This window comes from Lotus japonicus, chromosome 4 (genome assembly GCF_012489685.1).
Source record: "Lotus japonicus ecotype B-129 chromosome 4, LjGifu_v1.2".
Lineage (NCBI taxonomy): Eukaryota > Viridiplantae > Streptophyta > Magnoliopsida > Fabales > Fabaceae > Lotus > Lotus japonicus.
The window spans coordinates 14450758-14522846 of record NC_080044.1 but is presented as its reverse complement, the minus strand read 5'-3'; the positions used below and the strand labels follow the sequence as shown (position 1 = coordinate 14522846).

General features: G+C 36.8%; 3 protein-coding genes and 2 long non-coding RNA genes across 5 annotated transcripts; 2 read left to right on the top strand and 3 right to left on the bottom strand.

Annotated features, from left to right (window-relative positions):
* The first annotated feature begins 22567 nt into the window (after window positions 1-22567).
* Window positions 22568-23985, top strand: LOC130716088 (mitogen-activated protein kinase kinase kinase 20-like). Its single transcript, XM_057566276.1, has one exon. The coding sequence runs from the start codon at window positions 22732-22734 to the stop codon at window positions 23752-23754; it is 1023 nt and encodes a 340-aa protein (XP_057422259.1). The 5' UTR covers window positions 22568-22731; the 3' UTR covers window positions 23755-23985.
* Window positions 23986-27459: 3474 nt separating this feature from the next.
* LOC130710390 (uncharacterized) lies at window positions 27460-29280 on the bottom strand. Its single transcript, XM_057559637.1, has 3 exons — window positions 28531-29280; window positions 28255-28440; window positions 27460-28067 (listed from the first exon to the last, which is right to left on the bottom strand). Exons 1-3 carry the CDS (start codon window positions 29023-29025, stop codon window positions 27780-27782), a joined length of 969 nt encoding a protein of 322 aa, XP_057415620.1. The 5' UTR covers window positions 29026-29280; the 3' UTR covers window positions 27460-27779.
* Window positions 29281-30230: 950 nt separating this feature from the next.
* Window positions 30231-42014, bottom strand: LOC130710389 (nicotinate phosphoribosyltransferase 2-like). Its single transcript, XM_057559636.1, has 15 exons — window positions 41599-42014; window positions 41238-41385; window positions 40623-40742; window positions 40392-40526; window positions 40235-40296; window positions 38867-38942; window positions 38088-38189; window positions 36623-36730; window positions 34857-34915; window positions 33066-33240; window positions 31825-31959; window positions 31642-31740; window positions 31386-31494; window positions 30609-30721; window positions 30231-30523 (listed from the first exon to the last, which is right to left on the bottom strand). Exons 1-15 carry the CDS (start codon window positions 41754-41756, stop codon window positions 30446-30448), a joined length of 1677 nt encoding a protein of 558 aa, XP_057415619.1. The 5' UTR covers window positions 41757-42014; the 3' UTR covers window positions 30231-30445.
* A 15435-nt stretch (window positions 42015-57449) lies between these two features.
* LOC130709920 (uncharacterized) lies at window positions 57450-58930 on the bottom strand. The gene is made up of 2 exons (XR_009010227.1): window positions 58593-58930; window positions 57450-58367 (listed from the first exon to the last, which is right to left on the bottom strand). It is a non-coding gene; the product is annotated as an uncharacterized LOC130709920 (long non-coding RNA).
* A 920-nt stretch (window positions 58931-59850) lies between these two features.
* Window positions 59851-61506, top strand: LOC130713559 (uncharacterized). The gene is made up of 2 exons (XR_009010928.1): window positions 59851-60149; window positions 61058-61506. It is a non-coding gene; the product is annotated as an uncharacterized LOC130713559 (long non-coding RNA).
* The last annotated feature ends 10583 nt before the right edge of the window (window positions 61507-72089 follow it).

Here is a 72089-nt window from a genome sequence, read left to right as displayed (position 1 = left end):
TGAATAATCTGGCGACTGTTCCTGTAGCCATAGGGCGGCATATATATCTAAATGCTTTTTATCTTTATCTTTTGAATACTTCATCACTATTAGAGGATTATATGAACTTGGTCTAGCTCACTTATGTTTGTTGTGTGACTTGTACACTTTCCATGAACTCAACTTCCATTAATATTTTGACCCAAAAAAAAACTTCCATCAATATCTTTTAGCCGTCGATATCTTAAAATCCCAATTTGCAACTCACAAGTCACAACTTCTCCCTGCAACTGAAAACCTGACTATGACCCAAAATTCCAACTTGTCCAAATGGCATGATAATATAATTAAATAGTAAAATATTGGAAAAAGATAGCTAGATAATAAAAAGAAAAGAGTTTAAAGAGATGGAGTGAGTGAGGGAGAAATGATATGATTGAGGATCACAGAGGCAGATGCAAATGCACAGGAACGGGGTTCACGAATTCAGGTGCTGAAACCAATGAAGTGGGGGCCTTGACAACAAGCATATCAAATTAGTCCCAGCAACTTGTAACCCAAATAAAAATCTCACTTTTCATAAAAAAATAAAAAGGAGAAAAATAAAAATCTCACCCTGAACCATCATCATGCACTGCGGCCGAAAGCAAACAAATCTAATGTCGCTATTGCCGCAAAGTAACGGGAGAGCTTACTAGAAAGTCGTCATATTCACATTTCACAAATATCAGAATCAAATTTTCATCTCTGGTTACTGGACCCTTACTCCAAAATAAAAAAATATCATTCCACAGAGATCCGGACGGTCCAAAGGGTCAAAAAGCTCAACTTAAGTATATTAGCCGTCCCCGAATAATAGCTCAAATGGTAAGAGTTAGGGATATAAGGGTTGGATGAGATGATGGGTGAAGGGTTCCGAGTTCGAATTCATGAGAGATTAATTCACTAACATTTCTAACAACTAATATTTACCTATTAAAAAAGTATATTAGTCAATTCAAACATCTTGGAACTAAGTGAATATAGTACATACCAACGAAATGATTTGATTAAAAAACATTCTATATAAATTAAGGTTGACAGGTCGCACGACGACCCATTTACTAACAATCATAGTCTTAGAAGACCTTCTACAAGACTCTACAAACTTGTAGAAAAAGTTACGACAACTTTGGAGCCTATAAATATATGTTAGTCGTTTATTTACACACATTATATTACTTATTGTGCAATATTTTAAATTTTTCTTAGACTGAAATTCTCTTTTATTTTCTCATTGATTCACATGAGTGTTAAAATGTTTTCTATGTACACACAACCAAAGAAACTAAGCTAATTAAAGTCGTACACCACGACCGAAAACAAAGAGATCAAAACAGCCTCATTTAAAAAACAACACATGTAAATTTTGTGCAATCAAATAGTACCCTTAATTTTTTATTATATTAACAAAATATATATATATAAATAAATAAATGAGGGAAGCCCAAAATGCAGCCTATCACTCACTGTCCATGATCCATCGGGCCCACTAAATAATAATAGAGGAATGAAAACTATATATGCAAAGAGAGAGAGGGGCTGAAAATATGGAAAATGACTAGTAACCCTTCCGTAACCGTGCTTGTTGCATTGCACCAACGCAAAAATGACAAAAACCATTCATCATTCATTGATTGATTTGCATTTTGCAATATTGCTCATGTGAGTGAGAAATGAGAATGATATGAACCTTAACCTTTGGCATCAATCTTGGGCCGTCTCTATACACTTCGTTACCGAAACAAATTGACCAATATCGTGCGGGTCCGGCTCCCACTACCACCGTCTGTTCTATGTATCTAAACCTCACGTGCACTTCTCTATTGTCTTCCCTTCTTCTTCTCAGACCCACCAAACTAAGCCTTCACTGCCAACCAACCATCATGCATAATCATTTCAAATTTTCAATATATTGGAATGTTATATTATTTGAATTCTAGCTCTTACTCAAAATAGCAGTAGGGAATTTCACCTATTGAGAACAAAATTCATGTGTTATTATTATTTTTATATACATCATGAATTTATCAAAGTTTATTTTGTTACTATTCAATATTATATGATTGAGATACTTCTAATTTTTTTCTTCTTATTTATGAAAAATCCAAATTAGCTATGGCAAATCAAATGATGTTTTTCACAAAAGATCATAAGACAATTGTGAATAATTAAGAGAAGAGAAAAATGATGATATACCGACAGTGTAAAGTTTTTTTACACCGTCAACCAATTAGATTTCAAGGATGTATTGCTTTGCCTCAAAATTGAACATGTCCGACGAATTTTGAAGATTATATTTAAGGGAGATGGGTAATTTGGACATTATATTTGACGTCTAAAAAAATTGTAAATATCCTCTAACGAGTGATTGACTTGGTTCACCACGTGCTCATCCGAATAGAATTTTGGGTAGGTCAGGTCTTAGTGGGTAATTGCATATAGCCCGATGGAGTGAAGAATCCTCTAATAGTCCAAAACCCCTCAAGTCTTAGAGCTAAAAACCCTAACGACAAAAATCTTTCAATTGGCCTTTGCAGGGTGTTTGGTCTGCCAAGGTAGGAGTCTTGCAACTAGGTTGTTAGTGATCATTTAGGTTAGTGGAGTTTGGAGTTGTTAGTCTAAACATGTCATCAATGGCTCGAACATATTGCGATGTAGCTAAGTCGGTGCATCGTATATTAAGGATCCTACAAGCTTTATACGATGCACCGACTTAGCTACATCGCAATAGTTGGGCCTTCATTCGCTCGTTTGAGTTGTTGTACGAGTATCACAACAATATTGTTTCGAGTGTGTGACTATTCTTCTATTTTTTCCAATCCAAAGGAGTAAAGAAACCTGAAATAGGATGGATATCGTTAGATAATGTGCTAGAAGAGGGATTATTACCTTGTGCAATCAATCATTTAAGTAATTGATGATTGTTAATTCTAAATGTAGATACCTAAAAATACCTTAAGTTAGTTTTCGTGATATATAACAATGAGAAAGCTATAAGTACATCATATAAGCGAATGCTTAACTATGACATTTTGGAATTTCATGAACATTGTCTCTCAAAACATGAAGCATATTTGAGGTTGTTCAATGACGTTTAATGAAGATATCATCTTACTTTGGAATCTCACAACGTCTCAAATCTCAAAGCAAAGACACTATATGACTATAAGAGCATGAGTCGTCTTACTCAGGTTGAACGAGATCATATATGGTATCATCATTTGACCAAGTACACTACAGAGCTAAAGACCAAATACAAGTTAGAGTGATGGTGACATATCATAGGTTCAAGAAAGTAACAATTACTTTTCAGTAGACGATTTAAACATAAAGTAGAGTCAACTCTAAGCTTGCACTAAAATGAGAGACTAGAAAAAATAGTGGGTCGTCTTACTGATATTCTCTCTCTTTCCTCATCTTAAGGTCATAACAAGATTGGTCGCTCTACTCTTTCTCTCATATATCTCGCTTTCTTATAACTCTCTCATAATAAACAAAGCCATAGGGATAACCATTCATGTGAGAGGTCATTACATGTCAAAATGTGTTTTGTAAAATGTTTTGAAACCATTTTTTGTATATAGTTTTACTCTTAATATTTAAAAAAAAACTATATTTATATATTCTATTTCATTTCATTTGGCTACTTTATCATTCACCAATCCAGATAAAACCTAAAATATAGGCAAGTTAGAGGGAATAAAATGTACATTGGATTTGCACATAAATGCGTACACCCCAATATAAGCTATATACTCTGGAGCACGTGATTGAGGCTTAGTACACAGAACCGGATCTGCTTGCAACATAACATATGCTTCTTCTTAAGGATATTCCTAGCTGACCAATCCCAGCCTCTTTTAGTCTTTTCTTTCATCTGTCAATACAGATGAAATCTTCATCAGAATGCCCAAAAAGCAAAACCAAAAAGAACGCTTAGGATAGGGTGTGGGAGATTCCAAGCTTCCAAGTTGAAAGTGCGGTGCCAACATAATTTGTTTATCGTTCATAACATATCATTATTGTGTCTTAAAATAAACGAAAAATCATTTCAATGAATATAATATATACTCCTCTGAGTGAGAGGAAAAAAAGATCAATATATATTTAATTCAATAAAGGATGTGGTGTAGGCATGGTCATACCTCACTGGTGCTTGACTAGTTGCTTGATTTTCAAGCGACTTTAGTTTATTTATTTGGCAGCTGAATTACTGTAACTTGTCTGCAGCCAATGACTTTAATGGATCGGATCACCACTTGCCTGTTTCATGCAACTGGCCGGCGCCGCAAATCTCATCTACTTTTCGATAGAGGCACAGCCACTGTTAGTTGGCCATATGGTGCATTTAATTTTGTGCATGCAGTCAATTTTTCCTGGTTTAATTTACCCGATGCACCAAAACAGGCATTGCATGCAATTTGACTTTTTTTTTTACACAAATACATAAATATGAGAAATTTATTTGTTTAACTTCTCATTTTCATTTTTGGATTCTCATGACATGGTTTACCTTTAAATAACTTGTAATTACCGTTCCTTTTTAGTACTTCCGACAAAGAGAAGAAAAATCTTGATTTTTATTATAAGTCATACTTTTAAGATTTTTTTTTCCATAATATAAGTCACTTTACAATTTCTATGAAGCATTGATTATTTCTTTACATATTTACCCTTATGCTTAATGCTTAATATTAAAAGAATTTTTTCACTTTTCAAAATTTTCTTTGTTTCCAAGACCACTATCATCCAGAGATATTGGAATATTAATAAGGAGAGATGATTTTCAATGAGGGTAATTCAGGAAAATTATTTAAAACAACTACAAATTTATTGCTACTAACTACGTTTAACTATTTTTCTTAATCTAAGCAAATAAGGTAAAAGTGACTTATAATAGGGGACAAAGAGAGTAAGAAGTAAATGAAAGTTTGTGTTATATTGATTTTTTCTTTCCAATGATGTCGTTAGTAATTCTAACTAGTAAAATGTGTCTCATTAAGTTTTTTCTCTCATTTCCAGTCTCATTAATTTAGGATAAGTTTAATGCATTTTAATTAATTTAACTACATTTCTTAAACTATGTGATTTTTTTTTGTTCTTATAAATATGACCGGATCAATACCATTTTGCGTCTCTTAAAAAATCTAGTTAAAGTAGTTTAGTGCATTAAATTTGTCCACAATGTATATTGATTTTTCAAAATTACCCTTAACCTACTTTTCTTAATTCCTATGCATCATTAATGCTTATGTGGGTGAAAAGTTAGAGAAAGCTCAATTAATTAATAAGGGTACTATTGTCAAAAAGTAATTAATTCACCACAAACTCCAAATTGATTTTTACATAAAAAAATCAGCAGTGCTATATGGCACGAGACTGGTATGCACGAGAGTGCACGATTGTAGTTTCTATCGGTTTAAAACCGCCACAAACATGCAGTGCCACAAAAAAAATTAATTTTACATTTTCTGGCGGCTCCAAACCGCGAGAATCTGCACCTTGTGCATTTTTCACGACAAATCTGTCGTGCCATACATCATTTTCCATAAAAAATTAAGGTGTACCTCTAATTAACGTTAGAATTTAGCATATTCCTTCCCAACTCATTTTTCTATGAAAAGAAATAAAAAAGGTCCCGTGATGCATTTTGAGCTCGAGTGATGCCTTATTGTAATTGAGAATTGAAGTGTCCCAAACGAATAGAGTAGCAGTGATACAAAAAAAGTGCTATTAGGGTGGCTAACAAGCAAGAATTTGATGGTACAACCAATTTAGATCGGTACTAGGTTAGACATTAAAAGAGTTGAATTAAGCTAATATCTTACTTAGAAAAATGTTGAGGCTACATTTTTGCGTCATTTTAGCCGACTTTAAGTCAACCCTACATGTCGGTGACAACAGGGCTGATGCTAAATCGTAATTATTAGGGTCAAGCTTATAGGTTGACGATATTTTTGACCAAGTACTTAGCATCGACAATGGCAAACGCTAACCTTTTTATCATTTTTTAATACAACAACGCTAAATTCATGTTGATTCATAACTAATCATTTTATCTCTTATTTTCTTTTTAATGGTATAAATAGAGCTGCATAGTTTGATCATTGAAAATGTAACGCTACCTCTCCTAGATGGAGTGCCATTCAGCTCTTTGTCTAATAATGGGGCTCGGTCGTTGGAGGATCCTTTTTCTGAGGAGGAGTTGAGGGAGGCAGTTTGGGGTTGTGCAGGGGATAAGAGCCCTGGTCCTGATGGGGTGAACTTCACTTTTATTAAAAATTTCTGGGATATCCTGAAAGATGATTTTAAAAGGTTGGCGGAAGAGTTTCATAAGAATGGAGTCTGTCCACGGGGTACAAACGCTTCATTCATCGCATTGATACCAAAAGTTGACAATCCACAAGGTTTGAACGATTTTCGACCGATATCACTTGTGAGCTATATGTATAAGGTAATATCAAAACTTCTTGCAAACCGTTTAAAAGGGGGTCATTTCCTCTATCATTGATGAGTGTCAATTCGCTTTTGTTGGGGGGAGAAATATGTTGGATAGCGTTCTTATTGCAAATGAGGTTGTTCACGAAGCGAAGAGGAACAAGTTGCCTACTTTTCTGATGAAAATTGATTATGAAAAGGCATATGACTCTGTTAATTGGGAGTTTCTTTTTTATATGCTTGGAAGGATGAATTTCGGTGAAAGATGGATAAGGTGGATAAAGGGTTGTTTGTCTTCATCCTCTGTTTCCGTTTTGGTAAATGGCAGCCCAACCGAGGAGTTTATAATGGAAAAGGGTTTGAGGCAAGGTGATCCCTTGGCCCCCTTTCTATTTATAATTATTGCAGAGGGTTTAAATGGTTTAATGAAGCAAGCTGTGTTAAAAGGTAAATTCTCTCCATTCAGATTCTGTGGTGTAAATGGGCCTGTAGTTTCCTTACTACAGTTCGCTGACGACACTATTATAATGGGTGAAGCTACTATTCAGAATTTGTTTGCAGTCAAATCTATATTGCGCTGCTTCGAGTTGTGTGCTGGGTTGAAGGTTAATTTTTTTAAGAGCAAATTGTCAGGTGTGGGTGTTGAACCTAGTTTGCTGGTTAGTCTTTCAAATATGCTTCATTGCCAACAGATGATACTACCTTTTACTTATTTGGGGTTGCCGGTGGGGGGTAATCCCAGGAGGCTTGTGTTTTGGGATCCTGTGTTGAAAAAGCTTAGGAAGAGGCTCTCAAGTTGGAAAAAAAGGTACTTGTCATTTGGAGGAAGGTTATGTCTTCTGAAATCCGTTTTATCCTCTATTCCTTTATATTATTTATCCTTCTTCAAGATGCCTGCTGGCATTATTTCTGAATGTAATAAGATAATGAGGAGGTCTCTTTGGGGGGTGTGGAAGGTGGAGGAAAGATTGCGTGGGTGGAGTGGTCTAGGATTTGTAGGCCAAAGGAGGAAGGTGGGTTGGGAGTGAAGGATTTGAGCTCGTTCAATCATGCATTGTTAGGAAAATGGCGTTGGCGTTTGTTGAGGGAAAAGGAAAGTGTTTGGTGTAAGATTCTGCACTCAAAGTACAAAGGTGAGGTGCACCCGCGAGATTCTTTGTGGTGGAAGGACTTGTATTCAATGTGCTTTGGAGAAGTGGATGGGATGTGGTTTAATGAAGGTGTCAGCCGAAGAATTGGGGATGGTAAGGAGGTATCTTTTTGGAAAGAGAATTGGACCGGTGGTGGGGCTTTGTGCTGGATTTTACCAAGGCTATTTATTCTGTCTACGCAGCAAGAGGCTTCAATCCATGAGATGGGAAGTTGGGAGAATGGGTGTTGGAAGTGGAGGTTTGATTGGCAAAGGCCTTTGCTGGATCGGGAGAGGTTAAAAACAGAGGAATTGCTGCAACTTATAGGAAGTTTCTCTCCAAAGGTGGGGGTGTGTGATTCTTGGTGCTGGGTAAAAGATGCTACGGGTATTTATAGTGTTAAATCTGCTTATGGAGCACTAATAGGTATCTCTGGGTTGGAGGAAATGCGAGTATTTAAACAAATTTGGAGGACTAAAGCTCCTTCAAGTCAGCTTGCGTTATCCTGGAAGGTTATAATTAATAGAGTTCAAACTAGAACTGATTTAGCAAGAAGACATGCACTACCTGCAAATGCATCTCTTGCCTGTGGCCTGTGTGATTCTGATGAAGAGTGCAATCAACATTTGTTTTTTAATTGTCAAGTGGCATGGAGGGTGTGGATGAAGCTGTATAGTTGGTTGGGGATTCAAACAGCTATGTCGAATGGTGCAGAGATGCATTTTTATTCTCATGAAAATCTTTTATTGGCAAGCAAGAAATCATGGCTGGTGATGAATATGATATGGATTGCATGTGTTAACTCACTATGGCAGTGCAGGAATGGAGCTATATTCAGGGGAGATTCTGTTGAGATTGATAGAGTAGTGGATTTAGTGCAGCATAAGGTCTGGCTTTGGCTGAGATCAAATGAGAATAATTTTATCTCCTCCTTTTTTGAATGGTTAATGAATCCTGTGGAGTGCATTAAAATGATGCATTAGCTTTTCTCTGAATATTTTTGATGCTGATAATGGACTGGACCATGCCTTTGTTTGGTGGTGAGTTGGAGAGCTATTTTGTCATCTACAATGCAGAGTAGTATATGGCAGTGGTTTCCTATCTGATATGGTTTATGCAGATTGGTTTTTTCGTATATTGTATTGGTGGGGAATGGAGTATGCCATACTGAATTCTTTCTCTGTTGGTTACCTTGGGGCTACTAATTAGTGTTGAGCGAACTATGGTGTTGGCTTTCTTGTTATTATTGTTGTTTATGTTTGGCTGAGGTGGATTTGGTTGGTGGAGCACTACATTGTCTTGGATCAATTAGCTGTTTTCTTGGCCCCTTGGTGGTGTCATCTTGGCTTTGTAAATAATGTTCTTTTTTTCCTTTCTAGGTTTTTCCCAAGGGGGTTTTCCTAGTAAGGTTTTTATGAGGCATTGTTTGCAAAGCCTTGCTCCCAAGGGTTTTTTTCTTTTTTCCTTCTTATGGAACTTGTGGTGTAATCTTTGTAGCTATCTATAACTCTTCTTGTATTGAGTTGAAGTACCCTTGTACTTCTCTTCAATATATTTTTTGGCTTATCAAAAAAAAAAAACATGTTTTTAGTTGTCACCGAGTATTAAGCATCAACATTAAAGGCTTTGAGTTCAGCCAAATAACTTGGTCATTTTCATTTCCCTATTTCCTATCATCATTTCTTGTTTATCTTACAACATTTGAGCACAATATCATGAGAAAACCATAGTAAAATTAGCGCAATGTAGATGTGCATTATTTAGCAATGATTTTAATTTGTAGGTAAAAAAAATCGGTCACAAATCATTTAAATCATATGGGTTTATACAATGTTGCATAGAAAAAATATTGGTTTATAGTTATTCGTGGAAAATGAATAATGACGTTAAGTGAGTAAGTGACAGTAAAAAAACAAACAATAATTGTAAAAATTGCTGCTACTAACGTCATTTTTTCACTGATGAATTAAATCTAATTCGCTTAAACAAAATCATATATTAATTAATTAGACCATTTACCGGCCTTTAAAAAATTGACCATTTACTCTAATAAAAAAAGGTAAAGCTTTATTATATATATCTTCGATCCTCACTCAATGGAGACAGTCAGTAGTTAAGCTTATGAAAATAGGGGATATGTTATTAAATAGTGGCACATTTTACATTTCTTGTTTAGTTAGTTGTTGGTGATTCCTTTCCTGTGACCCATACCTAGATGCTTTGATTGCATGTTCATTACACGAAATTCTTCCAAACCAACTAGTCGCAATTGTCGGTGACCTCGTGAATCAGGGTTGATTATTTTGCAAGTAGTGCTAATAATAATATAATATATATACTCATCGGATCGGAGAAAGTCTCTTCATGTAGCATATTATTTCCATTTTTTAGGGTATATAGCATCAACCATATGCCCATTTTCAGTTCACTACATAGGGATGGCATGCACTTCAAATCAAAGGACGTCACTGCTGGTTTCACATGATCATTGATCAGGCATATGCTTTCCAAGTTCCAAATATATGGGTTTGAACTTTGAAGCTATGTATAACTTCCATTTTTCTAAAAAAATATATTATTCTGCAAATTAATTAGCATATAAAAATATATTTTTAATAATATATTATTTGTTAATAGTAAAAACATAACTTATGGTAAAATGAATTAGATTTTAACATGATCCACCCTAAGGGCAGACCTATATGCATCTATTCAAAAGCCGTTCAACCCTAGGTCATATGAAGTTATCAATATATATGCTCTAGCAAAAATATGAAGCCGATGCCATAGTTAGGGAAAAAAAATTGTTTTGACAATTTGTATCAATTTAGCTGATGAAAAATAGAGGAAAACAGTGTCGATGTGATCACGACCGATACTATTTTGTTACTTTAAGATGACAATTTTTTTATAGTGTTATAATATGACATAATATTGGTGAAGTACTTGTTGGGTACTTGGGTTTCAATGTCATAGTCAAATTTCTAACTTGATTTATATCTTAACAAATTATGTTTAGCGATAAGTTGTCATTTTATTTAATGCTCCCACTCATTTAGAACCCATGAGGGCATAGGGACAAGGAAGGACCTGTGAGGGTTAGGGAAAATGTGAACCAATGGCGGATAGAGGATGGAGACAAAGGTATGGTTGGCGCCATAGTGGATATGGTGCTGCTCGAGGGGGAGGGGGTGGCAAAGGGAAAGTTTGGACGAGGGTTTGAGGGAGTGAATGAGCTTATAAGACCGATGAAGCAGATAAATCATCAAAGATTAATGTCGTATTTGGGCCTATGATATGAACAGGACCGAGTTTACTTTAGCATTGATCTCAATTGCGCTATATATGTTGATTGATGAATGTAGCGTAACTCAAACTGGGGCTAATTGTTGGTGGGTGAATGCTAAGTGAGCTAATGAGTTTTCCGTCAACAGTCACTACTGACAATAATTGTTGTTAAGCCGACGCACTAATAAAATGAAATTTTTATTTTGACAGTTTGTGTAATTTAGCTGACGATAAATAGTGGGAAATAGTGTCGATGTTGGAGACGGCACTATTTTTTACTCTAAAATGTGTATCTTTTCCTAGTGTCAAAATATGAAATAAACGCACGCTAAGTTAGATCGGTGAAGTGCTTGTTGGTACCGATGTCAACTTGATTTCTATCTTAACAAATTATGTTAAATGGTAAGTTGTTATTTTAGTTAATTGCTCCCCCTCATTTAGAACCCATAAGGCATAGTCGCGTAACTTGATTTCATTAATTGTCTTATCAAATTATATGATAAACCAACCATAAAAGTTGTCAATTGATTTCAAGTTAGTTGCTCCTACTCATATAGGACCCATGAAGGCACATACTCAACATAATCAATATACTCCATTCTCCATCTCAGATATTTTTAACTATCGATGGCACAACTTAATTGATTTTGGCATCTGATGAAAACTATATATCCTAATATCCATTTTGTAACAAAAAAATTATTTTAGTAATTTTGATGTAAAAAGTTATTTTTGTTTTAATCTGGTTTATTACCCTCGATAACAGAATTTAGATTAAATTGAATATTTTATTTTTAGTTTTGTATCACTCCTTGAGTGTGGACCCTATTCAAAATTAAAGTGACTCATAAAAAATTGGAGAAAGTAGTAAAATGATTAGACAAATATTTTAAATTGCTTAATCAATAATTAAATGCACGTTTTTGAAATATCTTCCCAGCGAAATATATAGATGCGCACGTTTTAAAAGTATATATAATTAGAAGCGCGTTTTGCGAGTGTCGGCGGCTAATGGTACAAATCCAACCTCTATATTATTTTCTGATAGGATAATTTTTTTCTAATTTTTTGATTTGGGGTGAAATTTTTTTCTAATCTGAAGTGAGAAATTAAAATTATACCCATTATTAATAGAGTTTAATGAATATGCACCGACAGTGTAAAATAGTTTTACACAGACATTCAATTGAATTCCGCCAAATCAGAAAATATCTTATTCTTTTAATTAAAATTAAAGTCAAATGTAATTATCTCTCCTATGTGGCATGCTTTGATTGGATGACTGTGTAAAACTATTTTACACTGTCTGTGCATATCCATTGAACTCTTATTAATATTAAAACTTTATAAGTTTTAGAGAAAAAAATTTGATGCACAATAAGTATATACTTTTTTTTACATTGATATTCAATTGATCATATGCGCCATAATGCCATTTGGTCCTACGTGGCTACGTGGTATAATTTGATTGAGTGTGTAAGACTGTTTTACATTTAGAGTGTGAAAATTGTTGGTGATTTTAGTATCATCAATGGATTTTAGTAGTAATGTGATTTATTGTAGGTCGATGCGATTACGCGTTAAGCTCGGAAACGAGTTAGGGTAGTGCGGAGTGCACGCTTGTTGAGCCAACGCATAATTGACCGCGATTAGATTGCGGGGTTCCAAGGAGCAGATTGTTCTTCAAAAATTATCCCAACAAGGATTTCGTGAACCCAGGCAAGAATAGGGTCGAAATACTTTGTTCGGAAAGTGTACGAACACGATTCTTCGAAGTTATCCAGGATTATCATACCCAAATTTCTAACAAAAATTAACTCATTAAAATATTTTTTGAAATATTAAAACATAAATATAATAGATTATTACTTTTTTCACTTTAAGAATTGTTGCTCACATTTTTTTGGGGTACAGAGTTGTTGCTCACATTAGAAACACTAAACAGGTTTTTCCTTTTGGCTAATATTGCGAACCTCTATATTTTAATTACCAATGTGAAGCGCATGAACCTATTATTGAGGTTGGAGTATCTAACAAAGTGGGTCTTTTTTTAATCACACTTTTTACACCATTCAAATGAAGCTTCCTAAACTAATTAGAATCTTAATTTACTCTACAATAATAAATTATACACGCAACTGATTTCGTTATCAATAAAGGATCAATATTCATTATTTATCTGATTTGATTTCAATTAAATAGGATACTGATTTGATTATATCTAATAGAGATTGAATATTGAGTTGTATCTGTAAAATGTTTCATATAATGGTGTTGCGCACAAATCAAATCTTTATTATTTGACATGAATTTGGAGGAGTGCTTTTCCGATTAACGAATGATGGATCACGTGCTGTACATTTTTATTTACATTTACTAGAATTATTTTTTAGATATTATTTTTATATTGATCCTCCCATAGCTTTTAAATTAAATTGAATCAATTAAATCTATGAAAATTGAAAAACATCCGGAGTATATTTTTTTTATTGAGTATAATGATTTAATATTGAGTGGATTATATTGGTTTTTTTGTTAACATTTTATGAAGTTTTGGGAACCAGTACCTAGCTTGACCGGTTCAGTTATCGGTCCGGTTCTATACACATTGGTAAATATGCACAAGGTAAGTTATGTAAGCAAATTTCATCTATTCTAGGGTTTTCAACTTACAGAAAACCTAAGCCAGGATCTTTAATTCATATGATTCTCACTAACTTTAAATGGAGGAGATAACTAACCTTGATTCATGCCAGAATCCATGAAGAAATCCTTAAGCTCTCTGAATCCTTTTCTCTCCTCTTTCCCTTCCACTTTCAGTCCTTCTCTGATGGATGAGAAGAGAAGCAGAATACGTTCCTTTGAAAACTGCTCAGTAAACCCTTTATTGTAGGTTGGTTATTGTAACCACCCACTATCTTTTAATTTTCTGAAGGAAGAGGAGAGGGAAAATTCAAAATTGAATTTTGAAACCCCCAACTAACTTTAATTGCTTTAATATCCTAATGACCATCACATTGAGGATCTTTTCATAAATTAGTTCTATAAGTTACATGGGCCACATTAATTATTAAAATAATTTAACAATCTCCCACTTAGCCCATGTGACGACTTGATGATTCAACAAACCATAAGTGCGCGCTTTACGCTGAAATTTATCAAGTCATCATCTTTAATTGAAATGAGATGATCGGATCATGGCGGTCACAAGTCATCATGCGACATGATCCCTTCCATGTATCACAGAACCAACTCAAAACAAAACAACTTTAATGAACACTTCCTGCAATGTTCAACTTTAATGTTTTCAAACAAAACACAACTTGTTATCTCATCTAAGCCATACACGTATACACCGTACTATGAATAACAAGTAAAACAAACAGAAACACATATTTAATTGAATTCATAAGTGTCATGTCCATACAAGCAAACCCATCATATGTACATATGCATTCTATAATATTATGCTAACAAGGACTTGTCTATAATGCCCATCTCTACAGCATGGCCAGAAAATGTTTTGGGCGGCAATCCCTTAGTTAGCGGATCCGCTATCATCATATCAGTACCAATATGCTCAATAGACACTCTATGTTTCTGCACTTCTTCTTTGACAGCTAAGTACTTTAAATCCATGTGCTTTGCACCCTTAGAGTACTTATCATTCTTAGAGAAGAAGACAGCTGCAGAATTATCGCAATAAATTCTTAGCGGCCTTTCTATACTGTCGACAATACCAAGCCCTAAGATAAAATTCCGCAACCATAATGCATGAATACTGGCCTCAAAGCAAGCCACAAATTCAGCCTCCATAGTTGAAGTAGCAATAACTGATTGTTTTGCACTCTTCCATGATATTGCTCCACCAGAGAGCAAAAATACATAACCAAATGTAGATTTCCTTGAATCTACACATCCAGCATAGTCTGAATCCGAGTAGCCAACCACTTCAATGTGATCTGACCTCCTGTATGTAAGCATGTGATCCTTGGTGCCTTGTAAGTACCTAAGGACTTTCTTTGCAGCTTTCCAGTGGTCCATTCCGGGATTACTTTGATATCGGCCTAACATTCCAACAGCAAAGCTGATATCTGGCCGAGTGCATGTTTGAGCATACATTAAACTCCCAACCACTGATGCATAGGGAATAGACTCCATTTCCTTTCGTTCCAAATCATTCTTAGGACATTGCATATTACTAAACTTGTCCCCTTTCTGAATTGGAACTATTCCTGCGGAGCAACTTTTCATTCTAAATCTCTCTAACACTTTATTGATATAACCTTTCTGAGACAATCCTAACAACCCTTCTGATCTATTACGGAATATTTCTATTCCTATAACATAGGATGCCTCACCCATATCTTTCATTTCAAAGTTGTTAGAGAGAAATTTCTTTACATCATGTAACAAACTGATATCATTAGCAACAAGTAGGATATCATCAACATACAGAACCAAAATAATAAACTTGCTCCCACTGACCTTCATATAGATACACCGATCAACGGTGTTCTCTACAAAACCAAATGACGTAATGGTATCATTGAACTTGAGATACCATTGTCGGGAAGCTTGTTTTAGTCCATATATTGATTTCTTTAACTTACACACCAAATTATCCTTTCCTGTGGTCAAGAAACCCTCTGGTTGGTCCATATAAACTTCTTCTTCCAAGTCACCATTCAGAAAAGCGGTTTTTACGTCCATTTGGTGAAGCTCTAGGTCATAATGAGCCACCAAAGCCATGACAATTCTCAAAGAGTCCTTCTTAGAAACTGGAGAGAAGGTTTCTTTGTAGTCAATGTCATCCTTTTGAGTATAACCCTTGGCGACAAGTCTAGCCTTATATCTTTCAATGTTGCCTTTCGAGTCATGTTTAGTCTTAAAGACCCACTTGCATCCGACTCGTTTTGAACCTTGAGGCAACTCGACTAGTTCCCATACTTTATTGTCGTCCATAGATTTCAACTCTTCTTTCATAGCATTGAACCACTTTTCAGAATTGCTACATTCCATGGCTTGTTTGAACGAGACTGGATCCTCATCAATGCTCAAGTCACATACATTCTCAAGTGAATAAATCACATAGTCATTTGAAATAGCTGATCTCTTAGGTCTTTCAGACCTTCTTAATGCTATTTCTTGTGCCTCTTTTTCCACTTGTTCATTTGTGACTTGTGCATTGTCAGCTGGCTCATTACTTTCATGTTCATTTTGTGGATTTGGAACATTAATTTGTTGTCTCCTTGTGTTATGTGACTGTGATACAAGAGGAACAACAATATGAGGAGAAACATCAATTGAATTATCTTGAGTTTCTCGAATATCCACCTTTCGTGATTCATCACTCCCACTGAACTGACCATTCTCAATGAACTGAGCATTACCAGACTCTACAATTCTCGTACTATGGTTAGGACAATAGAATATGTACCCTTTTGACTTTTCAGGATAGCCAATGAAGTAACCGCTAATGGTTCTTTCATCAAGCTTCTTTTCATGGGGATTGTATAACCTTACTTCTGCTTGACAACCCCAAACATGCAAATGCCTTAAACTAGGTTTCCTTACTGTCCACAGTTCATAAGGAGTCTTAGGAACCGCTTTACTAGGAACCCTATTAAGCAGATATGTGGCTGTCTTTAATGCATGCATCCATAATGAAAAAGGTACATTACTATTACTTAACATACTTCTAACCATATCCATAAGAGTACGATTCCGCCTTTCTGCTACACCATTTTGTTGTGGTGTACCAGGCAATGTATACTGTGCACATATGCCCCGACTTTCAAGAAGCTTTGCAAAAGGACCTGGACATTGTCCACTTTCATTGAATTTACCATAAAATTCACCTCCTCTATCAGACCTCACAACTTTCACTTTTCTATCTAGCTGTCTTTCCACCTCATTAATGAATATCTCAAGGACATTCACTGATTGAGACTTTTCATGCAGCAGATACATATAACAATAACGTGAGAAGTCATCAATAAAGAGAATGAAATACTTTTCTCCACCCCAAGATGGAACATCAAAAGGACCACAGATATCAGTGTGTATCAACTCAATGAGTTGACTACTTCTTGTAGCCGGGTTCTTTGATATATGTTTGGTTTGCTTGCCTTTAATGCAATCCACACATATATCCAAGTCAGCAAAATCCAATTGAGGAAACATTTCACTTTTCATTAACCTCATCATCCTTTCTTTGGATATGTGACCTAATCTTTTATGCCACAAGAAAGCAGAGCATTCATTACGTGCAGTACATTTAACACTACTATTGTGCTCAACATTAAACAGGGATTCAACAAAATTAACATCAAGATTGAAACGGTATAAACCATCCAACAAAGTACCAGAACCATAATAGTACGCAAGTTTATACAAAGAAAAACCACCATGTCCAATCTTAAAATCAAAACCTAAGCGGGATCCAACTTTCCTACTGAAACAAGATTTCTAGCACATCCAGGAACATATAGACACTTTTCTAGATCTAACTGATGACCAGTGTCCAAGATCAATCTGTAAGTCCCAATTCCTTCAATTCGTGCTTTCATCCTGTTTCCCATGTACAGAAACTTTTCAGTTCCTCTTATGGGCTGGATCGAAAGGAATCCCTGCATAATATGTGACACATGAGTAGTTGCACCAGAATCCAACCACCAGGTATTGTTAGGTACTTCAATAAGGTTTGATTCGAAACTAATTGAAACATAAAATGTACCTTTCTTTTCGAACCAAGCCTTTCTTTTCGGACAATCTTTCTTGAAGTGTCCAGCCTTCTTACAGAAGTAGCACACATGCTCCTTATGGATTCGGCCCTCTTTAACCTTTAAGGCTTTGTCCTTCTTCTGTTCCTTTTTACCTGGTTTAGCCTTGCTGCTACTAGCTCCATCATGAGTCGTGAGATGAATGGAGTGGTCTTTCTCTTTCTTTAATCTCCCTTCCTCCTGAATCAACATGGCCTTAATTTCCTGAAAGTTCCATTTTTCCTTAATGGTGTTGTAGTTCACCTGGAACTGGCCAAACTCAGAAGGAAGTGAGTTAATAATAAACTGCACGAGAAAAGACTCACTTACATCCATACCCATGGACTTCAGCTTTGCTGCCAGATTTGCCATGCTAGTCACATGATCATGAATGGGTTGAGACCAATCAAACCTTTTGGTCGTCAACTCACTCATTAGAGTTCCCACAATGGACTTGTCAGTTATGTCTGATTGTGAGAACTCCTTAACTTTTGCCATAAATTCCCTTGCATTGTCTGTTTTGGGCATGGATGGCTTAACATTTTCAGCCATTGTCATTCTCATCAAGTTCAAACACAGCCTGTTAGACCTTACCCAAGCCTCATAATAAGACTTGTCATCATCTGTACTGGTCTCAGTAATGGCTGCAGGCTTTTCGTCTGTAACTATTGCTAGGTCTAAATCCATATAACCCAGTTGAAACTGAATCTGTTCCGACCAATCAGCATAGTTAAGACCATTGAACTTGATCACACCAGTGACCCCAGCAGACAAAGAAGTCATAGCTGCAAAACATTGATAAGCTTACACATTAATGCTTTGAGTAACTTAAATGGATTCAAACAAATAACTTTACCTATGCATTTAAGCTCATCTTTGGATGTAACTTAAATTCATAACTTCAAACAATAATGATGCTATTAAAACTACTTTAATAGACAAATAATTAACATGTTTATAAATCTTTAGATATATAAACACATTTTTCAAGTATGTCAATTCTTTCTTTAATGCCATACATTATAAGTAATGGTCCACCTTTGGGTGACACAAATATTTCTTATAATGATAAGCCATCATAAGCCCCTTACATCTTTTCATAGCATCAAAACCATGGGCTATAAATTGCAACCATACATTATGAAATTAAATAAACACATTTGATCACTTTGATGATACAAATCCTTCATATATTTAATTTCATAATTTATACCTTACAAGCAATTATCTTTTCTGCAAAATTAGTCAATATAATGCGGAAGCTATAACTTTCAGTAGATAAATTTTGCAATGATTTCACAATACATACTCATTTAATATATAATATTATTTTACTGTACGAGTATGTATGTCTCCTTTAAGTTAATTTACTGTACTAGGTTTGCACTTCAATTTCAATTACACCTATATATACCTGTCAATATAGGTAAACAAACGCTATTGTGAATTGCCATATCTTTTTAAACTATACACATGGCACGTCCATTGAAATACAGTTTCGGTCAGCCACAGCCAATTAGCACAAGGCAGCGGAAACAAAAATACTATAATTGAATCCATAAATTTTCGAATTCTAAATTAGGGTTCATGAAAAATAAAGAATTCAACTTTAATGGAGAATCATAAAATTAGGAACCTTGCTCTGATACCAATTGTAAGCAAATTTCATCTATTCTAGGGTTTTCAACTTACAGAAAACCTAAGCCAGGATCTTTAATTCATATGATTCTCACTAACTTTAAAGGGAGGAGATAACTAACCTTGATTCATGCCAGAATCCATGAAGAAATCCTTAAGCTCTCTGAATCCTTTTCTCTCCTCTTTGCCTTCCACTTTCAGTCCTTCTCTGATGGATGAGAAGAGAAGCAGAATACGTTCCTTTGAAAACTGCTCAGTAAACCCTTTATTGTAGGTTGGTTATTGTAACCACCCACTATCTTTTAATTTTCTGAAGGAAGAGGAGAGGGAAAATTCAAAATTGAATTTTGAAACCCCCAACTAACTTTAATTGCTTTAATATCCTAATGACCATCACATTGAGGATCTTTTCATAAAATTAGTTCTATAAGTTACATGGGCCACATTAATTATTAAAATAATTTAACAAGTTAAATCCGGATATTGATGGAACATTTTAAGAATTAATTCGATCAGTGTATACATTTCACCAAATTAATTAAAAGGAAAAATTCAGTGTATGCAAATTACCTATCCACTTTATGGGCATGTTCTTTTAGTTAACCACTTCTGAAGAGACAGCTTCGACAAGCATATTCCAATTAATGCTAGGAATATTCAAATAGTTATCAGTTTGTTAATTAAGTTTGGGCAATATGCAATTGGTTAAAAGGATAAGACTGAGTAGAGAGTGTGTTCCAAATTAACACACCTAAAAAGTAAAAACACATTCACGTAATCCACCTTATATAGGAAAGTTAAATTTGCCTTTTCAGTGCAAAAAAATGTGAAAGTAACTATTTTACACATTTTAATTAAACGAGGTTCAACTTTTATAAAACGTACCTAAAATCGCATTTGTTAGGAAAACATGCTTGAAAGCGTGTTATGAAAAGATAACTAATAGAGTTTAGAAAACATGATAGAGCTTAGGCTTGTCCATTGGGTAGTTTCAAGCTGATGAAGTCGGTTTTGTCGGTTAGAATCAACACAAAGTTGAAACCACAATCGTCCAATAAGGGTATTGGTTTTGACAGGTTGAGGGTTGAACGAGGTAAATGAGATGAAATTGAGAAACAAAGTAAACTTTCTTCAATAATCCATTCCATTCCAATGAAATGAAACATAAATGATAAGGAAAAAATAAAGCGAGATGAGAGTGAGAACCTAGTGTTTGAGCATCTTCATCTTCATCCCCGTATTCTTCTTGCCTGCTTCACTAGTGAATGTTTTATAGATGTGCCAGAAGACATGAACTTTTGCATGGAAGAAAGAGACCACCTTTATGAGAGAGATCAACTCGCAAGGGAATGAACATCCACGAGCAGTGAGTCTTGGTGGGGGTGGTTGTTACTGGGAAGTAAAGAGGCTAGAGTTTCATTCTAGATTTTGGGAAGGGGAAATGCTCCATGAAAGGTGAAACGACGAAGATGGTAAGTGGATAGGTGAGGCCATGTAGGTGCAGCAGCACCAAGTGAAACACAATGAGAAGGAGATTAAGGTTTTAGGTGTGGTGGGGTGTAGTAGCGCAAGGTGAAGCACAAGGTGAAGGAAATTAAGGTTTCAGGTGTGGTAGGGTGCGGCGACGCAAGTGAAGCATAAAGAGGGAGATTAGGATTTGAGAGGTGAGAATATGCGACTCTGATTAGAGAGTGAGAGACTGGAGTTTTATTTTATTTTATGTTGAGACGAAGAACTAGGCTAAGTGATGAACCTTCTTCCACTAGGCCCAAGTTTTTTTTATGCTTTTTTCGGTCTAATTGGTCGGGCTAGAGTCCAAATCAAAACTAATCACACAAAATTGGAAAAATCGGCTTCCATCACCCGCGTCACCTGACCACCAACCCGACCCACATATTTTTCGCAAAAATGCCTCGGTTTCGTTGGTTTCAGATCAGGTCAGGCCTTTTTGGACAACTCCGATAGAGTTGCACTATCATGAGATTTGTGTATAATCATGTACTTTAAAAGTAGAAAATTCTAAATTATACCGTTTAATACATGATTTTCCCTTGACAAACATCAAAGCTAGCAAACACATGAATCATCGAGTCACGCGATCCAAAACGGTGAATAATGTGACAATCATGCTCATAATTTCAGCCCAAAAATAACTTGATGCTCTTTAATATGTGATTTTTAGCTAACAGACACTAAGCACAACATGAGTGATTGATTGAGTCACGCAATTTAAAGCGGTGAGTAGTGTAAAAGCCATGCTCATAATGACAATCCAAAAAACAACTTGATTCTCTTTAGACCGAGAATTTCGGCCATCAAATAATAAAGCACACTATGAATGATCGAGTAACGCGATTTTAAGCGGTTTGTAGTGTGAAGATCATGCTCATAATGCCAGCCTAAAAAACAACCCAATGCACTTTAATACACGATTTTTTGGCTAACAGACACAAAAGCAAACACACCATGGCTTATTGAGTCACGCAATCAGAAACAAGGAATAGTGTGATGATCACACTTATCATTTCAGGCAAAATAACATGATGCTCTGAGATTTTCAATTAACATAGCAATGACTGATTGAGTCACGCAATCAAAAGCGGTGAATGGTGTGAATATCATGTCCATAATTACGATTTAAAAAATAACATGATACTCTTTAATATTACATGATTTTTGACTACCTAACGCTAAATCAAACACACTATAATTCATTGAGTCACACGATATGAGATGCTCTTCATAGACCCAAAGAAACAACCTCATGGTAAATGCTTATCACGCCTCACACATAGAATTATCATGACTCAATATAAAGTGCGTGTAAAAGTTTACCTAAGACCCAAAAATATAATTTGTATATATGCTAAGAATGTATGAAATGACCACAACGGAAACGGGTAAAACGTTATTATTTCTTATTTCCTAAATCATTCACACCACACAACCAATTTCCCATGAATTGTTAATTTTGTACACCCATACTTACAAGTCACTATCCAACTAGCACAATATCTTACGAAGATCTTTAAGAAACCCCTCATTTCATCAACAACGTTCATCAGTTCGGTGTTGAGCCAAAATAGGAAATCACACTCTAGAAAATAAAAATATCCTCACATATCACGTGCTCCAATCATCCCTCTCATATTTATTATTTAGTTTCTCAAATCTCACCTTATTATTTTTTCTAAAATAAAATAAAATCTTTATTTAATTTTATTTTCCCTAGAAAGCTTGAGTCTTAGGTCATTGCAAATTGCACACATCAACTAACATTTCCCACACCATATATAAACAAACAAGAGGGTTTTCATTCTTGTAAAGCCACATTCTTCTCTACTTGTCTTTCTTTCTTTTCTTCTTCACAAAGCAAAATTAGCAACAACCAAAAAAAACAGAGCAAAAACAGAGAACAAGAAAACAGAGCAAAAACAGAGTACAGTGTCATCATGGATTGGGTACGAGGAGATTTGATTGGTCGTGGAAGCTTTGCCACCGTCAGTTTAGCTATACCCACTGGAAGTTCTTCTTCAACCCGTTTTCCTCTTCCGACCGTCGTGAAATCCGCCGAGGCTTCCACCTCTTCTTCTCTGGAGAATGAGAAAAACGTTCTTGATCGGTTGGGTTCATCATGCCCAAGAATCATTCGGTGTTTCGGCGGTGATCGCACCTTTGAAAACGGTGAGGAGAGGTTCAACTTGTTCCTTGAGTACGCCGCCGGTGGAAGCCTTGCCGATCAGGTGAAATTCCACGGTGGTCGGATTCCGGAGAATAAAGTTCGGAGTTACACTAGGTCCGTTGTGGAGGGGCTTCTGCATATTCATAGCAATGGGTTTATTCACTGTGATATCAAGCTTCAGAACATTCTGGTGTTCGGCGATGGTGAAGTGAAGATTGCTGATTTCGGTTTGGCGAAGGAGGTAGGGGTGGAACAGGAACAGGGGAAGGGGTTTGAATGCAGGGGGACGCCGCTGTTTATGTCGCCGGAATCGGTTAAATCCGGCGAGAATTTACCGCCGGCGGATGTTTGGGCTCTGGGGTGTGCGGTGGTGGAGATGGTGTCCGGGAAGCCGGCGTGGAATGTTGAGAAGGATTCGAGTATGTGGTCGTTGTTGCTTCGAATTGGTGCCGGAGAAGAGTCGCCGGAGATACCAGAGGAGGTATCGGAAGAGGGGAGGGATTTTCTTGAGAAGTGTTTCGTGAAGGATCCGAGGAAGAGGTGGACGGCGGAGATGCTCTTGAAGCACCCTTTTGTTGCGGCGGTTCCGTTGAAGGAGTCGCCGAGGTGCCACTTTGATTTCCCAGATTGGGTCTCTAGCGTTCCGAGCTCGCCGGAATCTGAAGAGACTTGCCTGTGGGATTTTCAGTCGCCGCCGTGTTCGCGTTCTCCGGTGGACCGGCTTCAGCAACTCGTGACGGTTCAATCGCCGGTAAATTGGTCGGTATCAGATAGTTGGTCTACTGTTAGGTGAAATCAGAAGTAGAAATTTGATAATTTTAGTTTTGATTAGATTTTGATTATTTGGATTTGATGATTCTAATCTTCAATTAGTATGTAAATTGAATAGGATTAGTATTAGTATATGATATTAGTATATATATGAATCTTTGATCTTACATGATGGAAGAGTTTTAACTGGCACTGCTTGTGGCCAATTGTACAGAGGCTGATTTTGTAATAGTAAGCCATATTTTTCCCATTCCTCAATTGTGTTCTTTATATTTCATTTAGTATTTTTTTTCCAGTAATGATATATACACACTTCATTTTTTAAACACTTTATTTCCACCTTTTTTTATTTCTATCTCTCTCCTCTTATCATCTATCACATCTCATACTTTCTCTCTCTTACTTTTTCTTTTCTTCCTATCTCTCTCTTCCTTCCACCTCTTTCCACCTCTCCAAAAGGTGTGTACATAACATTATTCTTTTTTTTCCTTTTGGGTTGGGGCATGGTTTTACAGAGTTTGATGTATTTAATCGGGTAAACATTTGGATACACGATAAAGACTTCAGCGGCGATGTTAAAATCATAAAATCATGATGAATAGTCGTAAAAGTTAAAAATAAAATTTGTTTTTAGGCCTTGTTTTTATTTACCACGATTTTGATTTTATCATAGTTAATGTATTACAGTGATAGACATGATCATTGAGCACATGATTAGTTGTTGTCATGAAGGTAAAAATTGAGGTTTAGAACTTTTTCTGTTGGTTTGATAGGTGTCACATATCTAGAGTTTAATTTTTTTTTTTTGCTTCAACGCGTTGACAAATTGGTGAAAATGGGTAAACTAGATGAATGATTTGGTCTGGGTTGACAGTTGACAATACTTGACAGTTGACACTATTTACTTTTACTGTGGATGGATTCCTTTGACATCTTTGGTTTCAATTTTCAAATCAAAGTGTAAGACTGGGCCTTCACGGTGTCGTGTGCCAGCAAAGAGACAGCTCTTCCAGCATTTTGGAAACAAAGTTATAGTGCCTAAGACATTAATGATCAAAAGTAGGTTGAAAAATAGAAAAAACCAGGTAAAAAGGTTAGTACTTTCAAATTTGTGTTAAGAAAATCCTGAACAATTTGTGTTGGAGTACCTTCTCAGCTTCTTGTAATCATATATAAGAATAGGGAAGATAAGAAAGGAATCAAGTCATCAACCATTACCAACATTCTAGGAAGCATTTTGGAATTTTGGCTAACTAAGAGTGGTATCAAAGTATTCTGTATGTTTTCTTTTCGTAGGAAAGAGCAGAGATATCATATTAGAACAATGAAATAGAAAGTAAAAGGTCAAAATTCAAATAATGGAACACCCCAATTGGGCTGTCATCATATCTTCATTTTTGACATCTAGAAATGTCTTGATAGAATAGTAGAAAGTAAAAAGACAAGAATGAAAATCCCTCTCAATTAACATGGTCAAAACAATAAGACAGTAAGAACCAATATTCAAGGATCATAAGCAATGGTCACACTTATGATCTGTTAGCACTAAAATGTGTTTTTCTGCACTGCACTTCCTTAAAGTATATGAAGATTTATCAGTGGTAGGACGGTTAAATTCAGTCAAATCATACTTACAAAGTGTTTTTTTTTTGTACTGCACTTCCATTAATTCAACGCTTCTAGAGGAGAACGCATGTTTCTCAATCGTGAAATCACGTCGATGAGAAATACTATGAAAAAACTACAATGCTAAGTTAAAATGACCAAATGGCCGAAAACACAAATGTAGGAATGTAGCGTGAGTACCTTCAAACCCGCGTTTTATCGAATTGACTTTTGGAACTAAACTACAATATGGTTGGCTCATGTGGCGAAATTTTTAAGTGCGTTGTATTCTCCTGAGATTGTTTTGGGGATAAAAATGAAATGAAAAACTGAGATTCTGTGACTTCTTTTTAGTAGAGGACATGGAAGATAAACAAACTACTAAGGATCGCAATATCAGTCTGTTATGTTTGGACATGCCCTCATAGTAGGTGTAAATAAAAAGTGGAAGAAACTCTAGGCATTGGAATGAAAGTCTTTCTAGCGTATATTCTTTTCAAACACAAAAGAAAGATCCAAGTTGTTTTGGTCAAAAGAAAAATACAAGTTTGAGCTGAAAGAAAAACATTGAAGCCCAAAGAGCAATTCAGGTTTGAACTGTTCTGTACAAAAAAAAGAAATGTTCATACGTAGTGATCCAATTAGGAGCATTGGTGAACCAGTCCATGTGCTAGATGGGCCAAAACCAGTCTATGCTGGATTTATGCCAAAAATATGTTTCTCACTACGTCAGAAAGTATATTTTACAGTGCTTCGAACCAGTCCATTTTTTTTAAGATCAATCAGGGGAAATCGCAGTGATTTCCCCGGAAGTTTATTATTGTTGCATTTTCCTTCTATCTATTATTTAATGAGACCTTACTTTATTGAAAACATTGCACTAACTGTCTCCTAAGATTTTTTATTATAACACTCAAACATCCCTCTGTCTTTCTAAATGAAAGAAGAAGGATGAGAGTTCAATGCATTTTGCATAATAGACGGGAGGTCAGTACAATAATGACAAATCTCATGGGAGGTGTAACACAATTACCTCTATCAATTATATTAAACCAAAGGCTCAAACGCCACCAAATCCGTGTTTACAAACAAGGTTTATCTATATAGTTGTTCATGATTTAAACCGCCACAATCTCTACCTAAACTATCATTTAAATAAAATAAAAGACTTACAGATTAGTTAAAGTTACACAAACAAGTTGAATCAAGTTGGGCAACGAAGCAACGATGATGAAACACATCCTCCTAATGTTGTCGTTTAAATAGCGTCGATGTGCCCAACAATTGAAACCTACAAATCCTAGTCCTAAAAACTTCAAATACTTAGATTGAAATTGTATATTTACACATTTATTGTGGTAACTACTTATTAAACTTTTTTATTATATTAAGGACAGTAACCGTTTAACTATTTCACCAAAAAATCCCTCGGCTAGGAAAATGCAAAAATTATAGTTTAAATAAGGTGCATGTTGTGGTACCTTAAGTCGGATTAAGGCGTTGTACTCAAAATGAGTTCATTCGATTTTAAAGACTCAATATACCGATTCAAAGTTTGATTTTATTCTATCGTATTAATGCAGCGTTGTATTCTTAGGGACGTGAGATTTGCGAGTTATGTTTTCTGAGCTTTATTCATCCATCAACCATGGTCATTTTACGCTCATCTCCATCATCATCATTCGTTCCACTACTCATTCATTTTTCATTAAAATATGAATTTCATAAAATAAAGTTAATTGATAAGTAAAGTAAAATCTAAAGATGTAGTATTTACCTTGAATAACATGATAATAATCTATTAAATTACTTAATACGAGTACCATACAAAAAAAAAATTCAGGGTACCACAAAATTTACCTATAATTACCACACATCAACAATCTATTGAACCACCTAATCAGATATCACATCCCAAAAAATATATTGATAGTTTGATACCACACGATTCACCTATTTGTTATTATCTCAAGTTTTGAGTTGATTTTAAGCATACAAATTTGTCAAGGAACACTCGTGCATAAGAGATAAGCAGGAAAACCAAAAAAATGAAATTAATTTCAACAATGGCTGCAAACTATATGAGAAAAACGTTGATGTAATATAACATACATTAAGTTAATTTCCGGGCCACAACAATTTTTTTTAATTACTATTAAGTAGGAATGTAATCACACTTAATATTATATGTGAGGTGGTTTGATTGAGTATGACTCATAAAAATTATACTCAATTGAAATTACAGTTTAGGCAGTTCCATGCAAATTTCATCCAAAGAAAGACAAAACAGAGCAGACACATGAGGAGTGAAGCCAAAGAAAACTGCATCACTTCTCAATTCTCACGCCTCCCACGGAGTCTGATTAATACTCAGTCCAAGTCTAATGCACCCACCACCCATTAAATATACTATACCATTATATATGTCACAAGGCACTGACTTCACTCGTAAATGCACTTGTTCACTAGCGAAACGGGCGCACCCATCTTCTTCGGATCCATAACCACGCTGCACTCAATCTTCTTGTTGAACTTTGGCTTCACCAATTTCCCTAACACATAACCCCTTGACCTCACCATCACTCTCAACTTCAATGGCAGCGCCTCCGCCGGCGCCCCGCCACTCGTGCTGCTCAAGCTCGCTCCCCCTCCGTACAAGGGAATGTGACTCCCTTTCACTGTCACCTTAATAGATCTCTGGCTTTTCCTTGATTGATAAAACTTAGGCATCTGCAACACATAATTATAACACAAAAACTAGGGTTAATGGTCAGATTAATTTCTAATTTTATAAGCGAGTTTGATTTTAGTTATTTCTTGAAAAAATGACGATGACAGTTTACAGATCAAAATCATGACACAAAAATTATTTCCAGAGAAATAATCAGTCTAGAAAAAAACATCAATTCACACTTACATTTCCGGTGCCTAGAGTAAGCTGATAATAACTGATGTCTAAGGGAGTTGAGGTCACATGGACACCGAAAAATGTAGCCGTGTTGCGAAAAATTAATTTCACGGTGGAATTCATGGATACCAAGCTGGTTGCAACACCTGACATATCAGCACCCGCTTGAAGAACAAATCGATCAAATGTTATACTCTGTCAAATTTAAGCAACAAAAATGATCAATTAATTGAAAGTGTGACGTTGATTAAAATTCATAAAGTTTGGTATTAGAATGGTATATACCTTGAGTAAAATGGATGGTTTCTGGGGCCGGCTAGCGCCCCAGAGAATGAGAGCGAAGAAGGAGAAGAGGAGGACAAAGGCTAAGACAAATGCGGGGAAATAGCAGCGGCGTGGGAAGCCTAGTTGGGCTTCGTCATGGGGGTCGAGGAGACCTTCCTCCTCGATGGGATCCCTCCTGGGCCTCCACGGGGTCTTGCGGGCTGTCTTGCGCGAGTAGCGTGTAGAGGCAGACTCACGAGAGTGGAGACCCACGGAGGAGTTCGAATGAGAGTGAGGAGGGGAGCCTTGTGGGCTCTGGATCGGGCTTGAGTGGAAGGAGTTGGTGGTCTTCTCAGCGTCGTTGTCGTTGGAAGATTCACGTGATGGGCTCTGGACGAAGTAGGCGTTGCGCCGGGGAGACGATCTCCCCGGGGAGGATTGTGTGAGGCTGCTGACCTCGGAGTCTGTCTTGGCCAGCGATGACATGTTGATGCTGCTGTTTTCGTTGTCTTTCATTGGGAGAGATCTAAGGTTGAGGTTTCAGTGAGAGGGAGTGAAAGTGAGAGAGTGATGATGGAGAGTGAAGAGTTTGATGGGTGGGTGGATCAAGATTAATTGCAGAGAGAAGAGAATCTCCATGGCGTACATGTTGGGGCATTCAAGGCCAGGGCCAGTGGTGTTTGTTTACTGTTTACGAAGCTTTCGCTCGTGGCACGTAATAAATACGAAAGGAAGCTGGACTTTGTCAGATGCCATGGATTTTGCCACTTTGTTTCATTTATGTATAGCTTTCATACATTTTTATTATGAGTTTAATTTGACATCATTGTATTAAAGTCTTTGGACGGATTACCTCACGTAAGTTTTCCAATACCAATTCTCATATCCGTGATCTTTTTTCTTATTATTTCACTTTCTTTAGCTCAAACATTTATATTAGGTTCTAATGGATTCAATTCACACTCATCTTTCTCTCTGCCATTTCAACAACTTATATAATGGAAGAGAAACATGATTGAGGCAATAAAGATTAACGTATCACTTTTTTTTTAATAGACACCAAAATATGTGAAAAGATGAGAGAAAAATAATAAAAGAGAGAAAAAATGTGTATATCTAGCTACTTTCATATGGAAAACTCGTCTTTTAAAATACGATGACGCTACACAGCAGAATTACTATCATACATCAACAACAACCCCGGTTTTCTCAATTTGGTGATGAGAGCAGAAGTACTATTATACATCAACAACACCCCGGTTTTCTCAATTTGGCGATGAGAGAAATTTGACGTTGCTATGTGCAAAGAGAACATGTCTTTTGTGTCGGATGTTAGGGCAAATATTTAATGTTTTAGGAAGCTGCGAAAATGGTGTGGAGGCATAAACAATTTTTTCCATATTAAGGGAATAGCTTCAAGTAACAAGCTTGTGGGCATGGTCATGGAATTGATATTGTATGGTGTGTGAGGGAGATGCAGGGGAACCACTTCTGATTTGGGTTGGGTGATTCACATGGAGGTTATAGGTGGTCAGGGAGTGGTTATGGAGGAAGGAGGCTCAACGTGGTTATAACAATACATTAAAACAGTACATTTCTTTTTTAAGCATACATGATCATGAGTTGCTATGAGTACTTAAATTAAGTACAAAAGCCTTCAACAGCTACTTCAAGAAACCATTAGCATTGATACATCCAGACATGTACGGAGTTTAGCTATATGATGAAAGATTGCATAGCAATGTGATCAACGGGAAATATGGATTATTCGCACATAGGCCTTAAAAGAATAATGATTCCTCCAAGTTAAATATAATATACAGAATCATATTATTTGAAAACAGTCAAAACACATGTACATCTATACTGCATGAAACAAAATTCTACGGAAATCTGTTTTTTTCCTTGACCATTTCGGTTCTTATTTGCCTTATTCTTACTGCAGCTCCCCAACTGGTGCCTCATTGAGCCACAAGAAATGAATGAATTCATATAATTTTGCACTTACACTAACCTGCTTATTAGAAGAAAAAAAATGAGTAAAATTATTCAAGATGATAACAATGGGGTAATATAAGAGCAAGGTATAACTTTGTGACCTTATATGGAGTTGGGTTGAGTCTCCTCAAGTGGTCAGGTCTCATTTGCTCAATTTGGTTGATGCACCGCTCTCTAATCTCGTTTAGAGTTGGTAAGGGTTCTCTCTTTTTATCTTCCAAAAGGAAAAAAAGCAGGTTACAAAATAATAGTAAAAACTATTGGTCATAAGCTGCATTCAGTGAATGTATAAATAGCTTATAAATGCTGGTAAGCCCCTTTATATACTCCATTGTTCCTAAGTGCAACTTTGACTATCTGATGACATATATGATATAATCATTTCATGCAGGAACTCGTAGTTTGTAAACATAGCAGTTACAGGTGAGATAACATCTTTGTTTTCTTGGTTTAAAGGGGGATAAGGCAACAGGTTCTTAAGCTACAAAAAATATTAACGGTTGGTTGACAATGAATCATGGGATGTTCTTAAAATCGATGCAGCAGTTTCCACTTCCCTAAAGTTGTTTGTGAGTTGGATTTTGGAAGGAAGAGAAGCGAAATGAGAAGCCCTCCCCTTGTGAGTTTTTTAAAAGAGAGGGAAGGGTTTGAGGAATTTTTGTAAGCCCTTCAAGACCCTCCTTCAGTTATTTTGTTGAGTTCTCCCAAATTGGGTGGTTTTGTTGAATTTAAATTTCCAAAGAAGGGGAGGACTTACTCTCCCTTCCCTAAGCCTATGCCTCCCCTCCCCTAAAAACTCCCAAACAAAGCCTAATCAAACAAATGATGGTTACTATTGATATACATGATTGCTATTAAACTTTGTTGCTAGTTCTCACCTGAACTCCCAGGCCAGTAACATTTTAGAAGCTCCTCAACACGCTGTGGCACCACATATGCTCTCTTGGATTCTTGAAAGGGATGACGGCACAGGATTCTTTCTCCCACCTATAAATAAAATATGGTAAATTCATTTTTCTGGCAGGATTTGTTAACTACAGAAAACCAACTCATTTGGAAGCAAGACGTAGCCAATAGGCTTGAAACATGACATAGTAAAAGCAAGAAGATGAGAGAATAATGTGAAAATAATACCTTTGGAGAGGGTTCATTTCCTCCAGTCATTATGTCTACCAGGGGATAACCTTCTTTCCCATACAACCTATAACTTCGCTTCTTACATGGAATAGAGACCTAATACAGAGAAAGAAACAAACATAGATAATTAAATACCACAAAGATGATTGTAATATCATGTCTAGTTTAGAATGTTTAAACCTTTGACACATCTTCAGAAAGTTTAATACGAGGCTGATTATTGATTTCAACCAGCTTGAAAACAACACCTAAGGCAGCTTGAGCATAACATGTGACCAGGTATGTACCAATACCAAAGGCATCAACTTCATGACCCTACAGAGAAAACGCAATCCAATGAAAAGGGTATAACAATTGTAAGCCTTGGCACTAAAAAATTAACCGTTTGTGTATAAGAAATTCCAACATGACATGAACATGTTCTAAGACAATTAGAAAATAATGCTAAGAAAAATATTTAAATTTTTCTGTCCAATAAGTTAGCAGTACCATAGTAGGATTTGTCTTTGTCACCTTTCATGTAAACTAGCTCTCGGGAAACAGTTCTAGACGTTTTAATAATTTATTTTTGGACAAAAGACCAACTTCGCTACACTCTGCCAGGTCCTATGGTTAAAGAACTAGGGGTTATTTAAACTAACCTGAGTTTTGTGACATCATCCAGTAAAATCATGTCGTGTTATCTTTTCCATTTTAAGCACCAATACTTAAATGTAATGATTAATGTTATGACAAGGTAAGACACCATGTTACATGCATACAGAAGATCAGTTACCCACTACCCCTCAAGCAGGAGGAGTAATGTGATGTATCATGTATGTATACCCCACCAAACTGCAATATGGGAGGCAATACACCCCAAACATATCATAGATTTTAGTGGTAAACAAATATGTGAACCAATATAAACATCCTGTTAGTTTTCTATTCCAGAATTTCATGCACACTAGTATCTTGACATGCATGCTAACCGTGTCAATTTAATAAAATGTAAAGTTCCAATCTCTAATTTTCTCTGCCAACTACACGTTTGTCTATTAGTTATCTTTATTTTATTTCCTTTAGAGGATGAGAAGTATTCCAATAACTAAACACAGTATACTAAATTTTGAGATCCATATTTTATATACCAGGAAGGAGAGATCATCAAACACAGAAGATAAGTTTTGATATAAATATATTAGCATAGATGTAAATGAATATATGAGAAACTCAAAAATTAAAATTTATAATAAACCAACAAACCAGGTTTAATAGTTTCAATAAAAGATCTTTTATTTCATACGGAAATTAAACGATGCGTGCACGGTTGCACGCACACATAAACACAAGGTGGCAATCTTAGACACTGCTCAATTGTTAGGCTGACTGTGAATCAGTAGGCAAAAAATTACAAGTTCGAGTCTGCAATAAATAGCTACCTGTTTGTTTAAAGCATCAATTGTTTCCTCATTGAGGTCATTACTAGCAGTGATTACCAACCTCCCAAATCCAGGCATTCCAAATTCCTTCTCAATCGAGCAAAAAAATTTCCTGGCCTCACAAGACAAATATGCAAGGTCACCAGAATCCAATCTAATGCCAACTGCTTTATATCTGCACAGGACATCATCTAAGTCAGCAATTAATAGAAAATAAGTGATTCTTTGAGAAGGATGATGTTTTCTCTAGACTTTTGAGGATGAGCAGGGAGGGTGCTACAAGACTGGTTGAATCCAACAATCATTATAATTTTTCAGCTTAATGTAATGCATGTACGAAGAGACACTACAGTAAATTACCAACATGCTGCTGCAATCTTTAAATTGAGAATAACATCATAGCAAACACACAATCTAACATGGATAAAGGTTTCATAATATCGACAATGTATGCAACAAAATACAGACAAACTGCACAACGGAACACTAAGAAAATGCAAAAATATAGTATTTTAGCTAATAGTTTTTTTTTTGGTAGGGGTATTTTAGCTAATAGTTGAGAAAGCAGTTCAAGGAAGCAAGCCCATAAAAAAACATTTTCAAGAAAAATTTGAAGTAACCCTTAACTAAAAAACAAGGAACTTGCACCTAATGTAATGAGTAATGACTAATGAGTTCTGTTAGTGATTGGAACCTGGAAAAAGAGAAATGAGAAATACATAGAAATGAAGTTAAAGAACAATCTTAGAATGATTGAGAATAGAAGAAAGAATTGTCCTCCAGACGTGTTTCCCCTTCACCAAAACGTTTCCCTATTACACAACCTTCTAAATTTCTGAATGACTCCACCCTGATTCCAACTATTCATCTAGTTAATACTCCCAACTAACTAATTGACTAATTGCCCTAACAGACCATAACAATTTTATCCTTATCTTCTGTTCCAACTTTCCAGCCTAACAATATCAACCTCCCCCCCCCCACACCCGAGGGAAATTCCAACTTGAGGGATTCCCATTGCACGATAATTCTTGTTGAATTAGGGCAATGTTCCCGTTCTCGCCGACTTGTTCATATTCTACCAAGATCATAAACGTCATACATTTTCTGGGAAGTTGGGGCAAAGAGGTTGGCCACATTGAAAAATGAAAACATCTCTCTTCTTCCTGTCTTCTGACACACTCATCACAAGGAAGCTACTGAGCTCCTCTGTTTCTTGGCAGGAAAGTGTCAGGGGAGCTGGATTTTGATGATATCTGATCCACAGCTTTTTTCACCCCTTATACACCCATGTCTGAATAGCGAGTAATTGAATGTTCTAGAATAAGAGAAAGAATTCTCCTCCAAGAGTTTCCCTTGCACTAAAAGGTTCCCCTTTCACACAGCTTCCTAAATTCTTTGAATGAATCCCTCAACCATTAATTCTCTCTAAATAACTTCTCTATCTAGTATCTATCCTTAACTATTTCCCAGCATCTTCTGTCCTAACAGATACAGCATCAAGTAGATCCTAATCAACAGTATGGAGGATGCTACTGCATCCAGATTCCAGACTGCTACTATCAGTTTCTATTGCCATTAATTCCTTGTACAGCATCTCTGCCAATACTCCCACAGCATATCATTTCTCATTCATTGTTTCATTTGCACAAAAAGAAACAGAACAAAACATTGTATCCATAGACCAAAAAATCAACTAGAAAATGAACATTATTACATAAAAGAATAAAAAATCATAGTCATGTAAAACCTCTAATCAAGTGATAATAACAGAAATGTTTCCTGACATACCCTAAATCATTGAGAGCTAATGCAACTGCACAGAAATTAGGGATTCCACTTCTCATCACCTGTCAATAAATGCAAATGTAATCATCTAGAGAAATAGATAAATCAAATGTGGAAAATACGGAATGAACTGTTGAGTTAATTGTAAGGATATAAATTGTTGAGATAATTGGACTAGGATGTAGTTTGTTATAATTAGATTTTATTCTGATATTATTCCTTGATATCTTATAGTTTGTTAACTTGTTTTCCTATGTAGTTGGACTAGGACTGGGAAACCTTATATATAAATATTGTACTTCAAAATCACATTATATTAATCAATTATCAATTAAGATGTCCTAGATCCCTTGTTGGGCCACCCATTGAAATGTGAAGTTCAAAAACTGACCTGACCCGTGTTGTTCCAAAAAACATTATGAAGTCAATCTGACCTGCGGGCTATTTCAGGAAAAAATGAAGTTAATCTAGCCCTGTAGATATCCTGTAATGAGGATAAGGGAATTTCGATAAATTTGAACACTCCACATGATAGTCTTAGGTCTGAAGGAGTGTTAAGGACTCACATTGACTATAGATATGGCTAAAGAAGTCCTTATAAATGGGAATGCAATCCTCCCCGCTAAGCTAGATTTTAGGGTGGAGTTCGGCCTAGCCCTTCTAATATGAACCCTACAGTGTTGTTAATTGCGGATGGCAGGAAGCCAAAATCCCGCCATACAGGACAAATAATGGCGGAATATGGCGGGATATGGTGAAATCTGGCGGGATATCGGCCATGGCGGAAAGCCAAAAAACCGCCATGAGAAACTGCCATGGCGGATATTTGATAACACTGGAACCCTAAAAAGTTAACTTAGTACTGATTATCAAACAAATTATCCACAAACAATAACCGCTTGACAGATGACCTAGTAGCTGGAAATAAAACTTGTGTAATTGCAACATGTTTTTAACTTCAGGTCAGGATATAAGATAAACGATTAGCACAAAGAAGTTGGAGAGCAATGGGTGATACAAATTACAATATTCAAGACTGCAATAGGCAGCACAGCACTAATATGGTTTATCATGCTAATAGATCCGTTTTTCAGCATCTGCAGCTTTGTATCTCTGTAGTACAAGAACTACCCATTCAGTAAAGTTAAATTTTGTTTTGAAATTGAAGGCACTGACCTGTGAATGGTATGGGTTTACCACAAAATTACCCACCCATCCTCTCACCGGTCAGGCATATAACTGATCTAAATCATGAGACGTGAGGTGAATCATGCGTAAATTTTTCCTACTGAGTAGACAGTAAATGATACATGTGCTTCTTCATATGTCTTTTGAGTAAGTTGAAACTTAATGTTATGCACTTCTTTAGGACAATGGAAAATATCAAAATAGTACCTACCAATACCTACACACATATTTGTAGTAAGCACACAATCACGACCATTTACTCATCTTCGCAGTTATGCAATTCCCTTATATTTTATGTCCCAAAGCCTAAATTAATTCAAGATCCCAGAATAACTGATTATCACCACTCAGAGTTGCAGTTTGCATGTACATTGTTAATGGTTGCAGTTGCGATCATGTATGTGTGTGTGTATTATATATATATTGGGTGGGGGGGGGGGGAGAGGGCAGGATACCAAAAGTCATATAGGAGGGAAAAACAATATTAACCCCTAATAATTTGCATTACAGGTTAAAATGATGTTAGGATTTAACAAGAATTATGGCAGTTTAAGAAATAAAAAGTCTACCAAAATACTTACATCATATGTATCTACAAGGGCAAGAAAGCCATTAGGAAATGCCAATGCATATGATGTGAATGCTGCCAACTCACTTTGATTGGTCTCACCAAAAACACCATTTAGCAACTGCAGAGTGGGAACACGCATTAGAATATTCACTGACAAATCTTCAATTTTGTAAGAGTGCAAAAGATAAACATATGATACAATGATGGTAATCAGATTCTTTACATCATTGACGTGAAATGATCATTCAAATATTTTTTCAGAAGGTAAGGAAAGGATCACAAATGAGATAGCCATGATCTAAAATACCTCTGCTATAATATTAAGTTAGGTATTTTACTTATGTTAATTAAATCTAGTATTATACTGCATAGCTTATTCCTGGATCTCCAGGCATATGGTTATATTTCAACTTCATTGGAAAAAAAAAAAACATTCATTCTTGTGTAGAATGCAAGCGAAGGATTAAAAAGCTAATTAATTCATATGCCAATCTCAAGAATCATATCAAGTGTTACTGATAAAGACAAGTACCCCAAAAACTAAACTTGTTAGGATTAGGCCCAAGATTCTGGGATGCTTTATGTTAACATACACACCGACTAATGGGAAAGCCCTGAAATTTTAATTAGAAGAATGAGTGAGCAAGTATTGAACTTTTCATCACTTGGAGGATGAGACTCTCATACCACATCAAAAACCAAATAGACTTGAAGCTTGAGCTCTTAAAAAGGGGCGTGTATGGTTTTTATTAAAAATCTCAAAGTTACAACTCAGCTACTAATTATGTTTTCTTAGCCTGCCAGGGCATTGCATAATACGCTCACATAATTGTTTGCTTGGTGAGCATGTGACTGAACACATTTGTGTAGTGATGAAAGAATCAACCTCAACTGGTAGCAGAAGGATTGAGAAGAATACTTTGTGAACCCAAATTTAATAATATGGAAGAAGTTTTGCCTTGAATTTAATCTAATCTTTCTAAAATAATTACAATGCAAGATACCACCTGCTTGAGGCTTTCTTTCCATATTTCCTTTCTCTATACTAAGTTTTCTTCTATTTAAATTATAAATGAACAAAACTAAGGCTTCCAGCCCTTTGGACATGGCAATGCAAATCACAATAGTTACTTAAAACAACTCATTCGAACATCACTGGTATATGTGGTGGTATTCAAGATCTCGCAAATGCTCAATAATACAAATATTGAAATTTGCACAAAGCACATGTATAAACATTTCATATCAATGAGCTTTAGTTTTTAATATAAAAATTCCAGTTCAGGAAATACCTAAGAAGAAAAAACTAGTTTAGTGTCTCTGCAAAAAAACACCTTCCAAATTGGTTTGCATAAGGATGACACCTCATCAAATCCCCCATCCTCCCCCACAGATACAAACAAGCAAAAGCCGAAAAACAGGAATAGATAAGAACCAAAAAAAGAAAAAGGATGTATATGCTTATGTCGCGATACCTGAATTTTGCTCAGCCATGTTTGAACCATACTAACAAAATCTTCGCATGTGCTTGATCCATCCTTTCTTCGAAGTGACTTATCTATGATCTCATCAAGGCTCTGCACATCACGATACAGACAAGTAGACAAAAAGTAAGCAAATGAAATTTAACATAAAGTGCCTCAAATCATATAAAGTACTACAATTCTAACAACAAAATTTACATATAAAAGGCACCAAGAAATTACAACTTAGCTTTTGCTGAAACTCCATTGTTATAAAATAGCAGATCTACCTCATTATTTCATAGTTTCATTAGGTCTAAGTCTAACACTACTATATTTGGATTTATAGAGGCTGGCTGCATATAGGGACAAAAATTTCATCAGGTCCTTCTGAATTCACTGTTACAGTGTCACTCTGCAGAGTATATATTACATTTGATCTTTCCTAGGCCTAAACTTCAATAATCTCCAAAGTGGTTTAACACTGCTTCTAAATTTTATGACTTCCCCTATTTATATAACATTTATACCGATATTCTCACTGAACTTCACTGCAGTGTCTCATCCCCTATCATTTAACTTTTCATTCCAAGACAAATTTCTAACTGTCCTTGTCATACATAGTTATTAGAAACATTAAAATCATGTTGGTGCCTCTAGACAATTTGAATGGATAGATTTAAACAGAGATTCTGTTCTTTCAAGTATGTATTACAAATGACATGTTTACTTATTGGAAATTCACCTCATAAACATTAACCAAATATGTAGTCAGTGGATTGGTTACACACCATATATGAGCTAACGAAGGCATGGGAATGAGTACCACGAATGGGTATCCCGAATAACTTTCCTGCCGCAACATTGCTATTGACACAAAGGAAAAAGCAAGGTAAGAAATAAGAAGAATTCACTAAGCCAAAATACAAAACTTAATCCCTCCCCCTAAAAAAGGGCAATTTCACTCAGGTCTTTCAGAATGGGTCCACTCAGTGTGTGACTTCCAAGTGCATAATGTCCCATATATACCACATTATGCAAATAAAGGTTGTGAATTATCCAAGTAATTGCATGAAGACATGTACATACATGTTATTGTCACCAACTTACCATATGTGAGGAATAGGTACTGAGGAACTTAATTAGGCCATCACTCTATTTGATCTAACAGTATTTAATGTTAAGAACTTCAATATTAGAAGTGCAGTTACAAACTTGAAATGACAAAATATGAATGACAGTAGCTCGAATTGCTTTGAAAAGGAATAACCAAATATAGGTTCCTTCAAAAACATTCATAAAGAAATTCAAATACAATGTACAAACTAAGAGGAATTACACTCAAATCATGTAAAAGTAGAGTTAACATAACATGTCATGAAAACAGAGCCTTGCATCTAAATTAATAGTAAATAAATTATCTATTATATGTGATAAAAATTCCACGTTCAAACACATTTGATAAACAATAATGATGACACCTTAGACAAGATTAGCATCATCAAGGTTTTAGACCACAAAACCTCAACCATGATCTGGTAGAAATGCATATTGTTAGGAATCATTATTATTGTACAGCTATATTTTCTAATTAGTTTTTTCAGGACCAATTTGTACAGTTGTAATATAATTATGATTAAGGAAAGTAACTAGGGATTTGTATATATTATGAAAATTATTTGCCCATCAAGTGAAAATTTGTTCAGAAATAACATTTCAGTTTTCCATCTACCTTCTAAAGATTGAATCAAAGCAATTCCTAAATCTGAAATTGGCCCCAAAATTCAGACTTCATTGCAGCCACCCTAGGTGCCTTCATTGTAGTTGTGAACTCTACAAATTCCGTGCTCCAGATACCTAATTCTAGGCGTGAACGGGGTGTATAAAGATCCTACATCAACTAAAGATATAACCAAAATAGTCCTTAGAAAGGCTTTAGCGATCCTCACATTTGAGCTAGCTTTTGGGATTGCGTTAGGCTTAGCCCGAATTCTAAGACAGATTGTAAAGAAAATTTCCTCATCCAGATCATACAGTACCCAGTGTTGTCAAATATTGACCATGACAGCGCCGCCATGGCTGATATTCAGCCATAATCCGCCATGAACAACACTGACAGTGCCGGACATGTTAGAATTGAATTGTTTAATCCATTATACCTTGTTGCGTCAAATCCACCAATATAGCAGTACTTTGATGCTCCTACTCCGCCATCAGGCCCCTACATTAAAAATAAGATTTTTTTCCCTTTTCAATGAATACTGAAGGACAGTTCCAAAATTTACTCATCACAAAATATTTTAAAAGACTATTAACCTGAGCCCTTCGTAGTCCAAACTCAAGTAAAGTTTTGGATTTTCCAGCAACATTTCGATGCCTTGCCGCATTGGTGGCAACTAATGATGCATAATTTATCAGATTCACAAAAGGAGTTTCCAGTAATTGAACAGCCTGAAAAAATATAAAAGCTAATTTAATGTGAGAAATAGGCCACTCTTGAAAGAAACCAATATTAAAAGAGGGTATTTAATGGTGGCAAATACTCACAGCAACTGGACCTTCAATTCTCAAGAGGGGTATCTTTGGAAAAACAACTGATCCCTCAGGAATAGCATACACCTCAACATCAGAGCAGTCAAGTCCTCTCAGATAGTCAAAGAATCCGTCCTACATTCAATAGATTATTATTAAGTTAGAATAATTCGAAAGGGGAATCTACTAAAAACGCCAGCAGCATTTTCCGCAAAATCATAGCAAACCGAATCACCAGCCACATTATTTCAGGTTTACACTTGGCTCAATGCAATCTATAAAGAAACACATAATAAAGTTGTGAAAAAAAGACAAATTCCCCTTGGATAAAGGGCCATGACTCTTTATATCCATCATTTCCAAAAATTAGTTTGATATCCAGCTGAAAACGTTCATATCGTTGACATTAATTGTAAAATAAAAACGCAAAACAGGAATAAGAAATGCAATGATTATGTCAGTGTTGTTAATTGTGGATGGCCGGTCATGGCGGAAAGCCGAAATCCCGCCATACATGACAAATAATGGCGGAATTGGACACCCGAGTCTAAATTAGCCCCCCGCCCGCCACCGTTACAATCAATTTAACAAGGATGTTATAGCTATGGCGAGGAACGCGGTTTGGCTTACCTCACATGAAGTAGATAAACTCTTCCTAATAAAATCAATCTCCTCCTCGTTGAGTCTGAAATTAGCTATGAACCTGATGCATTCTTCCAAACCAGCAAACACAGTATATTCCCCACCAAATGGATTCTTCCGAAAATACAAATCGAACCTGAAAACAAAATCACAATCGCATATCATCAACATCATTTCCACGCATTAAAACTCTGATCCTAAAATCAAGCTCACTACATCCAGTGATTAAAAAACCAATAAAATTAACCGCAATCAAGATTCAAAACATTAACCCTAACAGAATTAACAGAATCAATTCCAGTTTCAGTTGCAGAAGTTCATAAATGCAAAAACGAATTCGAATACTGACACAGCACGCTCTTGATGCTTGCCAGCTTTCCAATACGCATAAGCCATGGTGAATTGGTAGAGATCATTGAGCAGAGGCGTGACCATCGGGTTGGTTGGTCCATCGATGCCGGCATTCGAAGGTTGCTTGCTCGGTCCATTCGGCTTCGTCGTCGCCATCGCTCGCTCTGTATCTATCTTCTTCTTCTGGTTATGGTTTGAAGTTTGTATTGTGTGTTGCGGCGCGCGCGTTCTATTTATAAGAGTGAGTGAGTGAGTGAGTGAGTGAGAGCGAAGCGTGAACGTTACGCACAATCAGAGAAGAAGAAAAACAAGGGTTGTTGTAATGTGGAGGAATCAAATCAAGACTAATAGCGTTTGAATTCAACTATATGAAGATTGACTCGCGGAAACTGCTAAGAACAAGGGAACGATGGAAACATTCATTCATGTTTGTGATTCTTGGACTTATTATTAATTATAAAGGTTCACCTAATATCCATCACTTTTACATTGCACTTACTATGACCGCTTATGCCAGGTCAACACATTATTATTTTTTTAAAAAAATATTATTAAAATTTTAATATATATTAAATTTATTTATAAAAAATTGTGTTGACCTGTTATAACAGGTTAAAAAAAATGGTATAAAATTACACCACTCTAAAATTGGTGCATATCACCTCGGGTTGTAATTATAATTTTTTTTTTATCTATTTGTTGTTTTCATGATGCCATGTGAATATCTAACTTTATGTGAATCAGAATTATTCCAAAACTCAATCGGTAGCCATTCATTATTTTCATTTTCACCTCTACTTGTCTTTTCTTTTGAAAGGCTAAATAATATTTATATAAATAAATAGAAGAAGAGGTTAGCATTAGGGGTGCTAACAGCCCTTACAAGAACAGAGAACTAGTAAAAAACAGAATACAGCAGCAAAAGCTTAAAGAAATAAGCAAAAGATCAAGCAACCTATGTCACCGAACAAACATTTTTAACCTAATACATCTAGGCTTAAATACTGAGGTCCCTGAAATTGTATGGCGTACGAAAATAAGTCTCTGAAAATTTTTTTCCGATTCTGAATCCCTGGAAAATTTTTTTAATCAAAATCAGTCCCTGCGCGTGTTTCATGCTTATGTGGCTCAGTTTTTACAGTCATCAATTTCACGTGCATTTTTTCTTTTTCTTTTATTCCAGAGTCATCAAATCCATACCCTATGTGGCTCAATTTTATATTTTAATTGAAATTTTTTATTTTTATTAAAGAACAAACCAAAAATATTAGAAAAAATAGGGTGAAGTTCAGAATTCTTCTTCAACTCATCCTCTCTTCTTCTTTTTCATACTTCTTCATCACTCACTTGAAATTATTTCAACCCAGAAAATACCACATCAACTCCCAAATCTACAACCTCCACCCAACCCACTAACACCCATCGAACCACCCAAAGATCGAAGCCCAAATCTCCAGATCTGCGACCTCGACCGCCCAAAAACTCATAGAAAAGGAACCACATCAAATTGGAGTCGTGGAAAGGAAATGGTTTGGTTCAAAATTGGAGTTTAGATCTAGATTTATATGAATTGGCTACATGTAATCCATTTCCTTGGACAAACATGTCTACACCTCTAGTCTTCTCCACCCATCTCTCTTCCATCCCCCGCCGCACTTCCCACACCAAAACCCACCTCCATCGACCCTTCTCCTTGCCGACACCTTCTTCCTCCTTCTTGTTGAAAGATTTTTACGACAACTACTTTCAAATCCCTTTCAAGATTCAACTCACTTTTTAACCATCAATCTCTTAAATAATTAAGAAAGCAAGTTGTGTTAAGCTTAGATGTTACTTGACTAATGAAATTAATTCCATTCCTATAACTTAAAATCACTAGATGATCCTATCTATTTCAGATTTAAGTAACTAGTTTCCACTACTCAATCAAACCCAAAAACAAGTTTTAGTTGATCATTCTAAAACAAGCATTAAGAGCAAGATACATTGAAATCAACACATAGAAACATGAATTTATACATGAGAATCAAGATGGATACATTTAAGATAAAAGGCTACATCCAATCCCAACACAAATAAAGTTAGCTATCCATTTCCATGGATGCTTTGAAGCTTACAAAAAAGAAACGGAGAAGAAGAAGATGATATGTGCCGTCGTCGGCGTGTTCCCAGCTCGACGGAGGGTGCAAGACTCTTCCTTTCCTCGTGGGTTTCCTTCTCTCAAGTTCTGGTTTTGTTTTCCTCTGTTTTTCTCTCTCTCGTTCTAATGAAACAGATCTGATCATGATTTTATAATAAACTCTGCAACTTTTTGGCTTAAGCCCAACCACTTCTGGCTTAAGCCAAAATGTTTCTTCAAGGCTAGGTAAATATCACACAGCTTCTGTCGTTCTCATGACTTTTTGGGCTTAAGCCATCCATGATTTGGCTTAAGCCAACATTTCTCAAATTTTCCAACTTCAGTGTCTCTTCTTTTGCTCTTCTTTAGCTTAAGCCAGAATTTCTTGGCTTAAGCTAAAATCTTCAATTTGGGCTATGATCTTCCTTTACTTGGATCCTTTTAATCTTTCTACTACAAACACAAAAACAGACGATTTAATACTTATCACAATCATATTTACTATAGTATCTATATAAAAACTAAATATCTACTATTCTAAACTATTGTGGGATCATTTGAGAGATATTTTTCGTATTTAGAATGGATAAGTGCTAAAACCAACATGAAAAATGAGTAAATTTCGCACTTATCACTTCTCTAAACCAAAACAGAGCTTCCTCTGCCACCGCTTCCCCGTGTTCCCTTCAAAGCCCCAGAACCGTCGTGGAAGGTCAATCGCGGCTAAGCCACCGTGGAAGAACAAGGTCCGACCTTGCGCTGTTGAAGATCCGAAGACGGAGAGGATTCTGGCGTTTTGATAGGAAAAGTTTGTGTTTTTAAGTTCTAAACTTTTGCATTTCAAGGTTCTGAAGCTGTAAATATGGGGATTTGACGTTTTGATTGAAAAACTTTTCATTTTTAAAGTTGTTTCAGAACCTAGAATACCAAATATCATGATCTTGAATGTAAAAGCTCAGAACTTCGATAATGGAAGTGGGTGAGTTGGATTTGGATTCAGTTAGTTTTCAATTTGGATTTCGTTTTCCATCAGTTAGTTTTCAATTTGGATTCAGTTATGTTAATTGCTATAGTTAAGCTCAACCTTCGTAATCTCTGTTAAAATATAACAGAGATTACAAATAGTTAATAGTATAAGTTCATATAGTGACATTGATGAAGGAAGATCAAGAGGAAGGGTTAGGGAATTTTTTTGTTGAATGACCTTTAAGTTTTAAGGTTTTTAATTAATATTAATTATTAGTTGATTAGTATTTCAACAAATCTAAACTAATAAAATGTGTCTTATGAAACTCATAACTAATATCATATTTAATATTAATTTTGACCTATGGCATTCCATAACTCATATAAATTAAATAATAATAAATTCATTTAAAATAAATTTGAATTTAATAGTAGAAAGTTATATACTAACACTGATGTAGGAAGTTCAAGGGGAATATCGAACGACTGAGATTAAATGTCTACTAAATATTGAACAGTTCTAAAAAATCACATATCAAATAATGTGTATAATTACTTAAAAGTCTATAGGTAAAAAAAAAATGAAACATTGTTTATTGATAGACTATTTTACCCTCGAGATTGTTAAACTTCTCCTTTATATTTTATATAGATAGATAGATATAGATATAGATATAGATAGACGGATAGATATAAATATACATATAGATATAGACGGATATCTATCTATCTATCTATCTATCTATACTATATATAAAGGAAAAGTTTTGCAACTTTGAGGGTAAATTTGTACTTCAATAATTTATTACACACGTATGAATAATTTTCCATGGACATATATGTAAATTTGTGAGTAATTAATTATGAAATCAATCTTAACCATTGATTACTTTTAATCCTAGCCATTGATTCCTTTTTTGCTGAATCAATTTGTGATGCCTTTTCTCATTCCATATGTTTATTGTTTCATTGTTTTCCCTATTTACTCTCTTTTGTGAGACTTTTCTCATTCCAGATTTTTGCAGTTTCATTTTTCCCCTATTTAATCTCTTTCTCATTAGGTTAATTTCTATACTCTCTTCCCCATAGGTTTTCTATGTCATGTTTTCTTTGTTGCTGGACCTCCTCCCCTGCTACAAAAGTGTTGATGCGGTCATCATCTCCCGTTCTCCTTTCTCTCATCTTCTAAAGTTTTAATTTTTTTTCCTACGTCCTCTACTTTTTTTGGTGTGACTATTTTTATGGTATTTTCTAGAATGAAACTTCTATAACCATTTTACCTTATTTCATGTTTTCATAAGGTAAGAAGTTGGGAAGTGGGAATGGCTTAGTCATGCTTATCATATGCTCTCAACAATATATTATTTTTATTAGGAGATGCCTATATATATTGTCAATTCCTCCACCCTTTCTTAGTTTTTGTTGCTTTATAAATATTAGATATTTTTTAAGGCTTGCTTGGTAGAGAATTTCAAAGTGGGGTGATGCAAAATAGTTGATATAATACAATAATTCACTTTTAACCAGCGTTAGAGAAAATATTTTCCATCTTCTATTTTTGACTTTTTGTCATGTTCATACCTTACCAATCAAATATGTAGTTTTTTCCAAGTTAAAATCTTGACCTGCTATTTCACCATTGGAGAGTAAGCTGCTAAACTATTAATCTATGATGCTTTGTGGACTGTGTTTCTTTTTCGCTCAAATTTATTTTATATCTTTGTGACCATTTTTATTCTTCCTTCCCTCATAAGGTACAAGTGGATGACATATGGAGAAGTAGGTATTGACCGGTTTGTTGTGGAGGCCTAATGAAAAATGCTAGATTATTTTTACACATTTCAGTGCTATTTTATTTTCACATGAAACTACTCTTAAAATTAATGACTTCATTTATGCATTTGACATACATAATTCACTTCATTGTGGGAATCTCAGATTTTTCCACAGAGTAATGTAGTATGCTTGGGAATGTTACTCTGCTTTGGATACAATCAAATCTCATTTTGGTCTCCTGAATTCAAAGTTTTCTCTCTTACTCTAATTTTATTTGGTGAAGAAATTTTAGCAGCTTCATGGGTTCAAAGGTAAATTAATAATTCATTGCACTACACTATAATTTTATGTATGGGTATTTTAGTAAAATTTCACATTATTTGCCAAAGATTAAATCTTGGCCGTTCATAACTTTGTTGCAATGCTTGAGATTTGTTACTCATCTTTCTTCCACTGTTTTGGTCTTCTCATTTTCTCATTTCGCAACGGTTCAGGTTTGCTGCTCCTCTTTCATCCACCGTTTCATTCTACTCGGTTTCTGATTTGATCTTCTCGGTTTATTTTCTACTAATTGTCCAGGTAACAATTTGTAGGTTTCATTTCTCTTCCTCTTCGTCTCTTTTCTCTTCTCTTTGTCTATTTATGCCTCTGCTCTTCCTCTCTTACATTTGATTTCAGGTTGAATCATGGAACCTATGGACATTGTTTGCAAATCAAAGGAAAATGCTTCGATTTCTTTTTTTTTTAATTATTATTGTTTGTTTCTTTGCATCATGCAACGTCTTCAAGTGAGAACGTGTTAATTCTATTACCTTTTTTTTTTTTTTTAATTTTCTAAAGTTCTCAAATAAGTACATGAAGACAATGATGGTGTGAAAGTAATTCAAGCTTTCGTTACTAATTTTCCCCCTTCTCTACATATGCCTTCTAGACTTTTCTTATTATTGGTGGAAATGCATACTATTTTAGCAGAAAATTGAAGGAATTTCAAATCTCTAGATTCAATCTTGCTTGAAAGTAAACCAACTCCAATGTTAATTATCTTATTCCTGTGTTATTCTATTCATATTCAATTTTAACTTATCTGGACACATTTTGGTTCATATCAAACTTGAAGTTTTCCTTCAAGTGATCCTATCTCTGGTGCTATGTTTCAGAAAAGTGAGAAGTGGTGCAAGATTTTAAAATGGTTAATGTATAAGGTGTCTTTTGTTGAGAACTCAACAACCTACTTTTAATTTTGCTTAAAGTGTCTTTAAGAGCAAGCTACAAAGCCTATTGATAATGCTCTTTATTAAGATTCATTGAGTGAGTTTTTGAGTTTCCATGAGTTACATTTTATCTTTATGTTATGTTTATCTTTCCCTATCTCGAGTTGCAATGAAGAGATTTTTTGGTGTGTTTGCTTTCCCTTAAGTTTTTTTGGTTGAGTCTTGGCAAATACTCTTCCATTAGTGTTTTTTTATGCTTTCCTCATTTGATTAGTTGATAGGTTATGAATAATAATATTGCTTATTTGGATACTTGCCAATAACTGTTAAAAACAATTATTTATTGTCAGTTTTATTTCCTGCTTTTAATATTGGTTAAACTGTCTTTAAGAGTCAGTTACAAAGTCTAATGTTATTGCACTTTATTAGGAGACATTAGTGAGATTTTGGGTTGCCAGTAACTATTAAAAATAATTGCTTATTGTCAGTTTTATTTTCTCCTTTTAACCTTGGTTAAAGTGTCTTTAAGAGTTTGTTACAAAGTCTAATGTTGTTGCACTTTATTAGGGTCATTGATTAAGCTATATGGTTGCCAATAACGGTTAAAAATAATTTCTTACTATTAGTTTAGTTTCCTGCTTTAAATCTTGGTTAAAGTTTCTTTAAGAGTCAGTTACAAAGTCTAATGTTATTGCTCTTTATTAGGAGTTATTGAGTAAGCTATTGGGTTTTCGGGAGGTACATTTCAGCTCTATAATATAGCACATTCGGTAAGAGGTAATGATTACGCAATGAGTCTCCGCATTTCATTCATTTTTTTTTTGGAAAACCAAACATATATATTTATATTATATATAATAAAAAGGAAGATGCTAAGCTCAAATAGGATAATGAGGAAACAACAAACCAAAACCTCAAACATTCCTAGAATGCACAATTACTTAGCCACCATCTAAGGTATAAACAACAATAACCTCTCTAAACAAAAGAGAAAGGCCAAACCAAAGACCTAAAACAAAATCAAATGCTGAACTTATCAAACTTTTGAAAAGAAAAGGAATAATCCTCTATTTAGTTACCTTTTTGTTTCATATTTGTATTCCATTTAATATACTATATGCTGACATTGTATGATCAACTTTAAAATTATTTAATTTAGTTTTTTCTAAGTTGACACCCAAATGTCATATCGGATTGGTAAAAGGGTGAGACAACAACTCACGAAACATGGTGGAGAAGTTATGAGAAGCAATTTGGACCCCATAAAAAATATGAAATAAACTTGAAAGAATAAAAAATTAGTGGTTGTTAAAGTTACTGTTACACCCCTTCCTCATATTACTATTATATCCCTTCCTCTTTTATGTCTTCCCATGGTTACCATTACCTCTTCTCTTCTTATATTTCCCTATGAAAATATCTTGACCCATTCAACATGGCCAGAAGCTCGCTAGAGACCAAAGTTCAAGCCACAAAGACTTTCCTTACGAACATTTTCACATGCAGCTGCAATACAATATATAAATATAAGTATGATAATACGTTAGCGAAGATATGCCAAATGATAGTCACGCACCATGAGCAGGATTAGTCGAAGTGCGAGGCAGTTGTCCTTGACACCCGTTGTAATAACAAAAAAAAATTACCGGGCAAAAATATTATGCATGAATGAATAAGCTCCCATCTTTCGATTTGATAAAAATGATAAGACACTAAAATTTTACAAGTAATTAAATTATTTGAAAAAATATTCAAATTTATATTTACTTATATCTAAAATTAATTTCATTATATTAATTCATAAATTTTATTTTATATAACGTGATAAAAATAACACTAATTCATAAAATGAATATCCACGTGCAACGCATATCACAATAGATCCAGACTTTGTCCCTACATCATTTTCATTACATGGACATTGACAGCCACCAGGAGCCCTGGTGAAACTCTTCTTAAGCCTCAAGTATGATGTGTTTTTTAAACTTTAAAACTAAACATATTCTTTGAGGTAGTTTTAGTAATTAATTGCAAAGTCTTTGTGAGTAGTAAGGAAGTGAAATTTAATTAGTGGCTTCAAATGTAAAGAATTCCATGGGTGGTTTAGGGGTAAACCACATTTTTTAACCATATATTATTTTTTAATCGACAGTCTAGATCGCTTACCTGTTACTTGAGTATAAATTGAGAAAATAGAATTTTGAGTCATTTTATTATAAACAAGGCTATTCACATTTTTTTTTGAGAGCAAAAGAGAGTTATTCATTAATAAACGAAAAGGAGAACAAACTACAAGGAAGGGAAAAAAACACCAAACCACCCAAGGAACAAACACAACAGCCCAAAAGAAAAGAGAACAACCACCCTACTTCAAAAAAGGAAAATTTTCTTTAATAACTTCGGCCAACCCTTGAATAGCATCTTCATCACTACCAGGGAAAGACATGCCTGCAAACTGAGCAAGACGCCAAGCCTTCTTTGCTCGCGTGAAATAAGGACCCGAAGGAGAAGGGGGACTGGGCGGGGCCGGCACATTAGCGATAGTCACACTCTCCGATTTACGGGGTCGACCCCTAGGCCGCCGCTTTAGATTTCTTAGGGCGACCACGAGGACGGGGCCTAGCACATTTAACCTAAACTAACAACGCCTAAACAACACAGACCACCACACCCAAGGAGAAGGAGGCATGCTTAACACATGTACTTTTATAAATGTTAATTTAATGAAATTAATACCATTAAGTAATAGATTATCCACTTTCATAATTGATCATATTCCCAAATGAATGAAAGTGTGTGCTAAACCGGGCACATTCAAGAAGAACAAATTGCTTCCATGGTCGAGCTTCTTCACATGAGTGCACCTTCACCAAATTTTGTTTTTAAGTTCTTCAATAAAAACTTGATGTAGTATATGATAATCAAGCATACTCATAGCCAAACGAGTGTAACGACAGAAATTTATTGATTTTACATTAATTACCTTTGTACGATAATTAAAAACTCACAACATAAACAATAACATATTTGTTTACAAATGATTTATTAAAAAAAATAACTTAGAAGAGATATCTCTATAATAATGGGTACGTTAAGAAATGTTTGATTCTTTCAGCAAATGATTTATAAAAATATAACTTGGAGTAGATATCTCTATAATAGTGGGTATATTAAGAAATGCTTGATTGTTTCACTTTAAGGTGTTAAAAAATAACTTGCATACATTATTATTTTGCAAGAGATTAGATAAAAAATATTTTTATTTATTATTTGTGATTTTAAAAGTAAAATCTCATTTAATTTAATTTTAATTTTAAATACATTTATTTTAAAAGTAAACACATAGATGATTTATGATTTAAAATCTAAACTAATTAGGATTAGTTATTTATAATATATAGATTATTTCTTATTTAATAATGAATGTATAGAATATTTTGATTTAAATTATGATTTGGATTGATTATTACAAAATATCCTTATTTATAGGAAATGTGGAACGATACGTTCTCAATTTTATTCTCAATGTAATTATTTCAGTAAAAAAAACTTACAAATTTATGATTTATTGTATCTAAAATAAATTTTATTCTTTTAATTCGTAAAATATCTTTAAAAATAACACAAAAAATAAAATGAATACCCCCGTGCATCGCACGGGTAAAAAATACTAGTAGATATATATATTTTAAATAAGTTAATTAATATTTATATTTAAGACTTATTTTCATAATATTTTAATCAATTTTCCTTTTTTAATTTTAAAATTACATTTTTATTTTAAAATTACATTTTTATTTTAAAATTACATTTTTATTTTTTAATTTACAAAGAAAGTGATGTACCATGTTAAAAATGGCTATTTTGTATCCTCTTAAGCTTTGTTCTCAAAGCTGTGATTAAATACATCTTTTTCCTTTCTAAAAAATAAAAGGATAGTAATTTTATTTTATAACTTCAATATAATAGTAACCACATCCACATCTGATTGAGATTGTACAAATGAAAAGACTTTTGTCCCATAATTAGAAACTTTGAAGTGTGATTTATATTAAACCTTTAAGGTTTTTAACTTTCTAACTTTTGTATAACTAAAATGATTTAATGTATAATACATAAAAAATAATTTGATGCTTATATCTTTATTTTTAAATATGTTAATTAATAGATATATAACCGATATGAAGTTTTAAGACTTATTTTATTTTTTCTTTTATTTTTATTTTAAATTTATATTCTTTATTTTTGGGTTAAATATGGTTTTTGTCCCCTAAAATAGTCAATTATTGAATTTGGTCCCCATTTAATTTTTCATTGATTTTAGTCCCTCTAAAATAGAGAATTATTAATTTTGGTCCCTTCATCCATTTTTTATAAAAAAAATGCCTTCATGATATATAGGTCTAAAATCTATATGGACTTTTCTTTTTCCGAAAGCAAATACTTTCATTCATTTAGAAGAAATAAGTTGAGAAACAATCATTCTCAATTGGACAAAGAATGCAAAAATTGACATGAAACATATGTATGACACCCAAGGAAACAAAAAATCTTCACAATTGAACAAAGAAAGCAAAAAAAAAAAAATGGCTGTCACCTTACAAAACATACATGTTAAAAATTATTCAATGACAATTCAGATGTAAAATGGTGATATGAATGAATAATTGGGCCGCTAGAAACCAATTTGTCAGGTGTGGCTAGTCCCTTGAGGATGTTTACAAAAGCTTCTCTTAGCCATATACTGAATTCTTCAAGCATAGTTAAAAGGAGATGAAAATATCCGCACTAATGCATTATAGAGTGAATCTGCAACAACAATTGACCTCAGATAAAAAGATATAATTTAAGGAAAAGAAAGACTCAAAATTTGATCACTCAATACATAACTCTTGAATTGGTTTTGAACCAAGAAGAATAGATAGAAAAAAGTAAATCATGCAAAAATGAAACATTAAATATATCGATGTTTCAACCAAATTCAAGTCGTTGTTCATGAAATCCTGACATCTTACATCCTTACAAAAAATCTAAAGAAAAAAATAAAGAACAAAGCAGAACATGAACATTAAGTGGAAACCCCTTTGATGTTTTGTGCAGGGATTTACAAAACTTGAAACCTAAAACATAAGCCAGTTGAGTTCTGATATGCAGTCACTGCTGGAAGCCATGGATACTTTAAACAACTCTAAAGCTCAAAATGTGGATGAGGTTGAAAAGATGCAGACAAATCAAACAGATGAAGAGTATTTATACATGGAGAATAAACCATGAAGAATGTGAAAAGTTTCAACAATTCTCTTCCTCAATCCAATTATTGAATATTTTTCATTTTAGAATAAATTGAAATTATGAAGAGGAGTTTTGGAAAATGAAAAGTCATAAATCATTAAATTAGAAAAGTTGTAACAATTAGAATAGTGAAATATCAATACATTGTTAAGTCATAAAGTGTTCTCAAAGCATAGATGAAACGGACGGAAGATGAGAGGTTGCAATGGAATGGACGGCTGTGATTGCATCTTTAGAAAATAATGTATATTTTTTACTTAAATACCCATGTAACCAATTAGATTATAGTGTAATAATTATTGAATGACAAATTTGCCCTCAAGATTGCAAAAATTTCTCCTTTATATATAGTACTAGTACTTTTTACCCGTGCGTTGCACGGGGACATTCTTTTTTATTTTGTATTTTATTTTTTATGTTTTTTTTTAAATTATTTATTTGTATGAAAAAGAGAAAAAACAATTTTTTTGTGATAATTAGTTTTTTTTTGTCGAAGTGTTAATTTATGTTTTTAAAATTGTGCTTTTTTGTCGTAGGTTTTTTTATGAGTGTATTTTTTTTTTGTCCTTTTTTTTTCTTTTAATATAACAATTTTATTGTACTTTACATATAGAAGTAATATTTTTTTGTAAGATCTTATTTAATATTAAGTTTGTCTTTTTGAGGTTCATAACTCATATGAAATAAGTAATAATAAATTTATTTATCATAATTTGAAGTTAGTAGTATAAGTTCGTAGAATAACATTGATAAAGGAAGATCAAGAGGAAGGGTTATGTGAGTTTTTTTATTGAATAACCTTAATTTTAAAGGTTTTTTATTAATATTAATTATTAGTTTATTAATATTTCAACAAATCTAAACTAATAATATGTGTCTTATGAAATTCCCTATATATATTTTTTTAGTTATATCATATTTAATATTAATTTTGTCCTATGACATTCCATAACTCAAATGAATTAAATAATAATAAATCCATTTAAAACAATTTTGAGGTTAATAGTAGACAATTATAAGACTAACATTGATGAAGGAAGTAAAGAGATAGGGGTGGTTTTCCTCTTTTTTGCATCACATGTTTGTGATATTTATTTGGTAGTTATGTATTTTTTGTAGTGATATCATATTTAATATTAAATTTACACTATGGTATTCCATAAATCATATACATTAAATAATAATAAATTATTTGAAAGTTAAAAACTAACATTGATGGAGGACGTTCAAGGGGAAAGAGATAGAGATGGGTTTTTTATTGACCTTAGACGGTTTTTTCTTTTGCATCACATGTTTGTGATATTCTAATATTATTTTGGTATTTATGTATAATTTTTTTTGAGTGATATCATATTTAATATTAAGTGTACTCTATGACATTCCATAAATCATATGAAATAAATAATAATAAGAGAAAAAGTAGAGTAAAGTACACTCACCTCTCTCAAGGTTTGTTAGAATTACACTCCACCCCATTCTTGTCTAAAATCTACACCCCACCCCATTTTATATAGATGCAAATTTAGTGACGAAAAATATTCTTCATTAATAATTAGTTATTATTTAAATTTTTAATCAATAATTTCAAAAAATATTTTCAAAATAATCCAATAAATTTAAAAAATGAAAACATCACAGTCCTCCTCATTCTCTCAATCGTGGTCTTCCTCCATAAATTCACAATGCAAATTCTGCAATAGCACACCCGACCGGTTTACAAACCATATCTCGAACATAGGGAAACATGCTTGTGTTTTCATATTTGGTAATAATTCAATTTTAATCAAAATAATCTCTTTATACCTCAAATTTTGAAAATTGGATTGTAGACCCAAAAAGCAAGACAAATGGGTGAAGAAAATAGAGAAACAAAATTAAGGAATATGAAGTGGATCGGAGGTTATTAGAACCCAACGATGCGGTGGAGCACCGCTTTTAACAAAATCCAACGACATCTTAAACCAACAGAGCGTTCGCTCGCAACTTAAAGGGGGTGAAGTTCACAAAAAGTAGTTGAACAGATAGCTTTGGGAATGTGCGATTCACGTTCTGTGGTTCAGGTCACAACAAAACTTTGATGCATGGTGGTGCCATGGGGTTTCACATTCTGGGACAGTGGCCGTCGTGTTAAAGGGAGCAAAGGCTTGGTGGTGACTGTTTGTGGTGAGAAATATGATTTGGAGACAGATGGGACGTGGACTTAACAGACAGAGTGAATTGTTTTTTTAAATTTAATTAAGTAAAATTATTTTCATAAATTAATGTATGATAGTGTATATGCATTAAACTTATTTAAATTTTATCTAATTAGTAATTATTTTTTATTAGTGACGAATTTGTTTTCGTCACTAAATTTTGTCTTTATAAAAAATGGGGTGGAGTGTAGATTTAAAAAAAGAATGGGGTGGAGTGTCATTCTTGCAAACCTTGAGGGGGTGAGTGTATTTTACTCGAAAAAGTATGATGCACTGATAGTGTTAAATTGTTTTATTTAATTTCATTAATTAACGTGGCACATCCTTACAATCTGATTGGTTGATGGTTTAAGAAAACTTTACACCGTCAGTGCATAGAAATTAAACTTTAATAATAAATTCATTTAAAATAATTTTGAGGGTAGTAGTAGAAAGCTAGTATAGAATAACATTAATGGAGTACATTCAAGGGGAGGGTTTTTTTTGCATCACATTTTTTTTTTTGGGTATTTATTATGTACTCCCTCTGTTCCAAAATGTAAGTTGTTTTAGAATTTGTACTATATTCCAAAATATAAGTTGTTTTGCAAAACCAATGCATTTTTTTTTTCTCTTTCTTCCTTATATACCCTCATTTAATATTATATCTCTTAATTACCATCTTCAATTTTCACCTATCACAACTCTCACTATCCACTTAACCAATAATAACATTTCTCTCTCTTTAATATAAACAACTTTAAATAGGGGTATTTTAATCAAAATATTTATCAATTAATGAGCTCTTAAACAATGTGCACAACCTAAAACAACCTATATTTTGGAACGGAGGGAGTATATTTTTTAGTGATATCATATGTAATATTAAGTTCACTCCTATAACATTTCATAACTCATATGAATTAAATAACAATAAATTCATTTAAAATAATTTAGAGATTAATAGTAGAAAACTATAGACTAATTAACATTAATGAATGAAGTCGAAAAGAAATTGGATAGGTTTTTTTTTTATTTAATGGTCTTTAACTTTTCAAGTTTATTTTTAATTTTAATTATTACTTGATTAATGATTCAACAAATTTAAACTAATAATGTGTCTTATAAAATTCCCTAAGTCTTAATGTAAATTTTTTCCTATGAAATTTCATAACTCATATGAATTAAACAATATATGTGCTTAGGTACAAAATTTGTAATTTGTTACTATTAGGTTTTGCTATTCGTTATCATAAAATTAAGTACTGGTAAACATTATAATTATATTAACGTTGATATATAAACTTGAAAGTAATAAATATGTAAAAAAATAAATACTTCATAGTCTTTTATTTGGTTACAAATAATTCATAATTTGTTCATATTAAACCAAATATAAAGTAGGATAAAATCAAGTTAAATCTGTCTAGATAAAAATTTTACAATCTAAGTATTGGACCTTCTCATTTTTTCAAGAAAAAATAAGAGAAGTAATAAGCTACGAATACTTATTTGTGAACATGAACATCTGAAAGTTATATTAGAAGAAGTTTTGTATATATGCAATATGCATCTTGGGAAAATTGAGTATCAGTGGCTATTGAGGAGAACGATGCAATGCAGAGTAAAGTAATGAAGAATGGAAAAAAAAGGTAAGAAACAACATAGTATTAGGGTGATTCATTTAAGGAAGCAATGTTAGAGATTAAGCCATATGGATTATTGTTGTTTAGAAGATGCAATTAGTTTTCATGTGGTATTATATGTCCTTTCTTTTATAAAATAAATTAGCACTATAAACCTTGGTTTCTTCAGAGATGACCGATTACATGAAAATGATGTCAACTATATTAAATTGTACAAAATCATATTTTGCTTTAGGAGCAGTGTCACTTGTAGCCTATTCGGTTTTTGAGATGCTCATTCAAGTAATCATGTATTTGTGCTTTGCGACTCTATATTTTCTAGCAGATGCTTGAACCATAAAATTTTGAATCACATAAACTTGTCATGCACATAGTGTGTCACTAAATTGTGGCATTTGAAAAACTACAATTTTTAAAATTCACTTTGCTATGGTAACAATAAATAGTTTGAATTAGGTACCATGAAAGTGGGGAAAACAAAGAAATTGGATACCTTTTCAACGACAAAGAGCAGTTTAATGCTATTAACAATTTGAGGTTTTTTGAAATCTCTTGTTTCCCACACATGGAACATACGAACTGTTTGAGTCATCCTACATACAGTGGCGGATCCAAGACCCTAGGTCAGGGGGGTCAAATTTTTCAAATGAGCACATCAATAAAAATATAATTAAAAACAATTGTAATATGTTTATACAAAATTATACATATCATAGTTGTCCTTTACGTTATTTTTTTTGATAAGCAATATTGATAAATTAAAAAGGCACAAGGGGTGCCACCCAAGGTACACAGAAAGAAAAGAGAAAGGAGAAACTACAAACAAAAGCTAAAAATAGAAGAGTATTACAAAAACAGAGGAAACAGGGGAAAACTAAATGGGATCAGCTTTAAAACTAAAGCCCCCAAAAGCATCCCTTCAAATTAGATACTTGCTATCAAGTTGTCCTGCCTTTGCTCTAGAATTTCCAGCACCGAATATCCCCAATCATAATCAGGCCCTTGCACATAAAGCCAATTCAATCCCAATATCACAACAGTATAAGTATGTGTATGTATCAAACCGATTGGAGGCATAGGATAGGTTGTGATTGCCATTCATACATTGAAAAGTGGAAGTCCTTTCCCTTTGCAGATAACCATTGCCAAACCTTAAGCTGTGCTTTATCAAAGATTGAGTCCTCTTGTAGCAACCCTCCATTGAAAACAATCCAATTTCTATGTTCCCACAAAGCCCAAGCCATTGCTATAATCAGCATATAAAGCTTTCCTATGCTCAAAGCAAGCAGACAAAATAACATAATTTTCCTACACTTGAAGACCAAATTAATATTTACCATAACAGATCAATCATCAATTATTTACCCAATTCCTCACTCTTTGTCTCTGGTTTCTTTTTTAGTAATTTTGTGCAGTAATTGTTTTTTCTTTCTTTCAAGTTCCACACATTGAAAATGTATGCTTTGTAAATTTTAAATACATCTAAATCTAATGTATGTGGGACTTAGTAATAGTAGCCCAACCTCCTGCAGTCCCACAAACCGCCCCAAAAGCCTCCTCAACTTGCTTGATCTGCACTATTTCTTTGTTTGATAAAGTAACCCCACCACACAACCAGAAGTTATGGTCAAAAAACGCACTAACAACACCATACGCACGCACACGGTAACAGAGTAAAAAAAAATACATAAAACTAGAGAGAAAAAACAGATTGTGCAGACTGCAGTGCATCAAAGGAGAAGATTAGAAGCTTTAGAAATTAGGGAAAACAGATTTTCCATTTAGGGTTAGGGAAAAATCAGCCATACCTTTAGAAATTAGAACCCCAGAGCCAGACCAGAGGGCAGAGGCAGTGAGGCACGGCTGGACAGTGGTGCCGTGGTGGTGGTGCGCCGTGCGTGTTGATGACCCAGACGGCCAGACCTAGGTGAGACCGTGAGAGTGCTTGAGAAATCAGAGCGTAACTCGTGAGAGGTGAGAGAGATCTGACTATGTGAGTGTGTGAGAGAGAAGTTGGGGTCTAGGGGTGCAAATGTAAAATCTCAGGGGGTTCAAAAAAGATATATTATAGGGGGGTAAGTAGAATTTTTTTGTTTTTCAGGGGGTTCAACTGAACCCCCTGGGCTCTATGTGGGTCCGCCCCTGCCTACATAACAAAAAGTTGAGCAAATCAATGAGAAAATAAATTTTTAGGTGTTTCAATTTTACATGATGAAATCAAGTTGAAGATCATCATAAAATAAAAACCATGTTAATTAGAACACATGATAACATTCTAGGCTAGTACATCAATAGTTAGCCGTTGGATATATGTACCGGGAAAAATGTCTTGAAACTTGAGCCTTTGAAAAAACAAAAGCAAATGCCTCAACAAAACTTATGTGAAGTGCACATGTTGAATGAGCATTAACACTTATTAATTTATATAGTTGTAGAGAGAAAATGGTTAGTGATAGTCTTTTTTTTTTCCTTTTGGAAGATCTTATTTAGTACTAAACATACCTTTTTGACTTTCATAACTATATGAAATAATAATAATAATAAATTGATTTAAAGTAACTTTCAATTAATAGTAGATGTCTAGAATGACATCTACTAACTTAAAATGCAAGGTGCAATTTCACTGTTCATAGTGCACCATTTTTTTGTTGTTGCAGTTGTTAGATAGTTGGGCCTATTTCTTATTTGGGCTTCTTTGAATGATAGGTTCTATTTCCATAGGGTTAGCAACACTCAGGGCCTGTTTGATAACTGTTTCCAAAACAGTTTTCAGTTTTTAAAAACTGAAAACTTGTTTGGTAAGATCTGTTTTCAAAAACAGTTTTTGAAAACAGTTCTCATTTTCAGTTTTTAAAACTAAAAAACCAAAACAGGTAAAAGATGTTTTCAGTTTCAGTTTTTAGTTTTCAGATATCAGTTTTCTAAATGTTCGAAAACATGTCATTCAAACTGTTTTCTTCTTCTGAAAACTGTTTTTAAGAATTGTTTCTGAAAACTGTTTTAAAAACTGAAAACTAAAACTGCTATCAAACATGCCCTCAATCTCTCCCTTTCTCCCGTGTACGCTATGTGTTTTCCTCTCCTTTCTGTCAGTTTTCTGTTCAACTAGGGTTACCAGACATGAACCCTATCACCTTTCTTCCGTTAAATCCGGCCACCGTCGTCCCACCACTTCGCGTAAGTGCCCATCGTTCTGAACCTATGATTCCTAATCTATTCACCGACTATGCCGCCGTCACTTCATCAACAGCTGTTCCACTTCATCTTGTACTTCCTTCCGCTAGATTGGCTGTAATCGTTGGATGCTACTATGCTATGGAGCTCATTTATTATCTATCTTCGCTTCTCCCTATCTACAAACCATGGTACTTTTGACATCTATTTACTTTTCAAAACAACTGTGTTTTCTGCTTTACAGGTTGTGATCCTATACCCTATCTCCTCACCTAATTCCTTTACAGCTTCTCTGATTTGATCTGGAGAATTCTAAATTCGTTGCTATAAATTGAACCATGTTGATGTTCATATTGTGTTTTTAGCCCAGTACCCCTGCTTCCATTTTCTCTCATTTCTTTTGCTTTGATTCATTTGTCGTGTGGGTGGCCATGTGAATCCCTTCAAGAGTCTCTTCCCAGGAAAAAATTACTTGCAAATGGACTGAGGTTTAGATCCACACTTCATTATCTTAAGTTCATCCCCGGGAATTCGATTACTGATTTCTATGAACTTGAGCACAATATTTCTCAAATTCACTGTTGTTAATGGATCTGGGTATGAAGAGATCAAAACACTGTCCATAAAGAAATTACATGTTGTGGCGGCCATCCATATTTGATGTTGAAAGGTTACCGCACCAGCTTTGGTGTTCTGTTTCTTGATATGGACGTGGACTACTAATATTTGTCTTTGATGGTTTTGTTTTTCTGAGACATTAAATTTTATTTTTGTAGTTTTTGTGGGCACAGTTTCTTGGATTCAAGTTATCGTTGGTATATTGATATGCTTGGAACTGTATTCATTTAATATCAAGTATTTCTTACATTATAATGTCAGCTGATAGACCCTTGGTTCATTAGAGGTTGAGTAGTGTGGGTGTTTTCCAATTATTAATTTTTACTTGCCTTAGCCTCTGAGAAAGCAAAATAATTGATGAAAATATCACTTAACTTTCAAAAAAAAATTAATCTCAGTGTTTATTTAATGTACATTAATTCTTTAATTGACTTATTTTTAGCGTTAGTACTGTATTGAGTATGTTTGTTGTTAATTTTAGGGTCAAAAAATCGAGGCAAGTGCTCGGAAGGCCATGATCTCCAAATTCAGGTTGGAGCTTTGTGAAGGAAAGGTGTACAAGATTGCATTGATACTAATTTTTGTACAAGGAGCAACATGCGAATGGGAGACTGTCAGGGATACAAGGAGTTTTTTACGAGAAATAAAAGGAAGCATTAAAAGGATTATCGGTGGAAGAGGTGACTTATAAAGAACTCTTTTAGTGCTTTTAAAATTATTTTATGTTTTTTCCTGGGTATAATTGTTGTAGTTTATTTAGGGAATTTTTTAATATGGTATGTGATGATAAAAACTTTTGCTGAATGTTTGGGATTTTGATCGGTGATGTGTGTTGAAACTAGCGATCTGATGCAGAGTATATTGTTTCCATATAACATTGTTAGTCTCTTTAAATACAAGTTTGTACTTGATAAGTTGATTGTTTTGTTAGTATTTTGTCCTTCAATTTTCTGAAGAAGTTTATATCGGAAAGATATACCGGGAATTGTGGGTTGTGGGGGTGGGGGAGGGTAAACAACAACACACAGTTCTTAGTCTTTAATTTGTGAGGATAATATGTTTCATATTCTTTAACTACTCTTCAGTATGTTTCTAAAGCACTAAGTTAATGGTGGAATTCTATTTGAATTTTATGCTTCCTTGGTGTTCTAGGAATGAACATTGAGGAAAGGTATAGTACCTAAGGGTAGAGAGATTGTGCTAGAGAGAGAGATTAAGAGAGAGAATGCTGAATTTTATGTGTTACTTCATCAAATGAGCCAAAAGTCCCTTACAATTGATAACTACCTCCTATTTATAGAGCTTGGGTACTACCTATTGGGCCAATTGGGCCTCCGAGATCAAGGCCCATCTGAAGGCCAGGGCCCCGCCTCAGGGCGGGATACATGCTGGGCGTTGCCCCTCTAGGGGCTCGCCCAGTCCACTAGTCCACAAGACACCGAGCTCGAGGTACGAGAGCTAAGGGTGTCTTTTAAATGCTGTTACATGTCTTATTGTACACCGGAATCTACACTGCCAACATGGCTTGAGAAAAGAGAAGTTAACTATATCGCCAACATGGCGTGAGCAAAAGGAAACTAGCATTTTCAGTTACCCAGTCCACCGACTTGACGAGCAAACCAAGCTGGCAAGTCCACAAGTCCGCAAGCGGCGAGAACGACTACTTTGTATTGGTGATAAGTTGGAGCAGGTGTATGATCGCTCGCCGGCGGGAAAGGTGGCAGGCATGGGTCATGTGCCGATCATTCAATCATTGACTGGCGGTGACCCCGGCGAGCGACTGAACTTCGTTGTTGGTGTCAATCGTCAGGCGATGGCGTTTGATCCTTATAGTGGCGAGGCTTTTCGCGCTTTCCCTTATTTTAAAACCCTTTCAAATTTCTATCTGCCTCACGTGGCTGCCCCACGTGATGTGTTGGTTACATCAATTTCCCTCCTTCTCCGGAACCGTCACTTCACCTTTCATAACCGTCCCATCGTGCGCAGTAACTCCCCTTTGCACGCGACCCACCTCCCCAAAACCATCATGACTTCCAACCTTCCACACGTGTCCAACACGCGTCACCCTTCCAGCTTCTCCCCTTCTCCTATAAAAACCCTTCTTCCCCACTGTCATCCCTTTCCGAGACCCCTCTTCACTTCCCTAATCGCTTACCAAACTCCTTCTGCCCACTTCCGCTCCGGAGCCGTCGCTTATCACCCTTTCCGCTACCCACTCTTCACATCCTACTCCGGTGAGTCCCACTGTCCTTATCTTTACATCGCACACATACTGATCTTTTCCTTTCTTTCACTTCACTGTCTTCTAAAAATGGCTTCAAACCCTACCTCCCCTAATCACTCTTCTTCCTCCTCCGAAAGCGACCCTGACTCCACCGCTGCCGGCGGCCTCCGTTTAGAGGTTCCGGAGATCCCAGCTCACCGACTAAAAACCTACGCCACTCTGCCCCTTCCAGTCCAAGTAGCCCCCAAACACGAGGCTATAGATCAACCTTCCATCTTCCAAGATAGCGATCCCATTGTGCAATTCGTGAACTCCCTGGGTGGCTTGTCCAATGACGATGAGTTTAACGCCAAACTCAGGATCTGGGTTTGCAGTCCCGGGGATCGCCCCTGGCTTCACAAGCCAGACGGCGACGTAAAGAGATCCCATTTTTTCTTTGCGTACGAATACATGTTTAGCGAGCTTGGAATCAGGCTTCCTTTCTCGCCCTTTGTCCAAACCGTCCTCCGCGACATCAACGCGGCTCCCTGTCAACTCCACCCTAACGCCTGGGCCTTCATTCGATGTTTTGAAATCCTAAGCGCCGCTGTCGGCATCGCCCCATCCCCCACCAGTTTCTTCTACCTTTACGACGTCGACCCCAAGTCCATCAAAAACAAAGGATGGATTTCCTTGAAGGCCCGAGCCGGCCGGAAGTGTTTGCATCCCCACAAAAGTAACGCGAAGTCCTCCTTCGCACGAAAGTACTTCCGTGTGGCGGTTCATCCCGCCTACCCAGAGGCATTCACCCTCAGAGACGGGACCGCCCTCTTTCCTCTTTACTGGACAGAGAAGCCCAACGGGATCACTGATCCTTCAGAGGATTCCTTGTCCGCCAACGATAAAGCCTTTCTTAATCTCCTTGCCCCACTTCCCATCCTTGACTGCACAACAGTCCTTGAGGGCGCTGACCTCTCAAGAACTCCCAAATACTTAGGTTGCCCATAGCTCACTTTTATTATTGACATTTCCTTTCTCGACTCCTATGTTATCACTGATCGTTTTTTTTTATTGTTACAGAAGATATGAATTTCACGAACGCCGAGCTCCTGAAGGCCCGCGAGAGGAGAATGGCTCGCTTTTCCCCAAAATTCAACACTGAGGGCGACGCGAAAAAACGGGGCGGTGCTGAGAACCAAGCCGAGAGCACCAAAGCTCCCAAGAGGAGAAGATTGACCAAAGCCTCCTCCGACGCCGGCACATCCAACCCTGGCGCTCAGCCCACCACTGCTGCTGCGCCTAAAGGCAAAAATGTCGCTGAAGCCTCTGTCGCCGCAGCTACCGAGCCAACCGCCGTACCAGCTTCTTCTCCTGCCTCCGCCGGTGCGACCGCTGCTGTTGCCGCTGAGTCCTCTATTGGCGCAACAGCCGCCTCCGCCGGCGTTAACGCCACAAAAGCTGCTGCGTCTTCCGACACTCCTATTGGAGATAAGGAAAAAGAAAATGAAACCCCAAAGTCTCCCCCTCGCCAAGATGCGCCTCCTAGCCCGCCCTCAACACATGATGCAGGCTCCATGCCTTCCCCGCCTCATCAAGGGGAAAAATCCTGTCCTGGCGCTGCCACTACCTCTGAAGCAGCTCAAATTAAACAAGCCCCTGCTCCCGAGGTCGGTTCTTCAAGCTATTATAATATGCTCCCCAACGCCATTGAACCCTCAGAATTCTTTCTTGCTGGTCTCAACCGTGACGTTATAGAAAAAGAAGTTTTGAGTCGGGGCCTGAATGACACCAAGGAGGAGACTCTTGCTTGCCTCCTACGCGCTGGGTGCATCTTTGCTCACACGTTTGAGAAGTTCAATGCCGCCAACGTTGAAGCTGAGCGGTTGAAGGCCGAAAGTGCTAAGCATCAAGAAGCCGCCGCTGCTTGGGAAAAGCGTTTCGACAAACTGGCGACGCAGGCAGGAAAAGACAAAGTCTATGCCGACAAGATGATTGGCACGGCGGGGATTAAAATCGGCGAGCTGGAGGATCAGCTGGCGCTGATGAAGGAAGAAGCAGATGAGCTTGATGCAAGCCTTCAAGCTTGCAAGAAGGAAAAAGAGCAAGCTGAGAAGGACTTGATCGCCCGAGGCGAGGCGCTGATTGCTAAGGAGTCAGAGCTTGCCATACTGTGCGCTGAGCTGGAGTTAGTGAAAAAGGCGTTGGCGGAGCAAGAGAAAAAGTCTGCGGAGTCCTTGGCCTTGGCGAAATCTGACATGGAGGCGGTGATGCAGGCTACGTCCGAGGAGATCAAGAAAGCGACCGAAACTCATGCCGAGGCCCTCGCCACGAAAGATGCTGAGATTGCTTCCCAACTAGCAAAGATCAAAAGTCTAGAGGACGAGCTGGCGACGGAGAAGGCCAAAGCCATTGAGGCGAGGGAACAAGCCGCTGACATCGCCCTTGACAACCGCGAGCGCGGTTTCTACCTCGCCAAAGATCAGGCCCAACATTTGTACCCGAACTTTGACTTTAGCGTCATGGGAGTAATGAAAGAGATAACCGCCGCAGGATTGGTTGGTCCCGACGATCCTCCCCTGATTGACCAAAACCTCTGGACAGCGACTGAAGAAGAAGAGGAAGAAGAAGAACAGGAGAAAGAAAACAATGAATAATGTAATTTTTAACATTACCTTTATCTTTTACTGTCACCTTGTAGTGTACTTTTCCGCCATTCGTCTATGTTTAAGGAACCCTTCGCCATAGCTTTTTATATCGCCGTTGGATATTTTGTAAGTCATTGGAACGCTTTCGCCGTACACTACTCGCCTTCCCTCCTATTCATTCGCCGACCTTATATCTTGCGCTATTTTTCACGCGTCATATGATTGAATTACGCCTAACGATTTCGTGCCTTAATTTTAACTAGGACTTGTTGCTTGGTATTCCACCACCAAGACTTTAGACGTTTTTTCCCTAATAGGAAGAAACGGCCTCCATTCTCGAGGACTTCGCGCGGGGCTTTGCCCGCTCGGGGCTTACAATGCTTGGATCCCAATGGCCATTTGGGGGTCCCAAGACTTTTGCCTAGTTAACGGCGCTCGTCGTATTCTGGCGAGACTTACCCAGCACATCGTTTACGGGACCGGCGATCACGTCAGACTTTCCGGAGGGTGATTCCCAGGCGTCAAAGGCCATTTGTGGAATCGCCACAACCTTCAGGGTTCCAGCAAGCCCCTTTGGGGATCAAGCTTGTCCCACTTAGTGATCGCCGTAATTCTTTATGTCGATCGGCAATTCCGATCGTCAGGGAATCCCTGGAATTTTTTGGACACGAATTTCGTGAACTTTTGCCTAGTTAACGGCGCTCGTCGTATTCTGGCGAGACTTACCCAGCACATCGTTTACGGGACCGGCGATCACGTCAGACTTTCCGGAGGGTGATTCCCAGGCGTCAAAGGCCATTTGTGGAATCGCCACAACCTTCAGGGTTCCAGCAAGCCCCTTTGGGGATCAAGCTTGTCCCACTTAGTGATCGCCGTAATTCTTTATGTCGATCGGCAATTCCGATCGTCAGGGAATCCCTGGAATTTTTTGGACACGAATTTCGTGAATTTTCGTTTTATTTTATTGATTTGTCGTTGCAGTACATTGGAGAATTTGAGAACACTTCGGAAAATCTTAAAGATATCTGGCTCCGGCGATTCCGCCTTGTTCACTTTCTCGCCTGCGATCAACTATAAAAGTAGCGCAAGCTCAAACCATTGAACGATCGAGGTAACCGCCTCCCATCAAGCTCCTCTAAGTGATAGGCCCCATTACCAAGAACTTTAATAATGCGGTAGGGCCCTTCCCAGTTGGGAGTAAGCTTGTTCCCCGGGGCTCCCGATCGCCACTTGAGGACCAGGTCGCCAACCTGCATATCTCGGACGCGAACCCTGCTGTTGAACTTTGCCGCCACGCGCTGCTTCATTGCTGTTTCCCGAATGTGCGCCTCGTCGCGCGTTTCCGACAAAAGGTCCAGCTCCACCGCCATGTTGGCCTGATTTTCCTCTTCAAAACCTGGTCGAGTCCGCCATGTAAAGTTGTCAATCTCCACCGGCAACATTGCATCTACCCCGTAGGTCATTCTAAAGGGGGTTTCCCTTGTAGTAGATTGCTCGGTGGTGTTGTACGACCACAGCACCGCCGGAAGTTCATCCAACCAAGCTCCCTTAGCCTCCGCGAGTCGTCGTCTTAGTCCTCGTAGGATTACCCTGTTTGCAGATTCCACCTGCCCGTTCGTCTGCGGATGCTCAACAGAGGCGAACCTCATCTGTATGCCCATTTCCTTGCAGAACTCCCTTGTTTGACAGCTTGAAAACTGGGTCCCATTGTCAGATACGATCGCCCTTGGGATCCCGGACCTGCAAACAATACGCTTCCAGTAGAAATTGACTATCTTTGCAGAAGTAATCTTGGCCAAGGGTTCCGCCTCAATCCATTTAGTGAAGTAGTCCACCGCCACCAATATAAACTTCATTTGTGCCCTGGCGGTCGGGAAAGGTCCTACTAAGTCCACACCCCACATGGCGAAAGGCCACGGGGCGCTCATCGTTACCAACTCTTTTGGCGGTGCCTTAGACAAATCCGCGAACACTTGACACTCCTTGCACTGCTTCACGAAGTCCATACAATCTTTCCTGAGGGTGGGCCAGTAAAAACCCGCCCTCAACACTTTGCAAGCCAAAGACCTTCCCCCGATGTGGCTCGCGCACACTCCTTCATGTACTTCAGACATTATCGCTTCGTACTTCTCTGGCGGTACACATTTCAACAATGGCGTCGAGAAACCACGGCGATACAAGTGTCCGTCAATGAGAGTATAGTGACTCGCCTCCCGCTGCTGCTCCTTCGTGCATTGCTCCACTTCTGCCGAGTCCCCCGCCAAGATAGATATTATGGGATCCATCCATGTTCTCCCTCTGTTCACGCAGGCCATGAGCTCGCCTTCGATGCTTGGGTACGCCAGCGTTTCCTGAATCACACTTTTGTTATTGCCGGGCTTCCGCGTGCTTGCCAGTTTGGCTAGCGCGTCCGCCCGCTGATTTTCTGCCCGAGGAACGTACTCCACCACGACCTCTTGAAAGAGTGTCATCAAATACCGTACCCGCTCAAGGTACTTGATCAGATTAGGATCTTTGACCTGGAAAGTTCCCTTCACTTGATTTTCCACCAATTGTGAGTCCGTTCTTATCAACAAACTCCTGATCTTCACTTCCCGCGCCAACTTCAATCCGGCGATGAGAGCTTCATATTCTGCTTGGTTGTTCGTTGCTTTGAACTCAAATTTCAGAGACTGCTCCAACACTAGTTCCCCTGGCCCTTCTAACGTTACTCCCGCGCCGCTGCCACTACTATTGGAGGATCCATCCACGAAGAGAGTCCACTGAGTGTCCACTCTTTCAAACCGATCTGGAGTCAACTCGACCACAAAGTCAGCTAGTGACTGCGCACCAACCGTGCCCCGCTTATCGTATTGCAAACCATACTCTGACAATTCAACCGACCAGGCGACCAATCTACCTGATAAATCCGGTTTTTGTAATACTTGTCTCAAGGGCAAATCCGTCCGGCGAACACGTCCTCACACAAAGGACGCGCCTCGTGGGTTCGAATCCCGTCCATTGCACCTTTACGGGAAAACTCTGAAAATAAGGTCTCAACCGCCGGGCGGTGACGAGGACCGCCAGCGCCGCCTTCTCAATTTTCTGATATCTGACCTCCGCGCCCTGGAGTGTGTGACTAACAAAATAAACAATTCGATGCTCGCCATCTATCTCCTGCAACATCACAGAACTCAGAGCACTATCGCTCACAGCAAAATACAAATGCAGCGGGTGTCCCTGCATTGGTTTCGACAAGATTGGCGGTGACGATAGGAGTTCCTTGAGGCGAACAAAAGCCTCCTCACACTCCGCCGTCCACTCAAATGCGACATTCTTACGAAGACACGTGAAAAAAGGAAAAGATCTGTCACCGGACTTGGGAAGAAACCGAGATAAAGCTGCTATTCGCCCCGTCAAACGTTGGACCTCTTTCACATTGGAAGGGCTTTTCATCTGCTGAATCGCCTTGCATTTTTCTGGGTTTATCTCGATTCCTCTGGATGTGATCATGAATCCCAAAAACTTGCCCCCCTGAACACCAAAAGAGCACTTCTCCGGATTGAGGCGCATACTGTGCTTCCTTATTTCGCCAAATGCTTCTTCCAGATCTTGATGATGGTCTAAACCTCGTACTGATTTAACAATCATGTCATCAACGTAAACCTCCATGTTTCTTCCCACCTGCCCAGCAAAAACCCTATCCATCAATCTTTGGTAGGTAGCCCCAGCGTTCTTTAGTCCAAACGGCATGGTGCGATAGCAATAATTGACTCTGGCAGTCATAAAAGCCGTTTTGTCCTCGTCTGCCGGGTGCATGCGGATTTGATGATAGCCAGAGTAAGCATCCATCAAGCTAAGCAGTTCGTTGCCCGAGGCACCATCAACAAGGCTATCGATGCTGGGAAGGGGATACGAATCTTTTGGACATGCTTTGTTTAAGTCTGTGTAATCTACACACATTCGCCATTTCCCGTTCGCCTTCTTCACCATTACGACGTTCGCCAACCACGTCGGATACTTCACTTCCCTGATGAACTCTGCCGCCAGCAACTTGTCGACCTCCTGTTGCACCGCCTTCCCTTTGTCGCCACCCAAGCGCCTCCTAAGTTGTGAAACTGGCTTGACACTTGGATTCAATGCTAATCGATGGCATATGAAGTTTGGATCAATTCCAGGCATGTCTTTGCAGCTCCAAGCAAACAAGTCTAAGTTCTCCCCAAGCAGTTTTGTCAGGCGCGTCTCCTGCTCTTCCGTCAGTCTGGTCCCAATCTTCAAAGTGCGATCGCCAAACTTTAGCGCCTTCGTTTCCTCAATTGGCGTGGGCCTATTTACTCGCCCCTCGCCCCGGGGATCAAGATTTTCATCCGAAGCTTCGATTTCATAACATCTATGACCAACCAACGCACTCTTCTTGCCGTACAAGTTAAGGCAATTATTGTAACACTCCCTCGCCATCTTCTGGTCCACCTTCAGCTTTCCCACCTTTCCACTGCTTAGCGGATACTTGACCGCTAAGTGGGCTGTCGAAATTACAGCACAAAGGCGATTCAATGTATTTCGCCCAATGATGACATTGTAGGATGCTACCACCTGGAGAACCAGATACCTTACCTTCAAAACCCTAGCACACTCGTCTTCCCCAAATATTGTGTCTAGATCAATGTATCCCCGCACCATTACTTGCTCCCCCGCGAAACCTACCAAGGTTCCCGCGTATGGAGTTAGATCATTGTCAGTTAGTCCCAACTTGTCAAATGCATCACCATAGATAATATCAGCCGAACTACCCTGATCCAGGAGTACCCTTCTAACGTTGAAACTGTTCATCCTTAACTGCACCACAATCGGGTCGTCCTTATGAGGCTTTATCCCCTCAAAGTCCGCCATCGAGATTGTTATGTCAGGGTGTACGAATCCAAAAGCGACCTCATGAACGGAATTAACGGAACGAACATGGCGCTTACGCGCCGCATGAGTGTCGCCACCGCCGCCAAATCCCCCGGCGATGGTGTTGATGGTCCCGACGGGCGGTCCTGAGTGTTGAGCGAACGTGTCATCAGCCCCTTTTGTGGCGATAGCCGCTGATTCTTGCTTTTTCTTGCCCTTAGTGTCCGCTCGCTCCTCCTCCCGCTTGTGCGCTTTGTTTTGATCGCCACCATTGCGCCACTGGCCTTGACGATTTCCTTGATATCCCGCCCGAATCAACTTATCAATCTCCCGCTGCAAAGTCCAACAGTCATCCGTATTATGCCCGGCGGACCGGTGGAACTCGCACCACTTCTTGGGATTGGCGTCCCGTGGCTGATACTTTGGGGCCTCCGGCTCATCCACTAGATTTGCGTCGCTTGCCCCTCGGAGCATATCCGATGCATCTGTGTTCATCACCATATCAGTTTCCTCCCGCTGGCGATGAGACTTAGATTGCCAAGGCCGACGTTGTTCATAATCATCGCGCCGTGGATACAACTGTTCCTTGGTCGGTTTGAATACCGACTTCCCATTACCTGGCCTCTGCTGTTTGCCATCCCCCTTATCTTCGCCGCTCCTATCTTTTTTCACGCGCTTGGGCGACGTGTCGCCCTTTTCCAACTTCGCGCGCTTTCTTTTGAAAGCGTCGTCCTCCTCGTCGAGAATATAAGTGCTGGCACGAGCACGCATCTCTCCCATCGAGCGCGCCGGCTTACGTGTCAATTTGCTGTTCAACCCTCCCGGCAGCAAACCGTTTTTAAATGCTAAAGCACAAGCTCGAGGCTCCTCGTCCTCTACCTTTACCGACGCCGCGCTATACCTTGCCATGTACTCTTTCAGTGACTCCCCTTCCTGCTGGCGAATATTGTATAGGTCATTGATCGTCACCGGCTGATTCTTATTTGCCGAGAATTGCACTAGAAACTTGGATGAGAAGTCTCTGAAATTTGAAATCGATCCACGCGGCAAAGTTGTGAACCACGCCATTGCCGTCGATTTGAACGTCGATGGAAACATCCTGCACTTCACCGCATCTGACGCCGCAATTATCACCATTTTCGTATTAAAGTACAGTAGATGATCTTTCGGATCGGAATCTCCGCTGTAAGAATCCAGAACTAACGTTTTCATGTTATCCGGAATCGCCACACTCTCGACATCTTCCGAGAACGGACGGAACTCAGCCACGGAATCTGCTTCTCTGCTTCCATCATCTCGCTGCTCGCGACGGTAGAAATCTAACTGAGCCTGTAGATGCTCATTCCGCTGCTGGATGTTGCCAATGCTGCGCATCAAATGGCGCCATTGCTCCTGCGTCACCGCCGGTTGTTGTTCCGGAGCAGGTGAATTCTCTGGTGAGTGCTCCCGAGATCCCACCTGTGAAGGCGATGGAGGAGGTGGTGGTGATGGAGGAGGAGAGGGCGACTGTACTCCTGCCGTTCGCACCGGAGAATCCAGGTCCACACGATGAGGCCGCCGAGGCGGCGAAATCCGCTGTCGCATTGGTGAATGATGTTGCCTCCTGCGTCGAGTCTCCATCTAAACCAGAAACGATGCAAACTCGATCGGAAAACCAACACTAGTCACAGAATCAAAATCGGAAAACCAGAGAGTTGCCTAATCACAATCAGAGGTAACTTCATGCACAATCAATCCACGTGAATGGGAGTAGAAAGTTTTCGATCCCCACAGACGGCGCCAAATGTTCTGGGAAT

Excerpts from the sequence above, each read along its gene's own strand:
- LOC130716088 (XM_057566276.1), top strand. The coding sequence starts at position 22,732 with ATGGATTGGGTACGAGGAGATTTGATTGGTCGTGGAAGCTTTGCCACC.
- LOC130710390 (XM_057559637.1), bottom strand. The coding sequence starts at position 29,025 with ATGAAAGACAACGAAAACAGCAGCATCAACATGTCATCGCTGGCCAAG. Across the intron at positions 28,441-28,530 it reads AACCATCCATTTTACTCAAG|AGTATAACATTTGATCGATT; the intron begins GTATATACCATT and ends TAAATTTGACAG. Across the intron at positions 28,068-28,254 it reads TTACTCTAGGCACCGGAAAT|ATGCCTAAGTTTTATCAATC; the intron begins GTAAGTGTGAAT and ends TATGTGTTGCAG.
- LOC130710389 (XM_057559636.1), bottom strand. The coding sequence starts at position 41,756 with ATGGCGACGACGAAGCCGAATGGACCGAGCAAGCAACCTTCGAATGCC. Across the intron at positions 40,297-40,391 it reads TTGGACTACGAAGGGCTCAG|GGGCCTGATGGCGGAGTAGG; the intron begins GTTAATAGTCTT and ends TTTTTAATGTAG. Across the intron at positions 34,916-36,622 it reads CCCTTGTAGATACATATGAT|GTGATGAGAAGTGGAATCCC; the intron begins GTAAGTATTTTG and ends ATTTATTGACAG.